The 71,038-nt window shown below is 49.0% G+C and overlaps 2 protein-coding genes and 1 pseudogene across 3 annotated transcripts; 2 read left to right on the forward strand and 1 right to left on the reverse strand.

Moving 5' to 3' along the window:
- Positions 1-21,162: 21,162 nt before the first annotated feature.
- Positions 21,163-48,532, forward strand: SLC2A1 (solute carrier family 2 member 1). 2 transcript variants are annotated; one of them, XM_068966528.1, is made up of 10 exons: positions 21,163-21,343; positions 32,638-32,733; positions 42,807-42,967; positions 43,143-43,383; positions 44,371-44,533; positions 44,620-44,807; positions 45,069-45,173; positions 45,624-45,725; positions 46,914-47,117; positions 47,483-48,532. In XM_068966528.1, exons 1-10 carry the CDS (start codon positions 21,326-21,328, stop codon positions 47,681-47,683), a joined length of 1,479 nt encoding a protein of 492 aa, XP_068822629.1. In that variant the 5' UTR covers positions 21,163-21,325; the 3' UTR covers positions 47,684-48,532. The 2 variants fall into 2 exon arrangements, with proteins under 2 accessions (XP_068822629.1, XP_068822630.1); XM_068966529.1 differs by lacking the exon at positions 21,163-21,343 and adding an exon at positions 23,282-23,296 and having other exon boundaries at positions 32,641-32,733.
- Positions 48,533-53,006: 4,474 nt separating this feature from the next.
- LOC138070555 (protein BEX3-like) lies at positions 53,007-54,528 on the forward strand. The gene is given in 2 exon segments (XM_068961827.1): positions 53,007-53,037; positions 53,612-54,528. Coding segments are annotated over 2 exon segments (384 nt in total). The 3' UTR covers positions 53,965-54,528.
- Positions 54,529-54,772: 244 nt separating this feature from the next.
- LOC138070562 (transcription initiation factor IIA subunit 2-like) lies at positions 54,773-55,175 on the reverse strand (annotated as a pseudogene).
- Between the last annotated feature and the right edge of the window lie 15,863 nt (positions 55,176-71,038).

A 71,038-nucleotide genomic window follows, 5' to 3' on the forward strand; every position in this document is an offset into this window, starting at 1 on the left:
TCTACAGACAGTTGATGTCGTAATCTAACAATGTAATGGGCCACCTGGTCCAGAGAGTGAGCGCTGTGTTCTGGTAGAGGTGGCAGAGCAGTCTGAACAGCTGCCAGCCACTCAGTTAAGGAGGGGATGCGGCATTGAATAAGGCGTGGACTGTGATCTTCTGTGGCTTTCCTTCCAATTGTAAGAAGCAGGGGGTTCTAAAATTCTCCATGATTCTTAGAATTTACCATCCTTACACTTGATTATTCCAAGAATCTTCTAAGATTATTAACTTCTAATGTTCTCTGAGTCTCGGGTTTCATAAGCAGTACTAAATGTAATAAGGTATACAAAAATTATTACTTAACACATGGCCCAGAATTCTTCTTGGGAAGAGGAGGAACTATGTTTCTGGGGAAATGATTTAATAAGGGCTTTGAGGAGAGACCCCATAGAGAGCCTGGACTTCTGAGGAATGAACTGGAAGGAAGCAAGGGAGGGAGGGAGGGTGGGGGAGAGAGATGTCAGGTGGGTGGGGAAGCACATAACCCATAGTACTCTCTAGACGCCAGTGGGCTGAGCTCCATATGATGTGGAAGATTCCAAATCCTCTGTACTTGGGAAGAGTGACTTTATTTTTCATACGAAACCTAAATTAAATTCTGGGTCTCATCACATTCCAGTTAGTGTTGTCCAGGACAAAGCCAGCATGCTTTGCTGGAGGCAGAGATAACAGGGGTGAGTGTGAACCCCCTGGAGTTTAGCAGGCCTCTCTAGAGAAGGTGGGGCCTCTCTGTGTGGTGGGGTAGCCATCTAGGGGACTCCGTTCCTATCAGAGATTATGTGGACAGCTCTCTCTAGAAGCACAGAGTGCACAGCCTGAACAGCTGAATGTGACGGCCCTGGCCGGAGACATTAAAGGAAATTTCACCTCCATCTAAAGAAACAAAGAGACCGGCCCAGCTAGTATTCAGGCTCTATGTTTTCTTTGGAACTTTCCTGGTGGCTCAGCAGTAAAGAATCCACCTGCAATGCAGGAGACATGGGTTCGATTCCTGGGTCTGGCAGATCCCCTGGAGAAGGAAGTGGCAACCCACTCCAGTATTCTGGCCTGGGAAATCACGTGGACAGAGGAGCCTGGAAGGCTACAGTCCATGGGATTTTAAAAGAGCTGGAGAGGACTTAGCGACTAAACACCACCACCACTACCAACAGGTTTTCTTCAGGCTCTATTTTTAAGGTTGTCAGATCCTGCGGTTCTATGACTCCAAGAATCTGAGAATACAATACAGTTTACAATTCTAAGGCAACAACCACTTACCACCACAACCAGGGCTACCACGCTGTTATTCTGTCACTCAGATGTATCTGACTCTTTGTGACCCCATGGACTACAGCACTCCAGGCTTCCATGTCTTTCTTTGCTCAGATTCATGTTCATTGAGTCTGTGATACCATCCAACCATCTCATCCTCTGTCGTCCCTTTCTCCTCCCACCTTCGATCTTTCCCAGCATCAGGGTCTTTTCCAATGAGTCGGCTCTTTGAATCGGGTGGCCAAAGTAGTGGAGTTTCAGCTTCATCATGAGTCCTTCCAATCATTATTCAAGGTTAATTCCTTTAGGATTGACTGGTTTGATTTCCTTGCAGCACAAGGGGCTCTCAAGAGTCTTCTCCAGACAATGTGCCAGGCACTTAATCTGCATTGTCTCAATTAACCCTCAGACCCTATGAGATACACATTACTGTCTCCAATTTGCAGATGTGGCAGCTGAAGCACAGAGTTAAGTCATCAGTCCTGGATTCTGACCATGGAGCCTCCTTACCTCTCTGCCCTCTACTGCTAGCATTACTACAGGCACCTTTTGTCCCCTACAGCCCTTTTGTCTGTGAGCTGAGCTTTTTTCCAGATCTTGCCCCAGAGATCTGGAACACAGACCTGAGGTCTGAAGCATGTTGTGTTGAGCTGAGTCCTATTGAGTTGTGTTGTCATGTTGTAATAGGTGGCGTTGCATTGAATGTGTTCGTCCCCATTGGACTTTGACCCCTCCAGGACAAAGACTGAATCTGATTCAGTTTGGGGACTGGTGCTTAGGTAAATGTCCGTAATATGAGTGACTAATTAGCTCAGTAGGCTCTGGAAGTGAATGCTTCCGGCCAATTACCCTGAGATCATCGTCCTGTGAGCGTACCTGGACAGGGGCTGGCGAGGTGGGTGCACTCCCAAAGGCACCTGAATGGGTGAAGCCAAGCCAGAATTCATCCTCAAAGGACCTTGGAAAAAGAGGCAGGACAGACCCTTGAAGACTTTGCGTCTCCAGGAGTAGATAGAGGGGAACTGGAATCAAGTTGAGGGGGGAGCTCGCTGAGCCTTCCCTGGCAGTCGAGTAGACTGAGCTCCATGTCTCCACTGCAGTGGTACAGGTTGCATATCTGGTTGAGGAACTAAGATCCCTCTTGCCACATGGTGTGACAAGGAGCCTGAGGGGAGCCTCATGTCAGGGGAGGTTGGGCAAGAAAACAGCCCCAAGTGCCCGCATAGCCCATCTTTACAGATAGCCAGAGAAAGGAGGTTTCCAGAATGTGAAGGTTCTGGAGCCAGTTGTCCTCTCTTCCTTGCCTGTAGCTTCTTCTCCCTTTAGGGCCAGGGGACCATCTAACGCCCAACTCTTCTCTAGGGCTGGACTGGCCTTGACTCCTCTGCGTGGACTGGAGTCCTGCCATGGACCTCCTGAGTCTCTAGACACACCCTAGTTGCATCTGCTGAACTTCAGCCTGCTCCAGATCAAAACCCAGGAGCTCCTGAAATTCCTGCCTGCCTCAGCCTCTCTTTGACCTTGAGTCCTGGAAATGCCCAGCTGCCCTGAGTGGAGCCAGCTCTGCAGCCCAGCTGCCCTGTGCCCACCTCAGTTCTTCTACCCAAAGATGCTCACACCTGCCGAGCCACCTGCTCTTGCCCTAGGTTCAGTTCAGTTCAGTTCAGTCGCTCAGTCGTGAGGCAACTCCTCCCTGGACTACGTCTGGTCCTCTTCACTGGATGCTCTGCCTGGCCTCTCCGACACCAGCGCATTCCCCCACACCAGCTTCCACACCATGTACTCAGATGCAGATCTGACCATGTCCCTCTCCTGCCCACTTCCCAATGGCTCCCCATTACCTATGACAGAAAGTTCTATTTCCTTAGCCCAGCATTCAAGGCCCTCCATTCTCTCTGTCCCTTGACCCTTCTCTGTGCTATAGCCATTGCGAACGTCTTTTCACACCTTCTTTACACTTGTTCTCACTGCCTGGCACATTTTCCTTAAGTTCCTACTCATTCATTAAGCATCAGTCCTACTCTGGTGCCCCCTGAGTTTACAACACCCTGCACACAACTCCGCAGTGGCCGTAATCACATTGTATTAGAGCTGTTTCATCGTGTTTGCTTCCCCAAGCACTGGGAGTTCCATGGGAAGCCCTATTTTGCCAACAGCTTCACCCTTGCTGTCTGGCACCTGGTACGCACATGCTGAATGAATGAGGGAAGAAATGAATGGATGGCAGTGAGTGACAGTGACACCCGCAGCACCCACCCTGGTGATGGTGTGGGTGGGATGGAGTGAGCAAGGGAGAGTGGTGAAACAAAAGGACAGAACCAAAGCATGAAGCCAAGGAAGTCGTGCCGACACCAGCACCGTTCTAAATCCACCTCTCTGCAGGGGTCCATCCTGTATGGGTAGCTGCAAGCTCTAAAATCCTGGGAATCCCTGTAATTTCCTCCTGTTTGTTATTTCTGCTGCCCCTGTGAGGAAATGCCCAGGCGTTACCCAAGGATGTTGCCTTCTTTGTGGGCGGCAGGGTGGGACGCAGGGGGACATCACATAGATTCCCCGTCTCCTCAGCACCAGGACCCTCCCAGCAGGGGCCACCCAGGGACGGCTGGGAGATGGGCAAGCAAGGTCTGAGCCACATGGGAGAGGAGACTGGGCCTGTGGGACAGGGGGAACCAGGAAGCTGTGGGATTTGGAGGATGCAACCACTGCTGCTTCTGTCTGAGCCCATGGGTGGGTCTCCTGTCCAAGCTCTCTTGTAGTTAGCCACATTCCCAATGCACTCTAAGCTCCGTCAGCTGAGGGAGTCAGAACAGATGGAAAGTTCTCGAGGAGGACACAGAGTGTCCACTTTATTCCCTATATCTCCAGGACCCAGCATCATACCTGGCAGATGGTAGGGTTCAGTTCAGTTCAGTCACTCAGTCGTGTCTGACTGCAACCCCATGAACCGCAGCATGCCAGGCCTCCCTGTCCATCACTAACTCCCAGAGTCCACCCAAACCCATGTCCATCGACTCAGTGATGCCATCCAACTATCTCATCCTCTATTGTCCCCTTCTCCTCCTGCCCTCAATCTTTCCCAGCATCAGGGTCTTTTCAAATGAGTCAGCTTTTTGCATCAGGTGGCCAAAGTATTGCAGTTTCAGCTTCAACATTAGTCCTTCCAATGAACACCCAGGACTGATCTCCTTTAGCATGGACTGGTTGGATCTCCTTGCAGTCCAAGGGACTCTCAAGAGTCTTCTCCAACACCACAGTTCAAAAGCATCAATTCTTTGGCACTCAGCTTTCTTTACAGTCCAACTCTCACATCCATATATGACCACTGGAAAAACCACCCCCTTGACTAGACAGACCTTTGTTGGCAAAGTAATGTTTCTGCTTTTAATATGCTATCTAGGTTGGTCATAACTTTCCTTCCAAGGAGGAAGCGTCTTTTAATTTCATGGCTGCAGTCACCATCTGCAGTGATTTTGGAGCCCCCCAAAATAAAGTCTGACACTGTTTCCACTGTTTCCCCATCTATTTGCCATGAAGTGATGGCACCAGATGCCATGATCTTTGTTTTCTGAATGTTGAGCTTGAAGCCAACTTTTTCACTCTCCTCTTTCACTTTCATCAAGAGGCTCTTTAGTTCTTCACTTTCTGCTATAAGGGTGTTGTCATCTGCATATCTGAGGTTATTGATATTTCTCCCAGCAATCTTGATTCCAGTTTGTGCTTCCTCCAGCCCAGCGTTTCTCATGATATACTCTGCACAGAAGTTAAATAAGCAGGGTGACAATATATAGCCTTGACGTACTCCTTTTCCTATTTGGAACCAGTCTGTTGTTCCATGTCCAGTTCTAACTGTTGCTTTCCTGAGCTGCATATAGGTTTCTCAAGAGGCAGGTCAGGTGGTCTGGTATTCCCATCTCTCTCAGAATTTTCCACCGTTTATTGTGATCCACACAGTCAAAGGCTTTGGCATAGTCAATAAAGCAGAAATAGATGTTTTTCTGGAACTCGCTTGCTTTTTCCATGATCCAGTGGATGTTGGCAATTTGATCTCTGGTTCCTCTGCCTTTTCTAAAACCAGCTTAAACATCAGGAAGTTCATGGTTCACATATTGCTGAAGCCTGGCTTGGAGAATTTTAAGTATTACTTTACTAGCATGTGAGATGAGTGCAACTGTAGGGTGGGAAGCTCAAATACTGTGTTGAACGGGTGGATGGATGGACAGATAAATGAATGGACAGAGAGAAGGAAGGTTGTCTTTCCTGAAGCCAGAGGGCTATAGGGCAGTGGCATCTCCAAGGTCCATCTCTGGTTGCAAATGTGAGCATCAGAGCGTGGATGTCCTTGGGAAGGAGTGAGAGGCTGGGGATCAAAGTCAGGGGTCGCTTGCGCACACACACACACACACACACACACACACACCATCCTCTCAAGTTCTCTGCTCAAATCTAGCATTCCAATAGTGCCTTTACATGCTTGGAGACACCCCTTTCCTTGGCTGGGGTTCCCATAACTGGGTGGGCATTAGAATTTCCTGAGGAGCTTTAAACAGTACAGATTTCTGAGCCCCACCTGAAACCTACCACTCAGAATATTGCCTGGTGGGACCAGGAATCTGTTTGTTTGGTTTTTGTTTGTTTGCTTGTTTGGCCATGCCTCAAGACTTGCAGGATCTTAGTTCCCCAAACAGAAATTGACCCTGGGCCTTTGGCAGTGAAAGCACAGAGCCCTAGCTACTAGCCAGCCAGGGAATTTCTGGATTCTGTGCTTTTAAAACATCTCAGGTGATTCTGCCAAGTAGACAGGTATAGGAACTTCCCAGCTACTGGTGTGAGTTTAAACCCCAGGCAAGGCATCCTGCACCAGGCACCTCCCCTCCCCTAGGGCAGCCTCATGCCTTGCCCTCCACCCCAGATATGCAGCCTAATGAAAAGGCTTCACATTCCCAGGCATACTCAGGTTCTCTCACCACCAAGCTTTCACTCAAGTTCATCTCTCTGCCTTTCCCTGCCTCCACCTGAGAACTTCTACACATCCTTCCTTTGAGGTTCAGAAAATGCCACTTCTCCCCGGAAGCCTTCCACACCTATTTTCCAGCCAGTCAGAACTTCCATTTTAAAAAAAAAAAAAAGAACTTTCATCTTCTTCCTGAGTCTCACAGCACCACCCACACCATCAGAGCACTGTCACTCTGCCCCGGAATTATAGTCAACCCTCCAATCCACGGGTTACACATCCATGGCTCAACCAATGTATTTCAGGGAAAAAAAGAAAATGGCAGAAAGTTCCAAAAAGCAAAATTTGAATTTGCCACATGCTAGCAACTATTTGCATAGCATTTACATTGTATTAGGTATTATAAGTAATGTAGAGATGATTTACTACATCTGGGAAGACATGTGTAAGTCATATGCAAATACTATGCCAGTTTATAGAAGGTACTTGAGCATCCTCTGATTTTGGAATCCACAGGGATCCTGGAACCAATCCCCTGTGGATATTGAGGGATGTTGTATCCAATAATGCTCCTGGAAAACAGTTTGCATCTATAGCCTTGATGAAGCCTCCCAGGAACCCTTTGAGGTAGATGATGACAATGACGACGGCAGCAAAACCTGATCCTGTGAAATGCTTAGCACCTTCTACATATGCTGCTAGACCTTTGAAGTTTCACAACAACTGGGTGAGCAGCTACCAATATTATCAGGCCCATCTTACAGATCGGGGAACAGAGGCCCAGAGAGGTGAATTCACTTGCCCTGGGTCACACTGGTAAGTGGTGGAACCAGGATCTAACCCAGGAAATGCTCCAACCCTTCTACAAATGAGGACACTGGCACTCAGGGAACTATTTGCCCAAACACACCATTCTCATAAGTGGTGCCAAGTTGCTTCAGTCGTGTCCAACTCTGTGCGACCCCATGGACTATAGCTCTGTCCATGAGATTCTCCAGGCAAGAATACCAGAGTGGGTCACCGTGTCTTCCTCCAGGGAATCTTCCCTACCCAGGGATCGAACCTGTGACTCTTAAGTATCTCCTGCATTAGCAGGTGGGTTATTTACCACTAGTGCTGCCTGCACAGTCATAATTTGCACCCAGTAGCCTCTGATCCCAGAGCTCCACAATCCCATGTGGCCCCAGTTTAAACTCTGCTAAGCCATCCCCAGATCAACCCTATTCTTGGCCTGTTCCAGGCTCTCTTCCTCTTTCCACAACCCCTCACCCTTGAGACCTGCCCTCTCCTCTTCCCAGCCTGATCTGCCCTCTGATCTCATTTCTAGCCAGCCTGCCCCACCTCGAGTTCTCTGGAAGGAACACCCAGCCCTTGCAAAGGCCACAGCTCAGCTGGCAGGCACAAGTCCAGTGCCGCTAGCAAGCTTTTCCCTGTCACTTCCTCCTCCACATTCCAGCTGGGGAAGGCTGAGGCAGGTGTGGGGAGTAAGCATCCTCCTCTCCCTGGGCCTCAGTTTCTCCATCTGTCGGGCAGATAATGGCAGGGCTAAAAGAAGACTGATGACCACAGGGTAAAAGGCATTGTAAACTCTGGTGGTCTAGGCCTGAGCATCTCACTCCCAGGGCCTGGTCAGGAGGGTGGGATCCTCAGTCTGCCTGGAACCCAACTTTGCCGCCCTGGCTGGCTGTTACCTGCCCACCTAACGTCCCCGCAGCCTGCGTAACAAACAGGATCACAACCAAAGCATAAACATAAAACATACTTTGCAAAGTAATACTCCATAAGTAAATTATAGCAGTTACTAAATGAAAGGCCCTGCCTCCCTCTGTGGAGACAGCAGACTAAAGCCGACGTGTAGCTGTACAATCAGGTACCTTTCTGGTGGGAAACTTGGCTCTCTCAGGTAGGTCTCCAGCATAGCCATCCCACCCACTGAGAAGGACCCAAACCATCTAGAGGGCGACTGCTGGTTGTAACTGTAGCTATTCTGGACACATGTTGCAAAACTCTTTCTCACACATGTTTCTCCTCCAATCCTTTACAAAATCTATAAAAGTTGCTGATATGGGCTTTGTTTTCAGGCTGGCTTGAGCTCACTTCCAGCTCTGCCACTTATTTGCTGCGTGATCTTGGGCAAGTCATTTCTTTCCTCTCTGCCCCACTTACATCTGCAAAGTGGGCAGAATACACATTTATACTTATTTAATACCCATAATACTGCAAAGTGGGCATAATACATAATATACATAATAACCTTTGAGGGTTCCATGAGAGTTACAAGGATCAGACATAGAGGAAGTAAATTATAATCCTTAAAGCTCTATTACCCTCATGTTCTAGATGAAGAAACTGAGGCTCAGAAGCCCTATTACTTGCTCCACAGCTAGTAAGAAGCAGGGCTGCCTTAGAGTCCAGGACCCCTGTTTCCACACAGGAAGGTGTCCCTCAGTTCATGAATTTTTGAGGCCAGGAGGTAAGGCTCGGGATGCTCCAGGCCAAGGGCTGATCTCTTTATACACCTTTCCTTACAACCCTCCTTAGTCATAGCTGGCCAGGTCCCAGATCTCAGCTTCAGGTCCTCCAGAGTGGGTCAGAGTGGACAGGGTCAGAGTCAGGATGGGCTAGGCAGGTGCAGCGGGTGGGGCCATGTGCCCTGTGTGCACCGGAAACCCTGCAGACGCAGGACAGGAAAGCAGCAGGCTTGTTGCAATTGATCTGCCCATGATGATGCGGCAAACTCACCTCCACGGTCGGGAGCTCAGCTGTCAGCCCTGTGTTCCTTTTCACAGCCTGAGTCAGCAGGCAGAGACACACCGCATGGCCCTGCCTTCGAGCCTGTGGATTTATTAGGGCTGCTTCCCAGAGAAAGATAAGAACTCTTCCTAAGGATCTGGCTCTGGGCGATTTACTTTTAATTTTCGCTTTGAAGACAACGGTGAGATACCAGTTCTCACTCATCCAACTGACAGAGATTAGAAAGATAAACCACACCCAGGATTGACCAGAGGATGGTGAAGAGACTGGTACTTTACAGTCAATGGAAATGCAACATGCACTACATTTTTGAGTTAGACAAGGCTGTGGTCCTAGTGTGATTAGATTGACTAATTTTCTGTGAGTATGGTTTCAGTGTGTCTGCCCTCTGATGCCCTCTTGCAACACCTACCATCTTACTTGGGTTTCTCTTACCTAGGGCGTGGGGTATCACTTCACGGCTGCTCCAGCAAAGCGCAGCCGCTGCTCCTTACCTTGGACGAAGGGTATCTCCTCACCGCCGCCCTTCCTGACCTTCAACGTGGGATGGCTCCTTTAGGCCCTCCTGCGCCCAGGCAGCCACCGCTCCTTGGACATGGGTTGATCTTCCCGGCCGCCGCCCCTGGCCTCGGGCGCGGGGTGGCTCCTCCCACCTCGGACGCGGGGTGGCTCCAGTCCTCGACCCTGGCCTCGTACGCGGGGTGGCTCCTCCAGACCTTTGCCCCTGACCTCAGACGCGGGGTGTCTCCTCTCCTGCGATGGCCAGCGCACCCAGCGCTAGCGGCGGCGACGGCCGGCGCACTGGAAAAGGTCAGTTTTCATTCCAATCCCAAAGAAAGGCAATGCCAAAGAATGCTCAAACTACCGGACAATTGCACTCATCTCACACGTTAGTAAAGTAATGCTCAAAATTCTCCATGCCAGGCTTCAACAATATGTGAACCGTGAACTTCCTGATGTTCAAGCTGGTTTTAGAAAAGGCAGAGGAACCAGAGATCAAATTGTCAACATCCACTGGATCATGGAAAAAGCAAGAGAGTTCCAGAAAAACATCTATTTCTGCTTTATTGACTATGCCAAAGCCTTTGACTGTGTGGATCACAATAAACGGTGGAAAATTCTGAAAGAGATGGGAATACCAGACCACCTGAACTGCCCCTTGAGAAATCTGTATGCAGGCCAGGAAGCAACAGTTAGAACTGGACATGGAACAACAGACTGGTTCCAAATAGGAAAAGGAGTACATCAAGGCTGTATATTGTCACCCTGCTTATTTGACTTCTATGCAGAGTACATCATGAGAAGCACTGGACCGGAAGAAACACAAGCTGGAATCAAGATTGCTGGGAGAAATATCAATAACCTCAGATATGCAGATGACGCCACCCTTATGGCAGAAAGTGAAGAGGAACAAAAAAGCCTCTTGATGAAAGTGAAAGAGGAGAGTGAAAAAGTTGGCTTCAAGCTCAACATTCAGAAAACAAGATCATGGCATCTGGTCCCATCACTTCATGGGAAATAGATGGGCAGTGTCAGACTTTATTTTTGGGGGCTCCAAAATCACTGCAGATGGTGACTGCAACCATGAAATTAAAAGACGCTTCCTCCTTGGAAGAAAAGTTATGAACAACCTAGACAGCATATTGAAAAGTAGAGACATTACTTTGCCGACTAAGGTCCGTCTAGTCAAGGCTATGGTTTTTCCTGTGGTCACGTATGGATGTGAGAGTTGGACTGTGAAGAAGGCTGAGCGCCGAAGAATAGATGCTTTTGAACTGTGGTGTTGGAGAAGACTCTTGAGAGTCCCTTGGACTGCAAGGAGATCCAACCAGTTCATTCTGAAGGAGATCAGCCCTAGGATTTCTTTGGAAGGAATGATGCTAAAGCTGAAACTCTAGTACTTTGGCCACCTCATGTGAAGAGTTAACTCACTGGAGAAGACTCTGATGCTGGGAGGGATTGGAAGCAGGAGGAGAAGGGGATGACAGAGGATGAGATGGCTGGATGGCATCACTGACTCAATGGATGTGAGTCTGAGTGAACTCTGGGAGTTGGTGATGGACAGGGAGGCTTGGCATGCTGCGATTCATGGGGTCGCAAAGAGTTGGACACGACTGAGCGACTGAACTGAACTGAACTGAACTACATTTTTGAAGAGCAATTTGGCAAAACTTGAAAAATTTCCCCCTCCTTTGACCCTGTAATCCCCTTCCTACAAGGATTTGTACCTAGTTTTTGGTACTAAGTTGACCTTCACAGAGATGTTTATAATTGCTCCCAAAATGAAAGCAATTAAATATTCATCAGTTGGGGATTGGTTAAATCAATGATGGGCTATCAGTGAGTCATTAAAAATCAGGCTGGGGAAAATATTTACTCACAGAGAAAATGCTCATTACAGATTAAGAGACAAAGCAAGTCATATCCAGAATAATTTGCACTGATATGAGCAGGCATGGTAAATTTTTCTACACCTGGACATGCTCTTTCAAAATGCTCCCTCTTGGCCCCGGCCGTCATGCTGTAAAGGAAGTCCAGGTTATCCTGCTGGATACGGAGGATGCAACGCTGTGTGTGAAGAATGGGCCTAGCCAAGTACCCCACTGAATGCAACTGCATGAATAATCTTGGCGGGTCATGGGGAACAGAAGTGCCCAATTCCCTGTATCAAGAGAGATAACACATCATTGCTGTTTTATGCCACTGTGTTTTGGAGTGCTAATTCTACAGCAACAGATAGCTGAAACACCCTGTCTTTCATTTCCTAGATTTTCAAAATGTGTACAGATCACTAGAACAGAAGCACCTGTGTCTGAGCACCCAGACTATTGTGCAAACTTTGAAGGCAGAGCCTTAGGGGACCCCAATGACTGAACCTCTACTGCTGGCCAGTCACCTGCAGCTTTCACAAGCATTGTCATGCACGAAGTGCTTAATAAATATTTATTAAATAAGTCAATAAATAGTTAACACACACTGCAGCCAAGTGCGGTAAGAATGATTGTTTTATTATTACTCAACTGATACTCATTCATGAGAGAAAAATCAGATATTACAAAAGAAGAAACGAAAAATTATCCCTAATTCTCCTACCCATAATTTCAATGAACATTCATCATCTCTGTAGGAAAGTCAGTCACATTACATATGCATGTTTATTTTTTAAACTGTGATACACATACTGTTTTGTGACCCACTTTTTCCATTCAAAAATATCTTGACTGTCTTTCCATGTCAATGAACATATATCCCTGTTTCACAGCATTTTTAACAGATGCATGTGTTTGCCTGTGGGAGTCACACACCCTTCCTCTGCCCCACCCTCCCACAGACCTGAGTCCTGCCAGCCTCGTACATTCCCTATGGCGCCATCACCTAACCATAGCCAACAGGACCCAGGACGAACATCTCATCCAAACTGACCCCGTCTACTTTCCTTGTCTAGAAACTTAGAATCAAGACCAGGAGAGAGTTGAGCCAGCCTTGAAATGGTCCCAGGTAAATTCTGGCATTGTGTGGTGGTCATATTCTGCCATGTGGAACAGGACATGCCTGTCTGTGAAGAGAAAGAGAAATAAAGCAATAAGGAGGAATGCCGACCATCCTGGCAGCAGTGTACTCTGAGTCCCAATCTTAGTCAGCATCTGACTGCACCCCACCACTGTTTGTGGGACACCTCTGTATCCCTTAATAAAGTCTCCTTTATTACCTGAAGTTGCCTTAAATATATTGACTCTGGCAACCAAAAAATTCCTAGCAATCATTACTCTAAGGAAACAAGGAAGATGGGACTCTCAGCCACAAGACCAGGTCTCTGGAAACCAATAGGAAGAATACACAAGATAGAAGACGATTGCCCCAGCACCTTCTATAAGCCACTTTACAAGTGGGGGGACACAGACTGGAATGCCAACTGCTCGAGGGGAGGGCTCCATAGCCGAGCAGTCAGGGCCTCCACTGAGACCACGGCCCCCACCTTCCAACCTCAGCAGCTAGCATCTGTTGGGCACCTTCCATATGCAGGGCATGTGCGCATGGGACATAGATGCACGTGGATGTGTAAAGTTCCATAGGTGGCTTTAGGCAAGTCACAACCACCTCTCCAGGCTTCAGTCTTCTCATCTATAAAAGGGTTGAACAGCATAACTCTAAAATCTCTCCAGCTCTCACATCTACTGATCTAAGCCCATCCCAGCACTCCAGGAAGAGGGCATATATAACAAGCCGCAGAAGTGCCATTAGACTTTCCAAACACCTATCCACTGTCTTCTGTGAGCCTGCCAACAGCCCTGCAGGGCTGGACTCAGCAGGCCACTCGTTGGGATGTGGAAATGAAGAGGCAGAGAGGTTAAGCAATCTTCCTGAGGATATACAGCTGTTGAATGGAAGAACTGGAACTTAAAATCCAATTCAAAGCCAGCTGCCCACAACTGAAGGATTATTTGACCTTTGCTCTCATGGTTTTGTTGTTGTCATAATTTTAAAGACAAGGAAAGCTTATATTAGGTACCGAGAGTCGTCAAATTCATAGTGACAGAAAGGAGAATGGTGTTTGCCAGAGGGCTGGGGAGATGGACAGTGGAGAGTTATTGCTTAATGAATAAGGAATTTGGACATGGAAAGATGAAAAATTTTCATAGATGGATGGTGGTGATGGTTACACAACAGTGTGAATGGATCTAATGCCACTGAATTACTATATGCTTAAAAATGGTTAAAATGGTAAATTTCATGTTATATATACTTTGCCACAATTTTTTAAATGAGGAAACTGAGCTCTAGCAGGATAAAATAAGTAAGAATAAACCCACTTATGCGAGTTCTGTGGACAGACAGGGTTAAATTCTCAGATCTGCTATTGGCTTACTTGCTTGACCTGGGGCAAATTTTTCTGAAACTGTGCCTTGGTTTCCTCCTTTATGAAGTGGGATAAAGGCAATATTTCTAGGACTTGTGATGAGGGTTAAAAGTGACAATTTTACATCAGTCACTCAGCTCTGCCCCTGGCACACAGCAAACTATTGACACACACCACTTATCATGACAAGGCTTCTCAAGCCAGAACTAGAAGGGCCTTGGAAGTCACCTGTTGCAATCCCTTCATTATGAAACCAAAGAGACTGAGGCTTAGAAAAGGACAATGACATGCCTGAAGTCACCCAGCAAGCCTGTAACTTCCCAGAGTGGAGTGAACCACTGCCCCCTGAGTTCAGGGATGTCCGCCTCCAGGCAGACCATAGTGCTTTCTCTTTCTTAAGAGCTAAACTGCCATGGGTTTGGGACATTAATTTAAAGCCTCATGAGGAACGGAGAGCTTCTCCAGGTTTTCAGGTTCTCACTTTCCATGTTCTAAAGTGTGAGTCAGCTCCGGTATAATAGGGTGAGTCAGCCAGCTCCTCGGTGATGAATGTACGTGTGACTGCCAGGTGGCATCCAGGTGGGGCTGGGGGTGGGGAAAGCGGGCACAGCCATACGTCAGTCGGGCCATAGCCGCTCACTCAGGAGGTGAGCTCTCTGCTTTCTTTTGAATCCAAATTGCTGCGTGGTGGTGGTGAAGGGGTCCAGGTCTCACGCCTTCCATTTGCTACCCAATTCCTCGTTTGGTGTAATTTCAAGCAAATGGCTTTAACCTTGGTATGCCTCGGTCTATTCACCTTGCCATGGGCACATGAATAAATCTGTTCTTGACCTCCCCATGAGGTGAGAGGAGGACCCAAGGAATGACATTCGAGAAGGTGTTTGGCACAGTTAAAAAGTTGCACCAGCATAAATGGTATTATTTCACTGGGAGTAATAAGGTTCTAAGACCAAAACAGAGCCCAGCCAGGCTATTTGTTTTTCCCATCAGTCCTTAGATTTCCCAGAGTCTCTAAGAGCCTCCAGTCTCCTGGCTCGTCCCCAGGGTGCCAACCTTAAAGGAACATGTACTGTGGGCTAGACTTAGAGACTCTGGGGAATCCTCCCCAGAGCCCCACAAGGTAAAGATGATTCTGAGTCCCATTTGACAGAGAGGAAAGTGAGGCTCACAAAGAAGCAACTCATCACAGATGACACCACCAGCAGGATGGAGCTGGGCTACCAGACTTCTAGACAATTTCAGCACTAGTCTTCTCTGTGGGCTCAAGGAGGAAAGCTCCTGGGGAACTGCATCAGGTCCCCTCCTTTCAACTCCAGAGACCCCCAAGAAAGTAATACATGGAAATCGAAAGAGGTAGATCCCTGACACCCTGCAGTAAATCAGACTTTGAGAATGTGAACCACTGGAAAGAATACTACTGCAGTTACATTATCCATGTGTTATATACCAGTCACCCCCACGATCATTTCCTCATTTCATATTTTCATTACATTTTTGAGGTAAGTACTGATATTATTCCCATTTTTACAGTTGGGGTAACTGGTGCTCAGAAAGACTGAGTAACAAGCCCAAAGACACACAGCTAGCAGATTTTCCTCCCCAACCTGTGCTCCACTCACTGCCTATCACTGTCTGCCTCCTCATTCATTCATTCTTTGCTCTGCTCATTTATTAAATATTCAGAGCCTCTTCCCTGTTCTAAGTAACTAGCTGGACAGAGAGAAGACAGGTATGCCTGAGCCCTTATCCCAAGGAGGTCATCATCTGCAGAGAGATACGGCTCAAAGAATTTAATCTCAGGGATAAAAGCCAGGCCCTGGCGCACCACTTGTGCCCGTGCTGGATCAGGTGCCCAAGCAGGTACTACAGGTCAGAGATTTTGTTGATTTTTTTTTTAATCGAGGTGCTAGAACTCACACCTACTACCTATGTCAACTTGAGCAAATCATTTCACTTCCCTTAAATCTCAGTTTTCTCCTTTAGAAAATGGAGTGAAAAAAAGACTCATTTCACTGAATTCTTGTTGGGATTAAATTAACTGGAAGAATATTGTACTCATTCATTCAACAACTATGTATCACATCCCAGAGTGTGTCAGGTGTCATCTTGGGTCCTGGGGATGCTAGAAGCAGCAGAAAACAGTCATTTCCTTGGAATCATGGAAAGGTCTCTTTAAGTTAAAAAAAAATTTTTTTAATTGAAGCATAATGTGCATTATGTAAAAATTGGAACTGTCCAACCTGATGAGTTGTCACAAACTGAACACACACACATGGAACCGGCACTCATTGCAAAACACCACCGGCAGGGTCAGGACTAGGGCAAGTGAGACACTTACCTCCTGAGTAAAATGTAAGGGGGTGCCAAAAAGCTCAGTCATCAAGACAAATAATGTTTTAATGCAATATTTTTTAAAAATCAAAACTAATGCCAAAAAAATTCATGATGACAGAATATCAAAATGTTAGGTAAAGACAGGATTAGTAACAATGCCGTGATGAGTCACATGAAAGCTTAGGGCAAAGGGAAATATCTGTAAGGCCGATCCTGCCTCATTTGCCTCACCATAGCCCCAGCCCTGATCACCAGCCCCGCTCGTGGTCACTACCATCCCTCCAAGGGTACCTATTATCCAGACTTCTAATCCATGGATAAGTTTTGCCTGTTTTTGAACTTTGCATGCAGTAAACCGCACTCCTTTGCATTTGGCTTCTTTCACATCTGTGAGCTGTAGCCACATTCTTGCATGCCAGGGAAAGATGCTTAAAAAGGGAAATGATGCGCTGGCTGAGTGTTTGAGAGACCAGAGAGATGGCAGGTGGGAGGACGAACAAGCAGAGCTATAGCCAGGCCAGTGGGATGAAAGAAGGGGATGGAGTCCAGTGCCTGTTTTGGAAGGGCTGAGTCCACAGGGTTACTGGGTATTGAGGAGGAGGGAGGAAGAAGTGTCGAGGAAGATGTCAGATCTCTGGCTTGGCTGTTTGGTGAATAGAGGAAACGTCTCTGCGGCGGGGACCGGGAGAGATGGGAGAGGGTGATGATTTTAGACTTAATCATGGTGAAGGCTAGGAACCTGTGGGGCATTCAAAGGGCTGTCTTGGAGGCATCTGGACAGACAAGCCTGGTGCGGGAGACAACGGGGGGAGTGTATCCCCCAGCACTGGGGGGTAGGGTGGTGGCCCTGCCGAGAGCAGAGGGCTGGGGAGAGGCACGTGGAAGGATAGAGAAGGAGGAGCTGCAAAGTGCTCTGAGAGCAGGCGGTATGAACAGGTGCGCAAGTCAGAATGAAAATAGTAAACACGCCAGACGGTCCTGCCTGGCGCATCAGGCCTTCCGGGAGTCCAGCACAGTGTTTACCTGCAGCCTGGGAGGATCGGGGTTGCAGGACATCCCGCGGATTGGGGGCTCTCCCGTCCCAGCCCCTGGCAGCCCCACTTGCGTCAGCGGCAGCTGACTCAGCAAAAGCCGCCAAGGACGCTTGCCTTTAAAGGCAAAACAAAAAACAAAAAAAACAGCGTCTTTCCCCGGGCAGCCTTACTCACTCCTGACTCCGGAGTTGCTAAGACCGCCCCCGCACAGCGGTCAGCGCGGCTGTGGCCCCGGAGCGTGCTAGCGTGCTCGCAGGCACGCACTAGGCCGCCCCGCCAGTCTCAGGGAGCCTTTTTCCTCCGACTGGCTAGGACTAGAACTGCCTGGAATCCAGAAGTTCGAGTTCCTTCCAGGGCTAAATGCACCCTCCTGCGAACAAAGCTGCCAGTGTGAGAGTAGCTTGGGGAGGGGTTACTTAGTCCTTCCAAGCGGAGCCCTAGGGCTTCACCGCCCCCTTACACTCCCCTTTAAATCTTTGGAGTAGGCTTGAGAAAGGGCTGAGACTTCCTCAGGTCCTTCCCTGCTCAAAAACCCTCGATGGCTCCCCACTCCCCGCTGAATAAAGCCCTAACTCCTATGCCTAGCATTTGACCCCGCCTTTTCAGCTTCTCCCACTCAGATTCCGCGAACTTCATCGCCTTCTCGCTCCCAACCGTCTGCACGCCCGCCGCAGGGGCTGCTTAGCCTGGCCCCTCTGCCCTAATCTGCACCTCCAGGACCTGGTGATGGGCATTTGCTCGGTCTCCCCCGGCAACCCATCCCTCCAGGCTCACTTTCTTAGGCTTTTTCTGATGTTCCCTCCCTGGCTGGAGTTAAATCTGGTCGCGGAGGACTCAGCCATCCAAAAACTGAACTAGTCTGCCTGCGAATCTAATATCTGGCCAGTGTCAATAGCGTCTGATGAGCTCACCTCTACACAGTACCTTCTAGGGATCATAAAGCTTTTACAATGAGAACATTTAGAAATGGAATTGCAAGCAAATGATAGGGGTCTACTGGGGCAAGTATGATGGGGTAGGGTGAAGGCAAAGCTGTTTTTCCAGCTACTCTGCTCTGTCTTCAAGTTCCACCCTGCAAGGCAGTTTGATTGAATTTCTGACACCACAAATTGTGTGTGTGTGTTAGTCACTCAGTCATGTCCGACTCTTTGCGACCCCATGAACTGTAGCCCGCCAGGCTTCTCTCTCCATGGAATTCTCCAGGCAAGAATACTGGAGTGGACTGCCATTTCCTTCTCCAGAGAAACTTCCCAACCCAGGGATCGAACCCTGGTCTCCTGCCTCGCAGGCAGATTCTTTATCGTTTGAGCTACAGGGAAGTCATACATTATTTGGATAAACTTTTGTACATAATCTGTTTTTCCTCTGGCCAACTCAGGAGGGGATTGTTACGCCCATTTTACAGATGTAGGTCTTGAGGTTACAGAGAGAAGGGATTTGTTCAGTGATGTTTGGCAGGTAAACAGCAGAACTGGGACTCAGGAAACCGAATCCAGGGCTCCACCACCAGGCATGTGGTCAAGAGATTCTTTCTTCTCTTTCGCATTTATCCTTTGTCTGTCTCCTCTCTTTGCAGGTGATTTTCCCCTTGCCAAAAATGGCCTTCCCTCTGACCCACCTGCTGAACTCATATTTAGCCTACTAAACCCTGCTCAGCCTGCCTTCTCCCTATCCTGAAGCTCTCTCTACTCCCTCTCCTTCCTTTGTGGTACAAGATCTGCTCCAATACACATTCTTAGCCATGCACACCCAACTCAGTATTGTTGCTGTGCACCTCCCCTCTTCATTCTCTCCAGTCTGGGGAATCCATAAGGTTAGCAACTGTCCCTGGAGAAGCAGCCACCACAGACAGGGCCGGACTGGAGAAGGAAAGACAGCTTGATAGTGAGGGCACCCCGTGAGCTAGATGGGGCATAGCCACAGCTGGGAAGAGGTATACACAGTAGACTGAATGTATTCGGCAACAGGGAGCAATGGAGAGACTTGGAGCAGGGAAATGGCAAAACCCAAAAGGTACTTCAGGGAACACTTGTGTTGGCAAGAAACAAGCAGACTAGCTGCTCATGTGTTCATTCATTTCTGCCTTCTTTCTTCCCCTCTGTGTCTCAGCTATAGAAGCCATCCTCAAGGTGCTTAGTCTGGAAGAAGAGAAAAAGCACAGCAGCACACTAAGAAACATCAAAAGGTAAAAGGGAGGACAACTCCCTCGTGGAGGACTCAGGCACGCCTCCTGTAAGGGGCCCCTTCTAGAGGTGCTTTGTGCCATCAGAAGCACTTTGGCTTGATGAGGTGGGGGTGGAGGGAGTCAGGCAGAGGAAACAATCAGCAAAGGTACAGATGTGGCGAGTGCAAGTGTGAGGGGTGAGGCTAAGCCTATAAACTAATGCCCTGAAGGCCGTGCTAGCCAGGCTGGACCTTGCTGCCTCTACGGCAACATGGGACATACAAACAGAAGAATGAGGGTCAGCACTAGAGGATGAGGACCAGAGGTGCCGGAGGCCCTGCAGGCAGCACAAGGGAAGGAGGATGAGGTGGTACAGAAAGGGGAAATCGACGGGACTTAGGGGCTTGGGCACCACATGAGGTGGCCCCAAGCTTTCCAGGCTGCGCAACTGGGAGACCACAGAAATAGGAGCCACGGGCAGAGTGCACCGACGGGGCCTGCCTTCCCTGCCAGGGCTTCTCCAGACAGACAGCCCCCTCCCTTGGCCAGCACTGGACCCACAGCCCAGACAAAGGACTCCAGGGGTCATGCCCAGGCTCCTCCTTCCCAACAGAAAATAGCCCCTGCTGACCCCTTTCCTAGAGAAAGGGACCCTCAGGTTAACCTCAGGATTTTGTCCAGACCTTTGTCCAGACCTTTGGACTAGTGGTCTTTCCCTTCACTGTGTCTCAAGTAAGACACGAGTCCAGAAGAAGAAATAAGGTGAAATCAGATGAAATAAGGTGAAAAAATACCATTACTACTAAAGGGGGCCTTACGTGCAAGTCAACATGTGCTAAGTACTTCATGGGCAGATCTGGACATTGTATGTCTCATGTTAGCACCTGAAGTTGGTGGTCATGTTCATTCCGGGTTAACCAGAAGAAAGCAGAGCCTCACAGGCTTGCACCTTGCCTAGGATCATACCGGGGCTGGTCTACAGCGGAGTTGGTTCAAATCCAAGTTCTCCTATGTTCTTATCACTCATATTTTTCACTTACCTGTCACCATAGAGTCACATGTACTGTCAGGAGTAGAGAAAAGCTTCACAGAGGAGGTGATATTAAAGTCCTAAGATGAGGTGGGCATAGATTTTCAGGCAGAGGGCCCAGCCTGTGCTAAAGCCAGGCTTGGTTTACAAACAGGAATGTGGGGTTGGAGAGGGGAAGGGAGAAAATCACAGAGCGAGACCTCCTGTAGTCTAACAAATACTTAAATACCACTTACCACATAACAGAGGCTGCTCTAAACACTTTTCAAATATTAACTCACTTAATCTTCATAACAAACCTATGAGGTGGTACAATCATTACAACTAGTTTCCTGAAGTTATCCCTTGGCGGAGTGAGGACTCCAGTCCTCACTCTCACGCGCGACCTTGTGCGGCTCCGAGTTTGGTCTCACAGCCGGTAATAGCTCCTCCATTTTGCTACTGGCCGCTGAAGCCCAGAGAGGTGCGCACACTTGCAGAGAGTCACACAGCCAGAGAATTCTCAGGACGCAGGTAGAAGTGGAGATCCGCAGCCAGAACAAGGTACCCAGCGGGCGCCCTCCCTCCCCACCCCCTCACTCGCCTGGACCTGGCCCCCTCCTCGGGGAACCCCGCCCCGGACATGCCTCAGTCCCCGCCCCCGGGCTCTGCCCACCCCTCCGCCCCGCCCCCCCTAGCTTCGCTAGCCAATGGCTGGGGTCCTATAAAGGCGACAGTCGGAGTGCTGAAAGGTAACCAAAGCGAGAATTCAGACAGTGGGCCGCGGGTCTCAGCAACTAGCTCGCTAGGCAGAGGGAGGCCAAGCGAGTCGCAGACGGGGTCTCGAGACCAAAGCCGAAGCGGGTTCCACACAGCGCAGCCCGCCCGCGCACCCGGTGCCGCGAAAGCCTCCGGCGCAGCGCGGCCATGGAGCCCACCAGCAAGGTGAGTCCGCGCGCCTGCGGGCCCTCCCTGCCGGGAACAAAGGCGCGGACCCCCGCTGATCGCTCCGCCGGCCGGGCCGGGGGACAGTGACAGGGATGGGCTCGGGATCTGGCGGGCGCGAGGGCGCCGCGTGCGTAGGTGGCGCCCCCGCTGAGTAATTGGCTTCCTTCCGGGGAACCGCGAGGTCCACGCGGCCCGGCGGGGCCCGGGGACCCAGGGCCCGGGCGCGGCACGTCGCTCACGATCCTCCCCGGCGGCGGCCCCGCGCCGGCTCCTCCCGGGGCGGGGGAGGGGTCCGAGCGCGGCACCCATTGGCTGAGCGGGCCGAGCCCCCGGCCGGGCCCCGGCCCTTGAGCGCGGAGGAGGAGGGACCCGCCCCCGCTCGGCAGGCTGGGAACCGCTGCTCTCATTTCCCGGGCGCCACACTGGGCGCGCGGCCTGGTGTTGGGCGTTTTCCGCCGCCCCGCGCGGTCCCCGCGCCATCCCTCTGGGGCTCCGAGGCAGAGGGCAGTCTGTTAAGGCCCGGGCTTCAACCTCAGGATGTCTAGCTGCAGGGCTGAGGCGAAAAGCCCGCATACGAGGCTCTTCTTGCCGCGTAGGGCAGGCCCCAGAGCTTTAGCCAAGTGGGGCGATGTGCTCCGAGGTGGCACGTTTCCCTGTTCAGGAGGGGCTGATGAGGGCCGCGCGGAGAGTGTACACCGGGGGCCGCCGCCGCGATCCCGGGGGGGACAGGGGTTCGGGAAGGGGGCCCGGGCTTGAGTGGAAGGAGCTCGTGCCAGGGAGCTGCGGGACACGGGACTGTGAATAGTTTGCTTCCCGCGGGAGCAAACTGCCTCGATACGATCTCTTTTTTTTTCCCCCGTAGGACTTGCCCTAGAGGGGATCTTTGTGACTTTCCCAGAATGACTCCTTTCCAACAAGTATTTACTGGGCCCCACCTTTTGTGTAGGGCCTTATTTCTTTCCTCCCTCCTTCCCCCTTCTATAGAATATTTCAAGTCCCTTTTTTTCGGGCAGGGAAGGCACGAGGGTGTACGTTTTTTCACGTGGTATGGGTTAGCACTGAATTGCGCACTATCCTTCCTATGGGCGCTGGAGGTGTCCGGTGGAACTGAGCAAGGTTTTGACTGGGCAGAGAGGTGCGTGACAGTGTGGCCAAGCTGTACCCTCAGCGGGAAAAGGCGCCTTTGTGCCTGAGGAATCCAGACAACTTGCTTCACCAGCCCGCCCTGGCCTGAAGGGAGACCCTGAGCCCAGAACACGTTTCCCGACAGTCATAGGTGAGCCGTTATGCTGCGGTATAACAAAATACAAATGAAATGAGAAGTTCTTTTAGCTAATGGTAAGCTTGCTATGTTAGCTCAGGGCTCTAGCAGGTCACTTAACCTCTCTGGGCTTCAGTTTCACTGTCTGTAAGAGAAGGATAACTTTCTCACTCCTTCAAGGGAAAGAAATGTCTGTTCAGCATATGATGCAGGACCTGGGTGTTTATTTGTTGAAATTCAACAGCTGCTTAATAGTTTACTAGGCTCTGGGCTCAAATGCTTTTCAGTATCACTGACCCTCCATATGGTTCAGGGAGGGAGCTCAGAGAAGAGAAGTAACTTTCCTGAAGTCAAACATCTAGTAAGTGGCTGAACTGGATTTGAACCCCAGCTAATCAGAAAGGGCTTTCAGTCTACACTGTCCCTTTTCACCATGAGCCTTTCTTGAATTTTGAATGGAGGGGAGAGAGTTTAACTAACTTCCAGGGCTGTCCATGTGCCAGCCAGTTCTAAATGCTGTAGCAGGTGGGTGTTTTTTATGCAGTACCCTTCAAAATCTTGATTACCTGCTCCATCAGTAAATAAATTTGGAGTGTCTCCTTTCCAGTGGTTTGTCTGCATTTATTCTTGCCTGGGAAATCCCATGGATAGAGGATCTTGCCGGGCTATAGACCATGGGGTCACAAAGAGTCAGACGTGACTGAGCATGCACACATAAATTCATATACGTACACTGTTATAATAATTGATTATATGAGTACATAAAGTAGAAATTTCAAAAGGCAAATACAGATAGCAGTTATAGTAAAAAAATTTTTTCTTTTTTTTTTTTTTCGCTAAACCTTCTACAGACCATCCTGTATACATTCTAGAAAAAAGCCCTTCCCTTTGGACCTGTTGACTCAATCAGCGCGCCCCATCCTTTTGTGCAGGAGGTTAAACTGAGGCCTGGAGAGGTTATATCACTTGCCCAAGGTCTTAAAACCAGGGGTGTCTGATTCTGAAGTTTGCTTTGCTATGTTCCTCCTCATCTCCTTAGAACTGGGAACTGACTCATCTGACTTCCCTGCACTTTGTGGTGCTTCTCTGTGGCTCATTGTGATGTTTACCTGAGTGAAAAGTAGGGAGGAGACAAGTTGAAGACCCTCTTGTTCCAGCCGGGGGAGTTTGCTCACACTCCCTACTTGGGCAGCAGACAAGGGTGAGTCCTGCCCCGAGATGTCTTGCCCAGCCCTTTGTGAAGACTCCTCAACTAGTCCTTCCTGGCACCCTAATCACACCCCAGGACCTCTGCCAACTCCATCCTCCATACAAAGGAGAAATGAGAAATCTGCGGGGTTCCTCAACCCTTCAGCAGTACAAAGAGCATAGGCTTTTGAAGTCCTGCATTTGTGGTTTTGAATTCCAGCTTTAGCTCAGTTACCGTGTCTGCAGAATGATGTCATTTTCATCATTAGAGTGTCTGCAGGAACTTGGAAATAAATGTGTCTGTCTGTCCCCATGGATGCTCCATAAATATCCCTTGCTTCTCTGGACTCCCATGATGCATTGCACTTACCTGGACCCTAGGTGACCTGGGGTTACCTAGGTTGCAGCCTCTATACAGAAGTCTGGCAGTCTGGCAATGGGAGCCTTTGGGGAGCCCCAGCATACCAGGGCTGTATCACTTGTTTAGGCAAATCCTTAAAGATCCAACTGGCCAGTTCTCCACTTGGGATTTGTCAGGAAGCTGGTTTGCAGAGCAGAACATGGGTGAGAGTGCCAAGCCCCCAGATGGGTCCACTGATGGGGCTGCCCTGCCTTCCCTGTGAGGGTGATACCAAGACATGATGACATCACGGTTCAATGGAAAATGACTTTTCCAAGGTCATAAACTAGCCTCCCAGCACAAAACACACTGCCAGCCTTTCTGGGATGGCCCAAGAAGATGATAAAGGAAAGTCCCCAGCAGGGACCTTCCAGTGCATGGCCCAACCCTCCGTTTGACAGATGAAAACGGAGGCCAGAGAAGGAAAAAAGCTTAACCGAGATACAGCTGTCCAAAAATTTGAAATGTTTTTCGCTATTTTTTTTTTAAATACTTCCTCTTCCACACCACTTTTCTGTGTCACCCTCCGTTCACCCCAAATGAGCAGGAATTCTCAGACTCCAGGACTTTCCAGGCTCTTTCTGGGTGCAGTCTAGTAGTTGGGTTAGATATAATTTGACCTGAAAGCCTTCTGTGAAAGGAAACAAGACATCCTCACAACACTATGCCTTGGGGATGTGACTCTCCTCAGCCTTGGTTTTCTTCTCCATAAAATGGAGGTTCACTCCCCATGGTGCTTGTGGTGAGACCGGTCCTGTGCCCTAAACCAGGGTGGTGGCTGTTTTAAATGGAAGGACCCTTTGCACGTTCAGTTTGGGTGTGCAGACATTGTAAACATCTCTATAATGATCCTTGTCCCATGCTGAGCCGTTTCGGGACCAACCCTAACTGGCCTGGAGCTGGGTCAACCCCAAATCCCCCCATAATCAGCTTGTGACTCCAAGGAGCTCAGCTTTACCCAGTCCCTCCTGATCAGGCACTGACAGGATGTCAGGGCCTAGAGCTCTGCTCCAGCTCCAGGGATACAGTCGTGCAGTTTTCCCCCAACCCACCCCACCCTAGCTGGCAGAGCTGGGGAGGCCTAGGACAAAGGAGAACTGTGCAGCATTGGCTTGGGACCTGCAGCCTCACCCTTCCCCCACCTCACTCCTGGGCAGAGAGGTAACAGAGTCACTCAGCGTCCCCAGGATTGTGGAGGCTGAGAAGCCTCCTGGTTGGACTTCTGGGCTCAGAGAGCCTATGTCTAGGCCTGGCCACCACAACAAACCTCCAACTGTTACCCACCTTATCCGTGGGAGGAGTGGAGTGGAGCCTAAGGCTCTACTGTCCGACCTCCAGGCCAGGGCGGCAGTAGGTAATGCATAAACACTGGGGTCCTGCAGTAACTGAGCAGGGCTCCCATACCTTGAACTCTGGTAGACTGAGGACAGTTGACCCTTTCTAAGACTTCAGCACCAACACTTTGCTGGCTTTTGCTTCCCAAGGGCCTTGGCACCCTGGAAGGGGAGAGAGCTCTTGCCAGACCCCAGCTTAGAGAACCTTTGGCTACTGAGGCCTCTGCTGGACAGGACATCTGCCCAAATCACCTAGCCCAAAGCTCACTGGGGAGTGAGGAGGAAAGGGCTCCACTGGAAACAGCTCCACCATTTCACCCCAGGCCAGCCATGCCTCTTGCTGGAGCTTTTTTCCCCAACTGTAACTGGCTCAGTGGTAAAGAATCTGCCCACCAATACAGGACTCACGGGTTCAATCCCTGGGTCAGGAAGATCCCCAGGAGAAGGATATGGCAACCCACTGCCGTATTCTTGCCTGGGAAATCCCATGGACAGAGGAGCCTGGTGGGCTACAGTTCGTGGGGTCTCAAAGAATTGGACACAACTTGGCGACTAAACAACAGAAATAATACCTACCTCTCTAGGTCAGGTTGCAAGGGTTTTTTTTAAGTTGCAGAAGTAATGGAGCCAAATATCGAGAAGCATGCAAAGTAAGAGTGAACATCTTCTCCCAGTTGTAATCATTGGACATTTACCCCTCACAGACCTCTTTTTGTGCATGTGTATATATGTGCCTATAAATGGAGTTTAGAGTAATTGGATCACACTTTCTGCATAGTTCTGTGTAGCCCTGTGCATTCCCTCCTGCTCACCCACCAATACCTATGGTGTTTGTCTCTGCACATCTAAGCACTTGCCGTGATATAAAGTGATTATCTCCTCCTTCCTTACACACAGTGTACATTCTATACATTGCTTGCTACTTTTCTTTTTTCCCTGGCCCTCTTTTCATATCAAGTACATATAGGTGTGTTTTATTCTTTCCAACAGGTGCATAATATTCCATTACAAGATGTCCTGCCCGATTAAGAATTAAGGGATTGTCCCCATCACTGTCTTTCTTCATGCCACTCACCACCTGATGTATTTTAGGTATATCAAGGTTCTGCCTTCCCACTCGCCACACTGCTGCCCCATCTAAAATATCAAGTTCCATGAAGCAGGGATTCAGTTTAGTTTGTTGCTGAATCTCCATTGACCAGAACGGTGTTGGGGACCTGCACTCAAGTACTGCCTTTCCTTAGTAATATAACTTCTTATTCTTAGGAAGCCTCTTTTATGGAGAACAGGAGATCTTAGGGGAAGGAACTTTTCCAAGGTCATACAAGTAGAGGAGCTGGGACTTAACCTTGTCAGCTGAGAGGGTTGGGGTTGCATATTCCCATAGTCTTATCAAGTTAATCTTTTCACAGTCAAATAGGGGCGCACCTCCCCACTGAACAGATCCTTCTCTGGGGTGTTGGCTTCTCCACATGCCCAGGTGCTGGCTCAAGGAGTCAGTTGTTTGTTTGCAATTAACATCTTTTTGAAAGGTGATTTGGTTTTGCCTGGAAGGCTTTGAAAAATCCTGTGCAGCTATCATATGTTGGGTTTGCACACCGCCATTCAGAGCACCTGGGACTTAAAGTAGAGACTGGCAAATTTTTTCTGTAATGGGCCAAATAGTAAGCAAATACTGTCAGCTCTGTGGGCCACATGGTCTGCTGTTGTAGCACAGTGAGAACCATAACAATACAGTCTTCACAAACAAGTGTGGCTGTGTTACAATCAAATGTTATTAAGGGTAACTGAAATTTTTTTTTTTTTTGGTTGTGCCGTGTGGCTTGCAGAATCTTGTTCTCCAGCCAGGGATTGAACCCCAGGTGCACAGCAGTGAAAGTGCTGAGTCCTAAGCACTGGACCACCAGAGAACTCCCCTGAAATTTGAATTTAATATAATTTTCATGTATCACAAAGCTTTGTTCTTCTCTCCCCGCCCCCCACCCCCAGCCACTTAAAAATGTAAAACCCATTCTTAGCTGGCAGGCTGGATTTGACCATGACCACGGGCCATAGTTGACTAACCTGGGCTTAGAGCAAAATCAACCCAAGTGGCCAAGAGGTTTCTGAGTGTGGGTCTGGGCTGTCCTGGCTCAGACAGGGCAAGGCACAGCAAGTTGCTGGGATGAAATGTGACCTACATAGGAAGGAAGTACCAGGTAGAAACCTTGTTTCCTTTCGGGCACCAGTACCCGGAAGCAGAGGGAAGACATGAGCAGGAAGGATTTGGCAGCAGAAACCCCTCGAAATGAGGCTTCGCAGCAGCCAAAGGCCTTCTGGCCATCCGCTTTTCCCTCTCTGAGCCTCCAGGCTCTCCTCCGAAGCGAGAGCAATCTCTCCCCCAAAGCCTGGTGGTGGTTGTTAAATCAGGATGTGGAAGCAGCCCTGGCATGCTGCCCGGGGCCTGGCTGGTGCTGCCAGCACTGATAAAAGTGGCAGCTCCCTCCTCTACTCTCTGCTTTAAAGATTGATGTGCACCTCCTTGCCTCTAGGGCCACCGCGGGGTGCAGGGGTGGCTCAGCTATGCAGAAGTCCTGACGTCCCTGGAAGGTTTGAAGAAAAGGGCTTGGAGAGGAGTAAATAAATGCCTCGGGTCACCTGAAGGTGATGCTTCCCAGGGTTATCACACTTCTTGAAAAGACCTGGAAGGCTGGAAGAGTTCAAAGAGTAAAATGTCTGTCCAGGAATCCAAAGAACTCAAGTCCCAGGACTGTTCTGTTTGCTGAGTATCCTGGCCCCTACCTTCTGGCCTTAGGCTCCCCATCTATCATGGGAGAGCATTACAGCAATTCTGCAGTTTCTTGGGCTTCTTTTTGTACTGACCAGAATTTTGTTCAAATGAAATCTTAGAAAAGAAATGTACACAAAATAAATTAAAAAGGAGCTGTCATCGATCCAATAAGCCCCTGCCCCATCCTTCTTAGAACTGGGGGCCATGCAGTCCTTGTTCCTTGTTCCAATGTACCCCAGGGCCATGTGGGAGCTGTGGAAGCAGGAATGGATCGAGCCACCTGTGGCTCATCCCGGCTCAGGGACCCTCCCCCCAGACCCTCCTCCCACAGGGAGTGACCTACCTCAATGGCGTGGCCATATGCCCTCCCTCTGCCAGTACTGACGAGGAGAGCCCAGGGCTGGAGTGTCAAAAGGCTACGCATGATGTTTGGCAAGTTATGTGACCTGGCCAGGCCCCCCAGCATCTCCATGTGTGGGAGGAGAGGTCCCAAAGCTGGCAGGTACCTCATGGGTGGCTTCCTGGGAGAGGGAGAGCTCTCAGTGGGCCTCAGGACCCCCAGAATTGGGGTGGGGGTGGCGAGGGATGGGGGCGTGAGAGCCGCCTCTGTGCAGGGCCCTGAGCCCAGGCATTTGCCTGGGGCACCCCTCAGAGAATCAGGGTTTGAACTCAGAGGCCTTTACCTCCCTGTCGGGTGGGGTGGAGGCTGGAGAGTTACTATTAGGCTTTTTTCAGCCCTCAGAGCTGATGTTCCAGTCCTCATCAGGGGTTTGTTACATGACCAAGTTGGAATCTGTTAGGATGAATGCTGGGCTGGGGGGAATAGATACTCACAGAGCCAATTTTGCCCAAAACACTAATTTCAAAAGTGACCGGTTAGCTTTGTACAAACATTCAGCGCTGCATCCTACTCTGGGCACTCTAGGTCCCATTCAGTTCCCAGTGTGGTGGGGGAACAGCAGTTGGGTATTCCCCAACTGCTTGGAGCAGAAGGTGAGACTATAGAGGACACAGCAAGGGCAAAGGTCTGGAATGGCAAAGGGTGTTCTAGAAGGTAGCCCCATCCCCAGAGGTGGTCATAGGTGGCCAGGGCTCTCAGATTCTGGGCTCTCCATTGCTCCTCCACCTGTATAAAAGGCTTCCATGAGAAAGCCATGAGCTGTGGAACTTGGAACCCTTCTCATCAACTAGTCCATCAGCTTGGCACATAAATAAATACACGCTGAATGAATGGACTGCATTGCTGCCTTTCAGTTCCAGCCACAGGGCTGGTGGAGGCAGATGGCGTCCCATCCCTCCCTGATTCAGCAGACACCTGTCAAGTGAACTCTGCCGGCTCCATGATGGGCATTGACCCAGAACTCGACAGCAAGCCTTAAGGGAAGACACTCTTACCCCATTTCCCATGTGAGGAAACTGAGAGCCAGAGTCAAAGCCACCACAAAGACCAATTTCAAGGTGAAGGGAAACGGCACTCTGCCTTTCGGCCTGGGTGTCCTGGTTCCTAGTCCAGTAGTGATCACGCTGGGTGTGGTGGGAGCAACAGGGGCAGAGATGGGCGCTGTGTGCCTACCCAGGAGCAGGGCCATGCTCCTCCCCTGCATCAAGCATCCAGCCACACTGAGCATGAATCCAACTGTGCTGGGCCCCCCAGCCTCCCCCTGCACATACTGGTCTATCTACCTGGAATGCAGTCTTGCCACCGCTTCTCCCCTTGGCAGACTCCCTGCATGTCCTTCATGGCCCAACTCCAGTGTCACCTCCCAGGCACCCACCTTTGATTGATCATCCTAGGTGAAATTAGAAGTTTGTCCCTGCAGGGCTCCCGTAGTGCCCTGGATGAAGCTCAGATCACACCAGTTTCCCCCTTCCCAATGGACCTAATGCTTTTCCTTGATGTCAGGAAAGGGCTGGGAGCATGAATCATTAAGCCTTTTAGTAGGTCGTGATGCAACAGCCTGCCTGGGTGGAGTGCATATAACCCCGTGGTTGGGTGGGCAGGTTTTCTAAAGCAGAGTTTGACCTTGACAGGTGGCAGCCCCCACTCCCAGAGGCACAGCTGCTCAGCAGGGGCCCCAAGACTGACTTCAGAGGCCCAGAGACCCCTGGTACAACAGAGCCAGACTGAGACAGAGCCTGTAGTAATAGTACTGATCCCCCACAAAGCCCCTCCTGCGGTGTCATTCAGGCAAGGGCGCGATTTTTAGCAGATCCGCATATCATCTGTATCATTTTTCACTTATGTTTGTTTAAATTGCTGTGTTCTAAATAATATGAAACCACAAGACTTGTAAAAAATATTTTTGAATAGGTGATACATTCATGTGATACAAAATGACAAAATGTACAAAAGGATGGAAAATGAAATTTTTTCCATCTACCCTGCCTCTGCCACCCAGATCCCCAAGGTACACTGCTACCTTTCTTGTACATTCTTTTAAGTAAATAGGTATGTATATTCTCCCCAACCCCAGCCTTTTTTTCCTCCACACAAAAGGTAGCATACAACACACAACGTTCTGAAGCCTTGGTTCTTACTTAATTATAACAGGAGGATTATGCCAAATCTCTACCTAAAGAGCTTTCTATTTTAGGCACCCTATTATATAGCCATGCCACATTTCTTCAAATCATAGGTTTGCGTTGCTAGTTTTCTGTTTATTCTTGTGTGTACCAGGAAAATACATATCTTGAATACCATTAGTATCAGATGATGGCCAACCCCAAGGCCAGCCCCAAGCTGACGCCTATGACTCAGAGGCAGAAAGCTCCCGTGTGTGGGGCTCAACAGCCACTGTCAAGCCCGCCTGTCCTTGGGATATCTTCCTCTTACTTGGTCCCAGTGGTCGCCCTGGGAGTTGGGCTAGGCCAGGCCTCTTCCCAGAGGAGGTCTGTCGGGCACTCACCACCCACCTGGAACCGACAGTCTGAGGTCTGAAGACTCCCCAGGCAGTTGCAAGGAGGCTCTGGGAGTGCTAGGGTATGCTGGCAGGGTGGGCCGTGAGGGGCCTGATTGAAAAGGAGTGCAGCCTGCCGGGAGGAAAGCCCCACCATCTAGGATGAGTGGCCAGAGTTTGGCCAGAAAGGGGCCATGGGGAGGAAGGACCCAGCTTCTCCCCTGCCGCCCCAACAAGAAATGGGCTCTGAGCTCCGACCGGCTGAAACCTCCTTCCTCTTTCTCAGCCTCTGATGTGAGAACCTTGGCTTTTGCAATCGTTGGTCGTACGGCTTCTAGAGAATGAAAAGACCATACTAGGAACGTGTCCAATTAACACCTAAACCCAGCAATACCTGTGAGGATCTTGAAGTCAGGGCTGCTTCTGGGTTCTGGGGGGAGGGAGGAGGGGAGGCCGGGGCCCATAGCAAGGCCGTGGCCAAGCTGAGGCTCTCCCCACCACGGGCAGGTGTGGCTCCAGATCCGCGCCTCCACCCCTCCCCTCCAGTGCCAAGTTTGGTGTGTGATGCACCTGGTGAATACCTGTTGTTTCTTTGGCGTCCCACCCCCAGGCTCCATTCTCTGAGTCAGTTAAGAGCCTGCCTTAACTGGCTTCTTCATTTTACAGGGGAAAAAAAGAGTTCTCTCCCTTTCTCTAGCAAGGCACCTCACTCACCCAGGCCCTCTGCCGGCTGGCCTCCTCCCTGCCTGCTGCCTTCCTGTCCTTGGCTTCCAGGAGACACAAACCCCCGCCCTTTCTCTGCCCCAGCCCCAAACAACCCGGGAAGCTCGTGGTCTCGGGATGGTTGTCTTGAGCTTCAGCCTGGTTCTCTGCAACCCCGAGTGAGTTGGAACTGGTCTCCACCTTGGTGTCCGCCCTGTGACTGGAGGCAAGGGTTTGCAGCAAACAGGGCCCCGGAGGAGCAGGGACAGGGATCTACCTGGTGGAATTCACAGCGCAAGGAGGTCGGGGGGCTGGAAGTAAAAGCCTGCATCCTCATCTCCAGATCCAGGGTACTTCCCCCACCCATCTATGCTGCTCTTCCACGTCATTCGGCACCCCTTGCATTGGTTCCTGGGCCTCTTAATCAGAATCTGCGTCCACCTCAACCCCAGGATTCACCAGGGCAATGAGGTGAATGCCAGGCCCTGGCTACAGAGAGGGAGAAGACCCTAATTCCCCTCTCCCCAGGAATGAGTCTGGCCAGCCCCGTGTCTAGAAGTTGGCAGGGCTGGTTTGGGCACCTGAGGTCAGGAAGTGGCCAAGTTTCTTGGGAGAAGAGCTGGTGTGGTGCCAGGAGGCAGGCAAGATAACTGAATGGGAACCTGCCAGCCAAGCCCTGCCCTCTAGTAACCTGGGCCCCGACATGCCTGTAACTGTGGGGTTTTTTTTTCCTCTATAGAAGCTGACGGGCCGCCTCATGCTGGCCGTGGGAGGGGCAGTGCTCGGCTCCCTGCAGTTTGGCTACAACACTGGCGTCATCAACGCCCCCCAGAAGGTGAGTGCCGTCCCATCCTTGGCTTCTCAACACCAGCGGACTCTGCTGTCCACCCTCACCACACCCCACCCACATACACGCTCACCCCGCCTCTCGGATGTTGGAGACATCACCAGCGAATACTCTGACCCTGATCGGGTTAGACACTCATAGCTCTGGCCTTGGAATCTTAAGGCCCACAGAGTTGCGGGATCATTACAGATCACATCGACCAACCTCCCACCCGGCACAGCCATGCTCCGCGTAGTGCTGCATTCACACGGCCCTTGGGTTACAGAGGCTGCCTTCTCTCACCTGCTGCTCACACCGCACTGTAAGGCAGGCAGGTGGGTAGCCATGCCCACTCCTACCCTGCAGGTGTGGGGAATGGCCAGAGCCTGCCCGGCATCACCAGCTAGTAAGAGATGGAGCCAGGAGGCAACATCAGTCTGCCTCAGTGGCCTCCACGCCAGATGGTCCCTGAACCCATGCTCTCACCCATCCACTCTCACCCATTACACTCCCTTGTAAGGGAGCCCACTCTAGGCTGAAACTGCCTGTCTCCTTGCAGGCCCTAGGGCCAGGCAAAGCAAAAATGGCTTCTTGTCCTAGGAACCAGGGTGGGGTACATATCTGTTTACTCCCTTCTCCCCACAACACACCCCAGATCTGTTCTCACTTGTTCTCCTGAGTGTCTGGACAGGGAGGGACCCCAGTGAGCATCGCCAGCCTAGCCAGCCCACTGCTTTAGGGAGAAGGGGAAAGGAAGGGGGCAGGAGAGGAGACTGTGACAAGTCCCTCCTCTATACCAGGCCTGCTGTGTGCATTCATAACATTGGGCTGTGGTTTCCACTTTATAGCCCTGAACATCTCGGCTCAGGGCAGATGAAATGACCAGCGGGCTCAAGGTCACATAGCTAGGGGATGTGGAGTCAGAAGCCAAACTCTCTTGTTTACACAATCTCGGGCCTTCTTCCTGACCAACCACCTTGTCAGCTTAAAAGTCCATACCTTCCCCAGGCAGGACAAAGTGAGAGTGGACAAGTCCTCTGAACACATTCACGGTCCAGACGGGTGAGGCCAGAAAGTGAGTGTGGCTGGCTCCCGAGGATCCGGGCCTGTCTGGGGGAGTGGGGTGGCAACCAGCAGTCAGAGTGGGGCCTCCTCCAAAGAGCCGGAGGGTGGCAGTGGGGGCCACGCCCAAAGCTGGGGAGCAGGTCACCAGGAACTCCGGGCCTGCTGAGTCACGCTCAGCTGCAGTGGAAGTGATGGGGCTTTTCCATGGGCGACCTCGGGCCCATGCTTGGAACAGTCCCAAGCCTGCTTTTGCTAAGTGCTCTGAGCAGATCTGCCGAGGTTTGTACCCCAGAGTCAGCTCCCTTTGGGAATCCTTACAGATACAAAGTGTGTACTGTCTTAAGAGGGAGGTTGAGTTCTTCACTTGACTGCACACTGGAGTCCCCTGACACTCACCGTCTGATCTCATTGGTCTGGGATGCTGTCTGGGCATCAAATTTTTAAAGCTCCCCAGCTGTTTCTCGTGTACAGTCAGAGATGAGCAGTACTGGGTTAAGTGGTCACACTATGTCAGGAGTGATCACTTGACTGTGATCACACAGGGAGTTACACGGAGTGACAGAACTAGGGCTCTGGGAGCAGGATAGAGGAGTTTTCCAGAAACAGAACAGGGTTGTAGTAAGCAGGGGCCCACAAAGGTGGGAAGAAGGTGCCCAGAGGAGAGAAAGTCTGTGTGTCACTAGGGTAGAATGAGAGGAGGCAGAAGGATGGGAGGCTGACGAGGTGAGCCAGAAGCAGACCACAGAGGGCCCTTGTGGTCGGCTGTTTCATATGCAGAATCTCCAGCCCCCGGCAGGGCAGGGCACAGTGAGAATGGGCATGTGGGCACCAGCGCAGAGGCCGAGCTGGGAGGATGGCCTTAAGGGTAGGAACAATAGGGTCCCATTGAAGAGGACAGAGCGGGTCAGATTTGCATTTTAGGGAAATGATTGAGGCGTCTGGTGCAGTGGGCTGGGTCTGAGAATGTGAGGCTGGAGACGAGGGAACAGTGAGAAGGCAGCTGTTGTAAGAAGGTTAGAAAAACAAACACTGAGTAGGAGCTGGTCATCGGTTCAGCCTGAGGATGAGACAGTGGGGTTTAAAACTGGCTTCGAGTTTTGACTGACGTTGGGGCTGGAGAAAGAGAAGGTAGGGGCTGTGGGACACGCAGGAACTGAGGTTTGGTGACACAGCATTCAAACACTTGGACACGGGGGTCTGCTTCTTCGGAGGGTAGCCAGGGGAAGAAAGCCAACAGCTGGGTCACTGGTATCCAACTAGTGGTAGACAAGGGTCTTCTGGAGAGACTGTTAGTAGAAAAGAGAAGTGAAGGTCAAACCCTGGATAGCACCCCCACTGATAGAAGGTCCTGGGAAGGAGGAGGAAGAGAGCGGGCCCCTCTAAGCTGGGAGACAAGACCCTCCTGAGCCAGAGAAAGAATGGAAGCGCCTGAGGACGAGGGTCCACGGTCCCTAGAGCAGTACCCATCGGTAAGAACAGGCACTCGGATGTGGACAACTGAAGGAATGCTGTCGGACTCCAGAGGCTGACCCGGGCACAGCAGCCCAGTATGGCTGAATTTAGAAGACCCGATGGTGACCGTGCATTGCCAAGGCTGATAGAGCGGAGTCCTGTGGGTAGAAGCCCCCTGCAATGGGCTGAAGAGGGAGAAGGGAGGTGGGAAGAGCAGAGATGGCCCTTCCCAGGGACTGGTGGAGAAGGAGGAAGGGACCGGTCGCCAGAGGGTTGTGGGGCTAGGAATTTTTTCTTTTTTAATACAAAAACTTCATTTTTAAAGGGGTTGTCAGGAATCGGCGGAGGAGAGGGAGAAGCTGGGGCAGGGGTTGGGGAGTCCTTAAGGAGGCAGGTGGTGGCGGAGCAGAGGCTGTGGGGACAAACTTCCGAGGGTGCAGGCGTGGACAAACCCAGAGTGACGACCTCCAGTTCTCGGGGCCGCCCATCTAATCAGCTACTGGTGAAAGGTGAGAATTTCACTGGCAGATGGGCGGGGAATCTGGAAGCCTAATGGGCAGCACAGAGGCCCAGTTGTAAACGTTCAGAGGAGCATTTGCGGGCACCTGTCCAAAGGTCACTTGGGCAGCCAACCTCTGGGGACCCAGGAGAGAGACCTAGACCTTGGAGGGCAAACCAGCCCCAGGGGACAGATGGGCGGAATCGCAGGCCTGTGCAGAGATGCGGTGGCGTGAGGTGTCCCGCTGACGGCCCACGCCACGAGGCCGGCCACTCGTTGTAGAAGCGCTTCTCTTAGGAAACTGCTGCGCTGGCCGGGGTGGCCTGCTCACCAGAGGAGACCTTGCCCCAGCAGAGGTGAAAGTGCCAGGGCTGCTGTCAATTACCAGGAGCTCCGTCTCCCCCATAAAACAGGCCCCAGAGGGCTTCCTCCTGGAAGTGGTTAATTAATCATAACATTATCTTAAATGTTTACAAAGCACCTCCTCATAAATTATCTCCCCACAGAAGCCCCACATGGTGGGTGGGGCCAAGGTTATCTTCTTGCTCATAAAGGAGGCCTGGAGGCTGGGTTGAAGGCACCCAGGGAGTGAGAGGCTGAGCTACAGATGGACGCCAGGCCTCCTGTCTCTGCCGGGGCAGAGGGGAGCGCAGCCACACAGAGAGCAAACAAACAAGCAAGGGCATCCTGACCACCGCGCTGGGTGGAGAGAACCGCCTCTCGCCTCCCCACATGGCTTGAGCTGCCAACAGGGGTGACTAAGGGCCGTTGAGGAGCCTCGAGTTCCTGGCCCGGGGACAGTGTCAGGCAGCCTGAGGCACCCTCAGAAACCAGACCGTTCGGGCTGGAAGGGGCCTGGCAGGCCGTTGGCTCAACGTTCCTTGTTTGCCAAAGGAGGAACTTGGTCTAGAGAGCAGGCGAGGTCTGCCCAGGACAGCCCAGCTTGGTGAGTGAAAGCACTTGGAGGCAAGACGGGCTTCCCAGCCCAGGCCCCAGGCAGCATCTCCTCCCGGATCCAAAGAGCTCTGGGCCCCTCTCCCCTCCGCTCATCTCCACTTATACAGACTCTCACAGCTTACACCTCACTTACCATGTGCCAAGTGTTGTTCCAAATGCATTAGAAATAGTAATTTAATTGTTACTTATAATAACTCCATTAGGTAGGCACAGTAATCCCTGTTCTATAAGAAACTGGGAAACAGAGATGTTAAGCAATTTAACCAAGGACACAGCTAGCGATAGAGCTGGGATTTAAATCCAGGAAGCCTGGCTCCAGCCTGCGTTCTTGACCACCCATAGAAGAAAAGGCAGTTGCACTCACAGACGCCGAAACACTCTTACATGCCAACAACTGCTATCCAGCTGCCCCTTCCTGCTCCGACCTCAGGCCGAGTCAAGCGTAGTCACGCACAGACGTCTCAGTTTCCCACACACAGCTGCACAGCCTCTTACACCATGACACCCTGTCACAGCTCCGTCATCTCTTAAGTCGCTCAGATTCATGGCTTGTTTTTCAATCAGTGGCAGTGCTTTCAACCTCTAGCCCTGTGCTGGGAGCCAGATGAATCAGGCCTTTGCCCATGTTGAAACTTAGTGCAGAGGGAGCGCACAGGGCACCTGTCCTAGTTAGCCGTCCAGGGTAGCCATGGAAATGCAGACAGACTGGTGGAAGCAGACAAGGGGGAGGGAGAGGGCACCTGGCCCTGGGAGCTGGGTTTTTCTCAATACCGTAGACATTTGGGGCCAGATAGTTCTTTGGCATTACAGGGGCTGTCCCATGCACTGTAGGATGTTTAGCAGCATCCCTGGCCTCTATCCCCACCAGGGTGACAACCCAAAATGTCTCTGAACATCACCCCCTCCCAGGGCGGAGGGGGACCAAGTTGCCCCTGTTTGGGAACCACTGCAGTAATGAGGAGGTGATTATGAAGGCTCTCCAGAGGAGGGAAAGTGCCCAACAGCTTACCAGGCAGAAGGCAAAGTAGAGGCGAGGTGAAGGTGCGGAGGTGTGGGGTGCTCAGATGGCACTGCCATGTGGGGGCATGGCCACATGTGGTGGGAAGAGACACTTCGTCCTGAGGGTGTGAGCTGTGAGCAGGGGAGATGAAGATCTTTTTGCAGGGGAGACCCTAGAGGCCAAGGACCAGTGAGGAGGTCAGAGCGAAGGCTTGGAGAGAAGCCAGGTCAGGACTCTTCCAGCAAAGCAACCTGGGTGGTCCTCTCATCTGCTCTGGGGGTGGAGCCCAGCTTCTAGCTCCATCTGGCTGCCTGGGCCTCTTCCCCAGGCCCCAGGGAGAGGCCCTGGGGGACCCAGAAGCTCTCTGTCCAGCTCCGTATAGAGCATCTGTCTCTGAACTCCCAGCTGACCCTGGGGCGTGGCTGAGCTGGCTGTGGAGGCATCCCCTCTGGGCTGAGGGGTGGGGGCAGCCCCAGATGTGGGGGAGAGGTAGGGAAGGCATGGGAAATCGGGACTGAACTGGACAAGCCAGCCCTTTCTTCTAACTGGAGCTCAAAGACTGAGTGGCTGTTTAACCCCCTCATCCTGACAGTATGTCTAAAAGAGAGAAGAAAGGGGTGAGAGAGCACTGATTTCCCTCTCCGGATGATCTAGAAGACCAGGCCTCTCCAGGGAAAAGCTGAGACCAGCCAGAAGTTCCAGAACATATACGCCTTCTCTTGGCAGTAGTCTGGAATTCTAGAACACGGGTTGGCAAGGGGGACAAATCCAGCCAGCAGCCTGTTTTTGGAGGGCCTGTGAGCTAAGAATGATTTTTCCCATGTTTAGAAGTTTGAGGAGAAAAGGAAGAAAAATAAGCTACAGAGGAGAGGCCATATGTGGTCAGCAGACCCTAATATTTTCTATCTAGCCTTTTATATGAGTTGTTTATGCCAATCCCTGATCCAAATTTTGACTTGTATGCTCCCTGCTGACAGGGGACTCGCTACCTGAAAATGGGTAATCTTATCTGAAGCTCTCCTCACCCTCCTCCCACCCCACCCCCAGATGAAGTCTGTGCCCTGGGGCTCTGCGGACCTGCTGGGTCCCTCAGCCTGGGGCTGCCAGCAAGGTCTGAAGATAGAGCTTTTACTCCCCAAGGCAAGCGCCTAGTTATTCAAGTTCTTTCTCGTACTGTACGTCCCTCAGGATAATGCTTTGTTTTTCAGCAATTTAAAAATGGAAAACTCTGTCCCTAATGCTCCTCTCAAGGAGGTCTTCTCTCTTTGAGACAACAGTGACATGCAGAACAGCTTACTCCAAGTGCCAGACTGTGGGTTCTGCCTCACGCCCAGAGCCTCACTACAGACTCTGCCCTGACACAGAAGTCAGAGCTTCCACTCTAGACGGGCACACGTGTGGTCCTTCACCCACAGTTACTCAGGCATGGAAGGGAGGGCGTGTCAGACGTGATACCAACCTCTTCCCACCCTCACCCCTAGGAGAAGGGCTGGAATGAGGAAAAGCTTGTTACTGGAAAGGGATGGCAGCTGCCCAGGGCATCCTGCTTCTCCACGCTGGCCTCAACAGTATTGCTGAGTGAGCCCCTGCCCTCTGGCTCCAATGAGGGGATGCCTGGACAGAGAGTCTGGTGCCAGGGCCGACCAGGACCCACCCTTTCTTCTCAGCACAAAGCGGGAAAGGACTGGGAACAAGCTGGGACGGGGAGCAGAGACAAGGAGGGCTGAGCCTGGTCCACTTGATGTCCAGGGCTTGACTGCCAAGTCTGGGAGTAATGGTGGGAATCGGAATCTGGCTTCAGTGGGTAGGAGGAGTCAGGAGCGGAATCCAGGTGAGACCTAGGACAGGTGCTGCGTGGGTAGAGAGGAGGACAGGTTAGGAGGTGAATTTGAGGGACGGGACCTGCTGAATGACTGGATGTGGGGCAGTGGCAGGACCAAGGGTATCTCCCTGGCTCATAACCAGAATGTGAGGCTGGAGCATTCCGAAGATGTACACGTGGGCCAGGGCTGAGGAGGCTGCCAGGAGCCTCAATGTGGAGAGTGGGTCTGTGGGATCCAGTTAAGGAAGCAGTAAGGAGGCTCTCAGACAGCAAAGAATCTGTCTGCAATGCAGGAGACCCAGGTTCAATCCCTGGGTTGGGAAAGATTCCCCTGGAGAAGGAAATGGCAACCCTCTCCAGTATTCTTGCCTGGAGAATTCCATGGACAGAGGAGCCTGGTAGGCTACCGTCCATGGGGTTGCAAAGAGTCAGATAGAACTGGGTGATTAACGCTAAGGAGGCTCTTCTTCCCTGAGGGCCACCCAGCCATTGCTGGATGATGCTGAGGGCAGTGGCTGGGTGGGAGAGGTGACCCTAGAACTTCTCCCTGTGTAGGGTTCTTCTGTTCTTGAGGGTTCCTCTGCCTTTCCTGAGCCAAGGGTCAGCCTCACCCCCGACACAGGGCATGGACCCCCAGCAGGGGAGGACGAGAGCCTACACACCACTTGCGGGAAAGGGAATCCTCACTTGGCTTCTTCCCACAAATCTCAAGCACCGGGTCCAGAGGCAAGAACCTGCCAGGCAGCCTCCACTCGGCCAAGAGGCGCTGCTGGGGGTGAAGAGGATGAACCTGGGCCCAGGGTGGAGGGGGCTGGCTGCTCAGCCTCCCTCAACCCCATACAGTGGTCAAAGCAGCAAGGGGCTCAAGAGCCAAGGAAGAGCGAGCCGGGACAGGGCTTGGTCCCTCTGACTTGTCACCACGTTCGGGAGATGTAACTGGGGAGACTCTGGCGACACCTCACTTACACATGGGTCCTCAACATCTCCAGCCAAACCCCAAGGAGAAGGTTAAAGACCTCAGCCTCATGCCCTTAAACCCATTTAGGTAGTAAGCACTCAGTACTCAAATACTATACATATTCACTCTTTACACACAATTCAAATGAGCTTCATTAACTGGCTTGGCAGATTTTAAGACAGATGTGTGGAGAGCTCTGTGAGACAAGCATCTGAACCACAGAGGTTGGGGGTAAACTACAGAGTGCAAAAATTAAATGCCCCCTGGAGCAAACATCTCACCTTGGCCCTGCAGAGCCTCAGGTCAGGAGTGCCCTCGAGCCCTGCTTGTACGTCCAGTTGCTCAGGGCAGCAGAGGGTGAGGGATAGGAGGGAGAAAGATTTCCACCCAGACAATGGGCCCCCCCAAGGGGTGAGGGTCACTTATCTGGGCAGTTCCCTTATCCAGGACAGCTTGCTCTCTGCAGAGCCTGATAAATGGAGCGTTGCTGTGCCCAGCAGTCCTCCTCTGGGGTTGGCTTTGTCCCTTGAAGAACACAAGCACTTTGTGTGTGTTTATGAAATCTGTTTTCTGTGCCCCTGGTGGAAGTAAGGGCTTCTAGCAGGAGAGCCTGAGCCCTTTCATGGCTTCCTTCATCCTGCGTGAGCCCTGGGACAGGCCCTGGGGAGAATCCACCGGGGTCCCCGCCCTCAGGGAGGACGGACTCCTGCAGCCCTCTGAGCTGGATTTCAGAAGGTTTCCGCGTGGTGAGGCAGGGCAGGCCCTCGGGGGAGTAACCGCGGAAGGTGGGGCAACAGCGCATAGGCCAAAGGCAGAGCCACCACCAGGAGCAGTGAGTCTGACCCATGGGCAGGCTCCGTCAGCCTGTCAGTGGCCTGCGCTGCCCTTGAGTCAGAACCGAAACGTGGCGGGCTCCTCGGCTCCATGGTGGTCCCAAGCACGGTGAGAGCACTGCAAGTGTGTTTCATTCATTCCCCACAGCACCATGAAGTGGGTATTGCTAATGTCATCATTCGAGATACAGATACTTGCCCTGGAGATGAGGGGTAGAGCTGAGTCTGAACTTGGCTGAGTCCAGCTTCCCTGGACAGAAAAATAGATCACTGAGTGGGCATTCCTGGGACTGTGGGGCTTGGGAATGTTAGGGACAGTCAAAGAGCAGTGTCGACGGGAATCGTACTGTGTGAGAGACTGCATACTGCCCAGTGTACCCGAACTTGAGGTGGGAAGGGGTGCGCCTGGCATGGGCTGGTGTGGAGTTGAGTTTGAGCTGCAGGTGGTGAGGGCCGCAGGGGCATGCAGTTTAGTGACTTGCTGAAGCCAGGAATACTCAGATCATGTGAGCACGAGTGTGTGTGTGTGTGTGTGTGTGTGTGTGTGTGTGTGTGTGTGATGGCATGGGTACACAGGAAGTTGTTTCTGGGTACACTGGGCATGTGCCCAGCTCCACACGTGGCTGGGCGGGTCTGGCCCGTCTTGAGGCACTGGGCACGTATCTGCGTCAGCTGAGAGTAGAGTGAGTGAGCGCAGGCGGAACCGGTGCTGCCCGCCTGCCATATCCTGGGCCTGAGCGGCCAGGCCCTCCCCTTGGTGGCGGCAAGGCCAGCGGGCGGGCCTGCTCTAGGACAGGTGTCTCCAGTTCCTGGAACTGCTTCCTTGTTTGTAGCTTTTCGCCGAACCTCCCAGCTGCTGAGCTGGGAGAGGACGAGGCCGTGGGTCCTTCGGGGGGATCTCCCAGGCCAGCCGGGAGGGGCTGGGCCTGGTGGGTAGAAAGCAGCAGCTGGGTGTCACGAGCATTTGGGTGCAAGGTGCTCACACCAGGCCCTGAGTGCAAAGTGAGCCTGCTCTTCCCTTCCTCCCAGGGCCTCTGTTCAGCTGTATTTCCTCCCCAGGAAGGGGGATTGGGGAGAGAGCCAGAGTGGCCAGTGGCCTTAGGCACCTTGAAGGAAAAGGGGGCATGCAGGCAGAAGCGCTGTCTCTGAGCCCCTCTGCACGGCCTGAACTCCCAGTGCTGGTCACCTGCCATCGTCCCCAGAAAGTCCTGTTGAGCACCGGAAACCACAGGGCCTGGAACCTGCACCTGGGGGAGGTGTGAGAGCTGGCACCACTCTCCCTGGCAGGCAGAGTCCAGCCCCTTGTTTCTCATGAGGAGGTGGGGGTGGGGGGACCGAAGCCCACAGAAGGGGAGGGACCAGGGACTGGGCCTGGTGCTGGGGCCCTGGGCCCCTTCCAGCATCCTGGGGTAAAATGGTCCTCTTTGAGGAGGCGTGTGAGAGAAGAGGACGCCTGGGTCCTGGCCTCACCCACCAGGCTGCTGCTTCTCCTGCAGGTGATTGAAGAGTTCTACAACCAGACGTGGATGCAGCGCTATGGGGACCCCATCCCGCCCGCCACACTGACCACGCTCTGGTCCCTGTCCGTGGCCATCTTCTCAGTGGGAGGCATGATTGGTTCCTTCTCCGTGGGCCTTTTTGTTAACCGTTTCGGCCGGTGAGCAGAAGGGGTTCTGGCCCTGTCCATGGAGTCCCAGCTTGGAGTTGGGGTGAGGGGGCCCTCCCTGCCTGTCCTAGGGAATTATCTACGACCCAGCCCCTGGGGGTTTCCAGGGGTCTCCAGGGACCTGCCTGACCTGTGACCTCCTCCACTCCTCACCTGCCCCCTCCAGGCGGAATTCAATGCTGATGATGAACCTGCTGGCCTTCGTGTCCGCTGTGCTCATGGGCTTCTCAAAACTGGGCAAGTCCTTTGAGATGCTGATCCTGGGTCGCTTCATCATCGGTGTGTACTGCGGCCTGACCACTGGCTTTGTGCCCATGTACGTGGGGGAGGTGTCCCCCACGGAGCTTCGGGGGGCCCTGGGCACCCTGCACCAGCTAGGCATCGTCGTCGGCATCCTCATCGCCCAGGTAAGCACCCACCCATGGCTCCGTCCCCTGGGTGTGTGTACAGATTCGACTCCTTGCCCAGCCTTCCACAGCCCTGCAGAGCACAGCCTCGTGGACACATCCGAGGCACAGGTCCCAAGAACACACCACGTTCATCACTCTCCCCGCTTCCCCATTCCTGGTGGGAGAGCAAGTCCAGTTGCCTTGGCCCTTCTCATCCCCGCCCAGGCAGCCTTGCATCCTTTCTTCTCACCCTGGGGACCCAAGCACCGGGCAGCCTACTGGTTTCTCAACATGCCATCTCTCTCACACCTCCGGGCCCTGATACCTGTATATATGTACGCACTCCTCTCTCTCAGGGCTCTCCCTTCTCCATCCCCAAATCATCTTGTGGCAGAGTAGCAGTCCCCCTGCCCCCTGCCAGACACATTTGCCATCCTGCTATCTTATCCCACCAGGCCCCACCCCCACCCCCAATGCTGTTAAGCAGGTCCTGCTTCTCCCTTGTCACAGATGAGGAAACCAAGGTTCAGAGATGTTAAGTGAAAGTGAAAGTCACTCAGTTGGGTCCGACTCCTTGTGACCCCATGGACTATGCAGTCCATGGAATTCTCCAGGCCAAAATACTGGAGTGGGTAGCCTTTCCCTTCTCCTGGGGATCTTCCCAACCCAGGGATCAAACCCAGGTCTCCTGCATTGCAGGCAGATTCTTTACCAGCTGAGCCACAAGGGAAGCCCAAGAATACTGGAGTGGGTAGCCTATCCCTTCTCCAGCAGATCTTCCCGACCCAGGAATCGAACCAGGGTCTACTGCATTGCAGGCGGATTCTTTACTAACTGAGCTATGAGGGAATCCCCTCAGAGAAGTTAAGCCTCACATTAGTGGCACAGCTAGACTCAGAACTAGAGCCCTCTCTCTAAAGCAGGGAAAGGCCCCTGGGTGAGCGGAGCAGGAGCGAGCCCTGAGCCGATGCCTCACAGCAGCTGCTCCGGCCCTGCCTCCCCCAGGTGTTCGGCCTGGACTCCATCATGGGCAACCAGGAACTGTGGCCCCTGCTGCTGAGCGTCATCTTCATCCCGGCCCTGTTGCAGTGCGTCCTGCTGCCCTTCTGCCCCGAGAGCCCCCGCTTCCTGCTCATTAACCGCAACGAGGAGAACCGGGCCAAGAGCGGTACGGCGGGCCCTGCCCCTCCCCGCCCCCGGCCCCGTCCTCCTCCCCGCGCTGAGCCGCCCCCGCCTTCCCTCCGGCCCCCTCAGTGCTGAAGAAGCTGCGTGGGACCGCGGACGTGACCCGCGACCTGCAGGAGATGAAGGAGGAGAGCCGGCAGATGATGCGAGAGAAGAAGGTCACCATCCTGGAGCTGTTCCGCTCGGCCGCCTACCGCCAGCCCATCCTCATTGCCGTGGTGCTGCAGCTGTCCCAGCAGCTGTCCGGCATCAACGCTGTGAGTGCCCCGTACCCACCCTCTCCTGTGCCCCCCGCCAATCCCTGGAGCCGGAGGCGTGCTGTGGACAGATCCCACACCTGAAACAGCAGACGGACCCCTGCCAGAGGAGCAGCTCTCCTTTAGAGCCCAAACTCAGAAGGGCCCTGGGGCAGTGTCCTCTTCATGCTTTACTGACCGTGTGTCCTGCCCCCACTGGGACAGAGGCCGGGGAAGAGCCATAGCACCCCGCTGAGCCCCGACTGCCTCTGTGTCCCGTAGGTTTTCTATTACTCCACAAGCATCTTCGAGAAGGCGGGGGTGCAGCAGCCCGTGTATGCCACCATCGGCTCCGGCATCGTCAACACAGCCTTCACTGTCGTGTCGGTGAGTCTTCCGTGTCGTTGCCCACAGCCAGCCAGCAGCTGGGGTCCAGCCTGTGGTCTCAGGGCCTCGGGGCCTCGTGACCAGACAGCAGTCTTTACTGCGAGCTAGGCAGGCATCACGTGCTCCCTAAGTGCTCTCTCATTTCATCTTCGACAACTTGTCAAGTTCATTACTGGGATCAAACAGTTGACACTGATGTTCAGAGAAGTGCAACGGCTGGCCCAAGGCCACAGCCGGAATGCTCAGCTGTCTGACTCTCGCAGGCAGCTCTCACCCCCTGGGATCCTATGTATTCCCCGAACCCCGCCCCAGGGAAGAGGCGATCCATCTGCCACTCCATCTCTGCAGGGTCCTGTGGCTTTCCCAGCACTTGGGGGGACCCTCCTGGAGGAAGGGGTGTGTTCAGAGGGGCACCAGGAGGGGAGGCACTGACGCACTCTGTGCCCACAGCTGTTTGTGGTGGAGCGAGCCGGCCGGCGGACCCTGCACCTCATAGGCCTGGCCGGCATGGCTGCCTGTGCGGTGCTCATGACCATTGCGCTGGCGCTGCTGGTGAGTTGCCGTGCTCTGGGGGTGAGGGGGGGCGGGGGGGGGGCGGCAGGGGGGAGGGGGAGAGGAGGGGGAAGGGGGAGCTCATGTGGGCATCCCAAGGTGCTCATCTCAGCCCCAGGCTGGCCAACAGCATCCAGACCCCAGGTGGGGCTGCCCTCCCCCTCGTTCTGCCCCACCCACAGCCCCGGGCTTGGGCCAGACCTTCGGCTTCCTTGGGCTGTCTCTTTCCACTCTTACCTGAACCAGCTCCTCCCTGCCGGGTGCTTTCTCACCACACACCTCCAGCCCTGCAAGTTCCCTTGCTCCTGGAGCTGCTCTGCAAAGTCTTCCTCCGCAGCCCCAGTTCTTCTTGTAAACAGCCCTAGAAAGCAATGCCCGCCTTACCACAGAGGCGTGGAAACCTGCCTTATCTCACTCAGTCCTCAGGACGCGCAGGAGTAGTTCAGTCAATATTTCCACTTCTCCAGTGAGCAAACGTCCCCCCACCCCCTTTCCTGGTGAGGTTCATAACGCAGCAGATAAAGCCAGGAATCGACCTCAGGTCTGCTGGCCCCAAGCCTGTGACTATAACCTCTATGATAACCTTATCCCAGGCACTTCACACACCACTCGCTTATCCAGTGTTTGGGCAAGGAGAACACCAGGACACTCATTTTACAGCTGCACCAGGGCTTAGAGAGTACATTGACGACTGAGAGGCCCAGCATGCCCCAGGTGATAAGCAGGGGATCTGGGATCTGGAACAAAACCATATAACTTTTCTGCTGTGGTCTCCTCAAGAATGGCTCTCTGTGAAACTTCATGCCTGCCCAATGCTGGTCCTGAGCTGGGTACCTTACAAGCCTCTGACAGCCACCCCCAGGAATGTTCTTCCACATCTTCCAGCCATAAGCAGACTGCTCCACAGCCAGAGCCAGGGGACCACAGGGACCTCTTCTTAGCACCTCCTGCGTGCAACTACGTGACCGTTCCTGGAGGCAGTTGCAAGCTCACAACCACCATGCAGGGCTTCACCTGTTTTGTTCAGATGAGAACACTGAGACCTGGCCCCGGTACCTAAGTCACACAGCAAATCCAGGGCCAGCCCGAGGCCTCCTTAGCCTGCCCTGGGCTGCCCCTGGAGTTGGTTTCCTCTGAGGACCCAGTGCAGCCCAGCCTAACTTTCTTTCCCTCTCTCATCCTCAACAGGAGCAACTGCCCTGGATGTCCTACCTGAGCATCGTGGCCATCTTTGGCTTTGTGGCCTTTTTCGAAGTGGGCCCAGGCCCCATCCCATGGTTCATTGTGGCTGAACTCTTCAGCCAGGGCCCTCGCCCCGCTGCCATTGCTGTTGCCGGCTTCTCCAACTGGACCTCGAATTTCATTGTGGGCATGTGCTTCCAGTATGTGGAGGTAAGAACCCCAGAGTCCCCACACTTCAGCGTTTCTCTCCTGCACACAGGACCCCATAGTGCTGTGCAAAATGCTGTCCCTGGTGTTCTTACTGGAATCACACTGGGGAGGAAACAGGCTCAGAAGGCCAGGTTATGGGCTCAGAACCCTGACCTCCACTCCAGGGTTCTTCCCTTAGCTTTGAATTGACTATTCTGTTCTGCCATCAGAATCTGCTTCTACCACATGCCAGGTGCAGCAGAGTCCTGGGTTGTAGGTGGGTGTTCCCTTTTTCAGATCAAGGACCCAAAGGTAAAGAGATCGTCCATCCTAAGGGCAAGATGTAGGGTCAGGTCTCCAACCAAGTGTTTCTATGTGTCTTTCAGCAACTGTGCGGACCCTATGTCTTCATCATCTTCACCGTGCTCCTGGTTCTGTTCTTCATCTTCACCTACTTCAAAGTTCCCGAGACAAAAGGCCGGACCTTCGATGAGATTGCTTCTGGCTTCCGACAGGGAGGAGCAAGCCAAAGTGACAAGACACCTGAGGAGCTGTTCCACCCCCTGGGAGCTGATTCCCAAGTGTGAGGTGCCCCACACCGCCAGCCCGGTCTGCTCCCAGTGGCCCAAGGATCTCTCAGAGCGCAGGCAGCTGGATGAGACTCTCAAACTGATAGATCTCAGCAGACCCGGGCCTGGGGCTCCTTCCTTCAGCCACCAGTGATGTCCAGAAGAATATTCAGGACATTAACGGCTCCAGGATTTTAACAAAAGACTGTTGCTCAGATCTATTCAGACAAGCAACAGGTTTTATAATTTTTTATTACTGATTTTGTTATTATTTTTTTATCAGCCAGAGTCTCCTTCACCCACATCCCTGGCTTCACCCTAAATGGCTCAGTGCCTGAGGGTGGGGACCAAGCCCTGACTAGACACTTGCCTTCTTTGCCAAGCTAATCTGTAGGGCCGGACCTATGACCTAAGGACACACTAATCAAACTGCAAACTATGAGTCTTCTACCCCAAGAGGTGGCTATGGCCACCCCTTCTGTGGGCCTGGGTCTCCCAAACCTAGGGGTCAGGCTCCGTTAGGTTTTGCCTATTCCCGTCTCTTCCTACCCAACCACTCAAATTAATCTTCCCTTGCCTGAGACCAGTTGGGAGCACTGGAGTGCAGGGAGGAGAGGGGAAGGGCCAGACTGCGCTGCCAGGTGCTAGTCTCCTTTGCACTGAGGGCCAGAGGATCACCATGAGAGGAGGAGGGCCATGGGAAACTGAGAACTCACTATTCAAGAAGACCTGGGCACTCCTGCCCTGCTGTGTATAGTTAGAAGATATTTATATATATTTTTTGGTTGTCAATATTAAATACAGACACTAAGTTATAGTATATCTGGACAAACCAACTTGTAAATACACCACCTTACTCCCTCTGTAACTTACCTAAGCAGATATAAATGGCTGGTTTTTAGAAACGTGGTTTTGAAATGTGTGTGGATTGAGGGTAGGCAGATTTGGATGGGAATGGGAGAGAGGCCACTCTTAGAACAGCTTCAGACTTTCTGACTCCAAGATCCAGTTATTTCCAAGCACCGTTGGTAAACAACTTCTACTGCTTAAAAATCTATTTGATCTCTATTACCTAGAGATTACCTGAAAATTGTGGCATTTATGGCATTCCCATTTTTCTTCACAAATGATAGCTGGTATTCAAAAGAATGACAGCTATGTGCTGACCTTGATGCTCAGGCCTTGATATGCATTATCTTGAAAGTGAGGTAGGTACTATCTCTATGTTTGACAGGCTCAAAGAGGTTAAGGTGCCTGAAGTTTCACAGTAAATATGCTAAAACCCCTGCTTTTAAGTTATACTGCAGGAATTCCCTGATGCTTTCACTGTGGTGGCCCAGGTTCAGTCCTCGGTCAGGGTAACTAAGATCCTGCAAGCCACACAGTATGGCAAAAAAAAAAAAAAAAATTATACTGCACACCCCCTACGCTATACCTCAGTCCTCCCCTCAAACTCCCATCCCCTTCAATGAACCATGTTCACTGCATGGGCCGAGTGAGCTGTTAAGCTGCCTTTTTCCATCTATTTAATTCAGAATGCCCTGTATGATACAGCTTATAGGCTACTGCACACTCTGAAAAGATTTTTCATGCCCTTCTCCCAATCCCTGAATTTCAAGAGCACTTTGTTTCTTTCCTGTGGTATCATATCTTTATCACAAGTTCCTATTTCGTCCACTAGCCTCAATTTCACAGAAAAAGTCAATTTGATTCTTCTGGGTCTCCAGTACTAAATACAGTCCTTGGCACAAAGCAGGTAGTCAGAAGACAGTTAATGAAATAGAAGCACCAAAGATATTTGTCCCTAGAGGTTCATCTGACAAAATCTTGTGGGGAGTTGGGGGGTGGGGGTGGGGCGGATATAGCTGTGGAAGCTTTCATAACTGCACACAGGTGAAACTGAAATCTGCTTGGCATGAAGAGGGGTTGTAAGGAGAGGGCAAGAAGGGGAAAAGTACATCCTAGTTGGCAGTGCCTATCTGTATTATCATTAGGTATAAAGAATCTGAAGAGTTAGCCATCATCTCACAAAGGGAAGTTCAGAGAAGGGGTGTGCTTTGCCTGAGCAGGGGGGCAGGGTGGTGAACCGATGAAGGGCAGGGGCCAGGTGCGTTGAAGGAGGACTTATCACATGTCCATGTCCTCAAAAGTCTTCTGTTGAAAGGATAGTTCGCAGGGGTGACCCCTGCTGCCAGGTGTGCCCTCAGGGCTCTTAAAAACCTATGGTGACACTGGCTGTCCCACCGGATGGAAGGACTCGGGGTGGGGTTAGGGCCGAAGAGGCACGAGCGGCCAGAACTTAGGGATGCAAAGCAGATGGCGCCGAAATAGGGCAGAGCTCGGAAACACTCTAGCCCCGCCACAGCCCAGGGCTGCAGACCTTGTTTGAAAAGGTCCGAGAATCCACTCCCGGGTTCCCGCCCTTCACAAGGCTTGCACCAACGTGCTGGATGCCACCATTTCCCAAACTGCGAGGTGCACGCAGGCGCCTGGAGTTCCGGCCCGCCCCAGCCTGCGTCCACAATTCTTAAGGAGGCACAGTTTCTGGTCCCTTGCCGCCTGTTCTCTAGAGGCCGCAATCCATCGCGAGTGTAGAAGATTTGGTGCCAGGGCGATCTTTCATCTTCCCCATAGACCCCTAACACTGGTGCTTCAGGGCCGGCTGGGCACTCGCGCACCCACGTGGTTAGCCTCCATTGTCTACTCGCGGGGAGGGCGGGGCTACGCAGTGTCTTCACCAATCACTACTGCAATGTTGGGCTGGTGAGGGGCGGGCCTCAGGTTCCCACCAATCACAGCCTGGCTGCTCCGGGCGGTGGTCCAGGACCATGTTAGGGACTCTGTGTTTCTATGTCTTCAGGGAGGTGCGTTTGCTCTAAGAGCTGGCGACCGTGGCTGGGTTAGCGCTGGCATCCTGAGGAATGTAGCTCACCTGGGATACCTTATAGCACAAAAGGTGACGCCTTGTGACGAAAAGGGGTAAATAGGTAACGGGGCTCCTCCCAAACTCCCTTCTTTTCCAGTGCTTAGCTTACAGTTTTGTGAGAACCTTTATCTGATATCTCAGGCTCAAAAGCCTATTCTCCCTGGACCCCTGAATCAGGTTCCCCCGCTGGACCCCACAGCGTCCTGTATTTCCTTCAGCAAAGCCCCCTCCACGCTGTACAGGAGTTGACTTATTCCCCCAGACTGGGGAGGCAACTGCTAAATCATTCCTTGGTTGCCAGTTCCCACCACAGACTGATGAGAATTGCTGAGTGAATTTAGACCTAAAAGAAGTTCCACGATCTGAGTTCTCCCAGTGCAGTTTTAGGGAGAAAATCCAACAATTCAGAATGAGTTCTTAATGGGGAGAGAATATTCATTCTCTTTTGTGAAAACTACAGTTTGATGCCCTCTTTCTCATTCTATACTTTTTATGCAAGTCTCTTACAAATCTGACCTGTTCTGTCCACTGACATTGCTGGGCCTGGTTCAGACCGCTCTTCTCTACAGAGATCACTGCGGCAACCTCCTCACTGCTCTCTTTACTTCCTGTCTCTTTCCCTTCATTCTCCACACAGCAATCTTTGTAATCTTTCTAAAAGGCAAATCTCGGCATGTTTCTCTTCTACCTAAAACCCTTCCTGAGCTCCCATTTCCCTCAGGGTAACATTCAGCTTTCTTAGCCTGGAAACTCGAGGCCGTTTGCAGTGTTTCTAGCTCTCAGATGTAGACTCCTCTTTCTCCACTGCCTCCAGCCTCCACCCCCGACCCCTGCCCCACCGCAACCATCCTTCAGGCATTGATCACTCTGTCCTCTGACCTCCACATACTCCTTGCCCTATGTGGCTTTGGGGTTCCCTCCACAAAGACTGATCCCCCACTTACTCTGTGTTCCACCATATCCCAGGACAGCCCAAGGAGTTGGCTGAGGAAGCCGCTGCTTGCGGGGGCTGGCTCACTGATTTCTTGGAACATTGCTGCCAACTAGTGGCTATTGTGTGAGTGTGTAGGTGGGGGCTGATTTTAACCTCAACTTCTCATGGATTGAGAGAATTGATTTCTTTGGCAATAACCCTTCACAGCTGCTGCTCCTGCTGCTCAGTCACTTCAGTCGTGTCCGACTCTATGTGACCCCATAGACGGCAGCCCAGCAGGCTCCCTCGTCCCACAGAGACTATTACAAAAGATGCTTTTTCAACCCAGAATGACTTCCTAGAGCAGTGTCTGACCGTATTACAGCTTAATGCTCCCTATTGTCTTGTGGTAAAGCTCAAATTCCATAACCAAGCAGTCAAGATCTTTCACATTCAGGTCCTTGGAGACCTGATCTTCCCAAATGCTCCTTCAACACTTTAAGACCCAGCTAAGCTGAGATACCCAGTGTTCCCTGGACAGCCCTTCACCTCACTGCCTAATCTTAAAACGGTCTGTCCAAGCTTCTTCTTTCTCTTGGTTTGCTTTTGTTCTCTCCATAACTCTGTTTGATCTCAAAAAAGACCAAATGAACAATCACCTTCTCTATGAAGCATTTTTTCATTCCTTCAACAGTTACTTAACTGAACAAATACTCTTTGCCAAACTTTCTCCTCAGCCGTGTGGTGTCTTGGAAAGAACATTGTTTCTAGAGTCAGATAGAGCTGATTTCAGATTCCGGCCCTGCTACTTAGCTGAAAATCTTTGGGTAAGTCACCTCACCTTTCTGATCTTCAATTTCCTCATCTGTTGTGATACTAAGATGGAATAAGACGATGTGTGTATGAGACAGGTGTCCGTTAGAGTTCCACTCCTTTCGAAAGTCTGGTACTCACCCCAAGGTTTCTGTGAATCCCCAGGGATTTCAAGGTCATGTCTGGCCCTATGATCTGCAGCTCCTAAACTACCTGGTACAGAGTTCCCAGTGCAAGCTCTTTCCTGTCATGGAACCCAGATCTTTTGATTAGTTTCACCTCATTCATTTACTGAGTACCTGCTGGGCACCAGGCATTGTTCTAGTGCTGGGGATACAGCAGTAAACAAAACCAAGATTCACTTTCATGGAGCTTACATTCTGGTAGGGGAAACCAGCAATCAACAATCAACAGGTATATAGTAAAGTATCAGATGGTGATTTGTGTTATGGGGAAGAAAAGGCAAACCGAAGAAGAGAAGATAATAGATGTGAGCATGGGGTGGGTGGGTCAGTTTTAGATGAGATAATTTGAAGGTCGCCCTGAAGGAGTGATAAGTGATAATAAATTGGAATGAAGAAGTGATAACAAACTTGAATGAAGTAAGGGAGTAAATCAGACCCTTAATTTGGGGGAGAGGCTTTTCTAAGCCAATAGAACAGCAAGTCCAAAGGTACAAAGGCAGGACCATGTCTGATGTGCTAAAGGACCAGCAGGGAGGTCAGGACAGCTGGACCAGGGCAGCAGGGAGATAAGGGCGAAGAGGTGGTGGCAGGACACTAGACCCTGTAGGGCCTCGTATGTCACTTGGGGACTTTGGGTTTCGTTTGGGGGGTTTTTTTAATATAAAAAGAAACTTCCCAGTTTTGATGTTTTGTTTGCATGCATTATAATATGCAGTTATGCTCAGCAGGTTAGTTATCATAGGGTTAGTGAGCAAATCCATCTTCCTATGACCTACTTTACAACTTTGGAGAGGACCTACATTGTAACGCATTTAGTTTTCTATAACAAAGATATAGTTGTAAGGTGAAACAAACCCATAAAGATAATTAGGAAAACAAACCTCTGACTCTTACAGAAAATTCATTGGCATTTCCAGTAAGAAGTCTTAGAAATTTCAATTAATTTATCTTAGCTCTCCAAGATAGAAATAAGTATAAAAAATAAGCACAGACTCCTATCTGGGTACCAGCTCCCTACTGCTCTGTGCACAGCGGGCTGGCATCAGGCCAGGGGAAGAGGATCAGGTCTGCAGGATTAAGTGGTGTGGCAGGGCACTTGTGAGAATCAGAGGAGCAGGAGACACTGAGGATAGGCCCAGAAAACAAAGGAAGGGAACAGCCCATGCAGAATGGAGAGGAAGACTGTCCTTAGGGCAGGGGCTAGGGCCACCAGCCAGCAGGAAATAACAGAGGAGGACAGGCTTGCCAGCTTGCCCCTAATTTCCAGCGGACCATACCCAATGATGATGGAGATAGAGATGATATGGAAATATTCAAAGCAGAGATGAGAAAACTAAGGGAGCTGCAGCTGAGGAAGTGTCTGTGTATCCTTATGGGGAAGCTCTCTAATCACCCTGACCACCATGAGGAATGTTGCCTTTGGCCTCGACTCCTGCCATGTTCCGTGAGATTAATAGTGTGATTCCCACTGTTGTCCTCTTTTTCCTTGCATTTTCCTGATACACCTTTACTGATATGTTGGCTGTGAACCTTATGTAATTTCTAAGTGTCAGGTGGGTTCTGTGTGACCAGCTTATAATTGGAGATTGCCGTGGCACTCTTTAAGTTTCTGTCAACAGTAGAGTTTCACCATTTGCATGGAAAAATGTAAAGTTAATAAAGCAATTAAAAAACAGCAACAGCAAAAAAGAATAAGTATAAATTTAACCTAAACTTTATAAAAACTGGGAGGTAGATATTTTTCCTCCTCCCTCCTTTCTTTCTAAACAGAGAGTACAAATCTGTTGGTGTTTTGAACTTTCAAATGCACTTGTGTCAACAGGCTTCACTCAGAGTTTCTCAGACAGTACCATTGATTCTTGTGGCCTAGGGTTTAAAATCTAATTTTAAAGGAGGGAACTCAAAGTATTTGGGGGGACTCAAAGTATTTCCACAAACCTGTGATGTAATTATGGTGTGTCATATTGCCCAGGCAGGAATCTTCATCACTTTTTTTTTTTTAGTTTTAAAATGAATTTATTAAAGAATGGTCTTAGGAAGGCAACAATGTTTGATTTGTCATTTTAACAAAAATTCCTCTTCATGCTGTATAATAAAGGTAATATAAGAGGGTACAGAGTGATAAGCTTCTTTCTACTGGAATTATCTGATAGTACGGCACAGTATAGTCATTTCCTCAATGCTAGGATACATTTTTTTTTTACGTTTTCTATGCTTTTCTTCAAAAAGCCATGAATGATAAAAGGATGTCATTAAAACGCCATTTCTCCCTATTCATTCTGTAGTACTGGAGCAGTGTTTTTACCATTACAGGCTACAATTTTCACTTTATCCAATTTAATAAATTCTGTCACCTCTCTGAATTCAACATCATTCAGTTCAAAAGCCTACACATTATTGCAGAATCTGTGAGTATTTAGAGAGCCCTTCAGTCCTGCAGGTAATGTCTCAGATGTTTGAAATCTCAGTAACTCCTCAGGGAAGGGAGCCAAACATACATAGGCCTGAAACTGACTCTGACGTTTTGTGCATTGTTGACTTTACAGCTTTATCAAACTGACGTAGAACTTGAAGGGCAAGTTGGGGGGTAATGTGTCTAGACAGTATGAGCTCATTGAGGCTCTCCCAAAGACAGCTTCCCATACTGGTATTTTTCTACAGCTGATGTGCCATGGCTTAGGAGGGAGAAATTATTTTTCTTATTCAGGCTTGCATTGATGTCCTTGGAAAAGGCACTTACTGCCCGGGAGTATAGAAAAGCAGTGCAGCCAGGAACCCCGCAGGAACCCCAGCCCACCTCCCACCCCCCACCCCTCACCTCTCCCATCACTTCCTATTGTCTTTTCACAGAGGTGGAAGTGGAAATTGATAAGGGCAAGTTACTAAAACCTACCCGAACAGAACTGCGAGGATTAGGCAAGACCAAGTTGGGATACTCTTAATATGATGCTTGATTATAGAAATGCTAAAGATTTGGAGCTATTATTATTTTCTGATAACCTTATTTCTCCATCCTTGTCATATTCTTTGAGCTCTGCTTACCATTGGCCAAGATTATAGCTAGCCAATCATCCTGACTAAATGCCTACTGAGAAAAAGCCAGGGTGAGAGGGGACTTCTCCCCTATTTCTGCTTGGTGGTTATGTTATGTTTATGGCCACAGGGATCCCTGGTAGCCAAGTTTCTATTTTTAATACCAACAATGGCTAATATCTAGATAGTGAGTGCTATTTGTCAAGCACTGTCCTAAATCTATGACATATATTAGTACACTAGGTCCTTAGCAACACCCTAGGAGGTAGGTACTATTATTATTATACCCACTGTATAGATGAGGCAACTTCAGTTGGGCCACCAACATGAACCACACTCTGTAAGTGGCCTCTAATTTCCATTCACAGCTATGAACTGACATGGCCTAGCTGCCTTCTTTGCAATCAAACCAAGAGGGAAAACCAGTCTTATCTCCCATTACTCTGCCTGATAAAGAGGCAGTTATTATCTACACTTACTGCTGAGCGAATCAAACATAAAGAAGTCAAGCAGTTCTTTTTTGTCACGTCATCATCCTTGGGGGTAGTGCTGTACGCTCCTGCCAAGCACAAGTGCTTAGGTACATGAATTGCAGTGGGTAAAGATGTGATTTTGAAATAAGAAGCACAGCACTTTAATCCAAGTGATGCTGTGTATTGACTCAGGCCTATCTTAGACTTGGTTTCCTTATCTATGAAATGAGGATAATAAGTGAATCTTTGTCATTGGGTTGCTGTGAGTATTGAAAGAGGAAAGACTATGGTACCTGGCTAATAGCAAGCACTCATTCAGTGGTTACTATAATTTTTTTGTTATTTGTTTTTTCTTCCCTGTGGTTCAGCTGGTAAAATATTCCTAATATTCTCACCTGCCATGTGGGAGATCTGGTTTCGATTCCTGGGTTGGGAAGATCCCCTGGAGAAAGGAAAGGCTACCCATTCCAGTATTCTGGCCTGGAGAATTCCATGGACTGTATAGTCCATGGGGTCGCAATGAGTCAGACACGACTGAGCGGCTTTCACTTTCACTTTATTTGTTTTTAATTCTTTTTGTAAATTGAGGTATGTTTGATTTATAGTGTTGTATTAGTTTTATGATTATTATATTGTCACACAGCCAAACTATACTGGTTCTCTTAAAAACCAATTAGATTCAAAGCAACTTGGTCAAAATCTATAAATTTGGTTTTTCTTTTATTTTGGGGCAATAGGTTCTGGAACTTAGGCAAACTTCAGCCTTTCATCATATACTTTCAAAAATCATGTCTAACTCTGAGACATATCTTCAGAGGCAGGCCCTATTAGGAATATTTTATATCAGGACATTTATGGGAAAAGGTATATTGTTCTCTGAGTAAACTGAAATATCTCAACCAAATTCACTTTCTCAGTGCTCTTCCCATTTCATTCTTCACACTCAGGTCTGGGATTAAAGCCCCTCCTTGGTGGATGACCTTAGTGACTGCACACTGCAGAAAGAATACCTCAGTTCAGTTCAGTTGCTCAGTCGTGTCCGACTCTTTGCGACCCCATGGACCGCACCACTCCAGACCTCCCTGTCCGTCACCATCTCCCAGAGTTTACCCAAACTTATGTCCATTGAGTCAGTGATGCCATCCATCCATCTTGTCCTCCATTGTCCACTTTACCTCATGCCCTCAATCTCTCCCAGCATCAGGGTCTTTTCAAATGAGTCAGCTCTTTGCATCAGGTGGCCAAAGTACTAGAGTTTCAGCTTCAGCATCAGCCCTTCCAATGAACACCCAGGACTGATCTCCTTTAGGATGGACTGATTGGACCTCCTTGCCTACCATTTAAAACTCTGTACTCTCTGGCCTGCTTTTTCATACACCCTACCTCTGTGGTGTTGGAGAAGACTCTTGAGAGTCCCTTAGACTGCAAGAAGATCAAGCCAGTCCATCCTAAAGGAAATCAGTCCTGAATATTCTTTGGGAGGACTGAGGCTGAAGCTGAAGCTCCAATACTTTGGCCACCTGATGCAAAGAACTGACTCATTGGAAAAGACCTGGATGCTGGGAAAGATTGAAGGCAGGAAGAAAGGGGACAACAGAGGATAAGATAGTTGAATGGCATCACCGACTAAATGGATATAAGTTTGAGCAAGCTCCAGCAGTTGGTGATGGACAGGGTGGCCTGGCATGCTGCAGTCCGTGAGGTCACAAAGAGTTGGACAGGACTGAGCGACTGAACTGAACTGAACCTCTGGTAAAACCCCTAGTTACCTGTAACCTTTTTTGACTAAAGTCTATTTCATCTGATATTAGGAGAGCTTCCTTTGCTCTCTTTTGGTTACTATTTCCTTGGACTATCTTTTTCCATCCTTTACTTTCAATCTATTTGTGTCCTTGCATCTAAATGAATCTTTTATAGATAACATTTATTGAATTATGTGTTTTCTATCCATTCTGCCAATCTGTTTTTTGATTAGAGAACTTAATCCATTTACATTTAAAGTAATTCCTGGTGAAAGTGAGAGTCACTCAGTCATATCCGACTCTTTGTAACCCCATGGACTATACAGTCCATGGAATTCTCCAGGCCAGAATACTGGAGTGGGTAGCCTTTACCTTCTCCCAGGGGATCTTCCCAACCCAGGGATCAAACCCAGGTCTCCTGCATTGCAGGTGGATTCTTTACCAGCTGAGCCACCAGGGAAGCCCAAGAATACTAGAGTGGGTAGCCTATCCCTTCTCCAGCAGATCTTCCCGACCCAGGAATCAAACTGGGGTCTCTTGCATTGCAGGCTGATTCTTTACCAACTGAGCTATGAGGGAAGCCCAATTCCTAGTAAGGAGGGATTTACTTTTATCACTGTACTGTTTGTTTACTATATGTCCCCAGAGCTTTTTTCTCCCTCACTTCCTGTGTTACTGTCTTCTTTTTTGTTTACTTGATTTTTTGTAGAAAAACATTTGCATTCCTTTCTCATTTTTCTTTGTTTATATTCTATAGTTCTCTTCTTTGTGATTATCATGGGAACTACATTTAACATCCTAAACTTATAACATTCTAATTTGAATGTATTACAGCTTAATTTCAATAAGATACAAAAAGTCTGCTCCTTTATATCTCCATCCCCACCCCTTTTGTGTTCTGATGCCACAGAATTGTAGAATTGTGCCCCCAAACACAAATTGATAATCCTTTTAAGTTCACTCAGTTCAGTTCAGTCGCTCGGTCATGTCCGACTCTTTGCGACCCCATGAACCGCAGCACGCCGGCTTCCCTGTCCATCACCAACTCCCGGAGTCCACCCAAACCCAAGTCCATTGAGTCAGTGATACCATCCAACCGTCTCATCCTCTGTCATCACCTTTTCCTCCTGCCCTCAATCTTTCCCAGCATCAAGGTCTTTTCAAATGAGTCAGCTCCTCGCATCAGGTGGCCAAAGTATTGGAGTTTCAGCTTCAATATCAGTCCTTCCAATGAATACCCACGACTGATCTCCTTTAGGATGGACTGGTTGGATCTCCTTGCAGTCCAAGGGACTCTCAAGAGTCTTCTCCAACACCACAGTTCAAAAGCATCAATTCTTCTGTGCTCAGCTTTCTTTATAGTCCAACTCTCACATCCATACATGACCACTGGAAAAACCATAAACTAAGTTCATTAGTCTCTCAAATGATGTCAAAACAAAATTTGGAGTTACAAACCAAAGTTAGAACAGTACTAGCTTTTAGACTAATAAATGGGTTTTTTTTCCTTTAAATATGTTGAAGGTGAAGGTGAAGTCGCTCAGTCGTGTCCGATTCTTTGTGACTCGGTGGACTGTAACCTACTGGACTTCTCCGTTCATGGGATTCTCCAGGCAAGGATACTGGAGTGGATTGCCATTTCCTTCTCCAGGGGATCTTCCTGACCCAGGGATCGAACCCAGGTCTCCCACATTGGAGGCAGACGCTTTAACCTCTGAGCCACCAGGGAAGCCCACTTAAATATATTAGTCTCTCAAATCAAATATGCAGTTACAAACCATCATTACAATAATGCTAGCTTTCATAATTGCCCGTGTATTGTGCTCCAGGTTACTGTCTAATGTTGTTTCCTTTCATATTGCAGGACTCCCTTGAGAATTTCTTGCAGGTCAAGTCTATTGATCACAAATTCCATCAGCTTTTGTTTGTTGGAGAATATCTTGATTTCCCCCTCACTTTTGATGGACAGTTTTGCCAGCTATAAGGTTCTGGTTCACAATATTTTTCCTTGAACTCTTTGAATATGTTGGCCCACTGCCTTCTGGCCTCCAAAGTTTTTCATGAGAAATAGGTCAGAAATCTTATTGAGGATCCCTTGTGTGTAATAATTTGTTTCTGTCCCACTGCTTTTGTATCTCAACATGAGTCTCTTTGAGTTCATCTTACCTGAAATTCATGAAGCTTCCTAGATGTTTATATTCATATTTTTCATCAAATTTGGAAAGTTCTCCAACATTCTTCAGATAATTCTGCCGTTTTCTCTCTCTTCTCATTCTGGGACTCTCATGATGCATACTTGATGTTGTCTGCTTGATGTTGTCTCACAGGTTCCTTAAGCTCCATTCACTTTTCTTTCATCTTTTTTCTTTCTGTTCCTCAGACTTCATAATTTCTATTGTCCTATCTTCAAGTTCGCTGATTCTTTCCACCTGCTCCAATCTGCCTTTGAATCCTCTAATGAATTTTTCATTTCACTTATTGTACCTTCTAGCTCCAGAATTTCTTTTTTGCTTCTTTCTAGGTTTTCTCTCCCGTTACTGATATTTCTGTTTTGTTCATACATTATTTTCTTGACTTTCTCCACATCTTCCTTTAAGCATCTTTAAAACAGTGGTTGTAAGGGTTTTCTGGTAGAGTTGTCATCAGACTCTTCTCAGGGATAGTTTCTGTTAGTTTATTTATTTATTAAGTGGGCCATAGTTTCCTGTTTCTTTGTAAGCTTTGTGATTTGTTGTTGTTGTTGAAAACCGGACATTTAAATCTAATAATGTATTAACTTTGGAAATCATATTCTCCCACTTCCCAGGACTTGCTCCTTTCTTTGTTTGTTTTATTGTTATAGGCTGTCTCTCTACCAAATGTCAGCCTGAGATATAAATCTAAGGTCTCCTCAGGTCTTTTTTGGGCCTTCATCTTTCCCTGGGTATGTGCAGTCACATTCTAATTTCCCCATATATGCAGTTGTTTTTGAATGTCCTAGTCTTTACTGTTTTGGCCCCAAAAGGAGAGAAAGAAAAATGGTGTGAAAAAGAGTACTGGTCCTTTAAATCCCCTGGGAGACATTTGAGCCAGAGGGAGAATGGCTTGTAACCGTAAGGGAAGAAGCACCAAAAGCTGCCCTCTTTGCACCTCTGTGAGCAGAAACTGCAATCAAACGCCATTTGCAGCAACATGGATGGCCCTAAAGATTGTCACACTGAATGAAGTAAGTCAGACAGAGAAAGACAAATATCATGACATTGCTATAGGTGGAATCTAAAAAAGTAAAAATGATACAAATGATTTTATTCACAAAACAGAAATAGGGTCACAGGCATAGAAAACAAATTTATGGTTATGGGGGTAAAGGAGGAGGAGGGATATATTGGGAGATTGAGATTGACATATACACACTACTGATATAAAACAGGACCTACTGTATAACACAAGGAACTCTACTCAATACTATGCAATGACCTATATGGGAAAAGCATCCAAAAAAGTAGATATATATCGAGATCGATAGATATGTATAACTGATTCACTTTGCTCTATACTTGAAACTAACACAACACTGTAAATCAACTATAATACAAATTAAAAGAAGCAGCAGCAATCAGAGCACAGATCCCCAACATTTGGAGGACAGTGTCCTTTTTGCTCACCATGGCTCCCACTCGCTGTGTGTAGGTTACTCAAGAAATGTGTGTGTTGCCTGCCACGAGGCTAGAGTGGAGGATGAGAACCTGCTGCTGTACGAGAGCTGAAACTGACTGAAATTGACTATTTATCACCTAAGCCTTCCCATGGAAGTTGCAAGCCTTCAGTAGACTCCAGGTCTCCCCAATATAAAGCTACATCAGACAGATTCTGCCAGTTTGATTGTTGTCTTGGTGGGGATACAGATTCCAGGTGCTTCCTATTCTGCCATCTTCCCAGAATCCTCCCTCTATAATTCTTTTTATACATCGTTGGATTCTATTTACTAATATTTTCTTGAGAATTTTCAGATCTATGTTCATGAGATATTTTTCAGTAGTTGTCTCTGTTTGTGAGGCCTTTGTTTAGTTTTGGTGTTAGTTGAATGATGACATCATAGAATGAGTTAGGAAACAGTCCTTCTTGACTGTATTTTCTGGAAGAAATTGTAGAAAATCGATATAATTTCTTTCTTAAATATTTGATAGACTTGACCAGTGAAGCCATCTGGATCTAATGCTTTCTGTTTGGGGAAGCTATTAAATATTGATCAAATTCTTTAATAACTATAAACCTATTCACATTGTCTGTTTTTTTCTTACATGAGTTCTGATAGCTTATGTCCTTCAGAGAATTGGTCCATTTCATCTGTTAATGAATTTGTGGGCATAGGGTTGCTCATGATATTTCTTTATTATCCTTTAGTGTCCATGAGATCAGATGTCCCTGTTTTCACTTCTGATATTAGTAATTTATGTCTTCTATTTTATTAGTTATCAGTATTTATTACTAGCGAGAGGTTTATCAATTTTATTCATCTTTTCAAAGAATCAGCTTTTGGCTCTGTTAATTTTTTTCTGTTGATATCCCATTTTCAATTTCATGCTCTAATTTTTCTGCTTACTTTGGATTTAATTTTCTCTTCCTTTTCTAATTTCCAAAGGTGGAACTTAGACTATTGAGTTTAGATCTTTCCTCTTTTCAGTGCCATCAAAGCATTGCTTTTGCTACATCTCACAAATTGTGATTAGTTGTGTTTTTCACTTGCTTCAAAATATTTGTAAGTTTTTCTTGATATTTCTTCTTTGGCCCACATTAGAGGTTTTATGTTATTTAAAGTTTATTTCATACTTTAACTTCCATGTATTTGGGGATTGTCTAGCTATTTTTCTGTTGTTGATTTCTAGTTTAATTCTACTGTGGTCTGAGAGCACCCACTCCATGATTTCTATTCTGCTCCTGAGTGTCCTAAGCTGTGCCAGCTTGGGAAAAGGGCTATTGTGAATGAAATGAAATGGTTCCTCTTATCTGTTTCAATGCAGCTGTTCTTGGCTTTTAGTTTGCCTGGGTATTGTGACTTCTTAACTGGTTTCTAGAATTCTCATAAAGGCTTTTTGGACTGAATACTGTTGTTAAGTCAGTGTCTCTGTTGGGGAAGAAAGAATGGGCTTCCAATTATACCATCTTGCTAACATAACTCCTGTTAGATTAATTTTTGTAAAGAGTACACTTGGAAGCTGAGGATCTTTACACTGATTCCCTTTAAACTAAATATGCTCACATCCTCATGGAAAGTTTTTGTGAACCACCAGGGGTATGCATACCAAGTCTGAAGACCACTTTTCTGGAGGGTCCAGATTAATATTCCTCTGCTTCCCTTGTTTTGTTTTCTAACTCTGCCTCTGATATGCCAACAGGGTGCCAGCTCCCTATCCAGGGTCTCTTCCATCCTCCGCCTGGGGCATCTGGATCAAGGGGAGTGTCTGGCAGCTCTTGAGTGATGAGTGTTGGGTAGCTGTCCTGGACTCATGTGTAGCAACAGCAGGGTTTCCATTTGACCTGGAGGGCAGACTATTCCCTCTTCTCAAGAAGCCCTCCATGTTTATTTCAGACCCACGTACACTGAGAAATGAGTATCATGGTAGGCCTTTTATCACTAGCCTCTCCCTCCAGGAAAGTAAGAGGGAAAAGGAATGAGCTATGCTCTCATAGAGCCTAATGACTCCTTCTCCAGCTCTGCTCCTGTTTTCCCACACTTCCTAAACAAGCCTTGGCTTCTGAAAGACATAGACAAGTTTTCGTAATGGGTGCAGTTTAACAAAGATGTCCTTCCTCTGAACAGCCAAGGTGAAACGTGTGATCAACTGCATTTCACAGAGTCTCAAGCTCAGGCACCCTGCACACCTTCCCTCTGGAACAGGTAGGTACTATTTTTTAGACATGCCATCTCTGGGACAATGCTCCATTCCCATGGGTGTCTGGAAGCATGGTCTCTGCTTTGCCCAATTTGCTCCCTATGTCTGTGGTTTTGTGGGTATCTGGGTCTATTTATGGCTAGGTTCTTCACACTGTGAAGTGGTAGTTTTAACCCTAAGCCAGGGTCTGGGCCTATTCTGGGAGATTTCTGACCTGCCTACCCCCAAGTGCCAGGCCTTGGATAGCAGGAACTTGATAGGGGGGCTCAAATAAATGGAAACTAAAAACCTTAAACCCAAGCAACATTACACATGATAACCCCAATCCATTAACAAGGGCTCTGTGGCAGCCCATTCTAACCTGGATCTGGGCCAAAACCAAATCACAGTAACCAACACCCTCCACGTGTCTCTTTCTCTAGCCTGGTTGCTCCTTGAGGGCCACTGGAACACTGTCCCCAGTAGGAATCAGCCTAACACAAAGAAGGTATCAGTAAGTGTTTGGTGAATTTGACCTACCCTCCTTATACTACCATCTGACCCACCAGGGAAGCCACCCCACAATACCATAAAAACATGTTACCATCTTCCTTATTTCTTTTCTGGGGTAGCAAACCCAGGCTTCTGTAATCTGGGTTTCATTCATTTAGACAAGTCCCTGGACAGCTTGTATGTCAGTCACTGAAGAAAGGCAAGACAGAGATCCCTGCCCACAAACCGAAATCATGGGCAGAATAAAGGATGCCCAGTTAAGTTATAGTGTTGTATCATGATTCCTGGTTGAAAGGAAGTCTATGTCAGCAGTACCTCTGAATGCTATAGTGAGGTATTAACTAAGAGAGAAGATGCCTTGGTGGACATCTGTTTTTGCTGCCTGTCATCCATTCAGCCTTCTTGAGGAGGACTGCCCCTTCTCTACTCTTAGCCCACATATTTGTGGTGGATCTGACTCCACCTCCAACTCTCGTGGTCAACCTGATACCTCAGACATAGTCAGTTAAACCATCACATTTCTTCAGGCACAGTGATTAGTTCCAGAATAGCTATGAGCTAATCGGAGTCAGTGAGATGCAGTGGTTCCTTTGTGGGAACATTGGAAGAGAGGCAGCCACGTTTTCTAGCTATCCTTGAGCCCAGAGGTACAATGCCAGTCATCTTGCACAATGAGGGAAAAGAGAGCCTGTGTCTGAAAGGAGCCAACACAGACAGATGGACAGAGAGAAGCAGGGTTTGAGTCTGTAGCAGCCCTGCCTGAAGCCAGAATTTTCTGTCATATGAGCCAGTAAAGTCTCTTTCCTTGACCTGAAATTGACTCTTAGTTGTGAAGTCGACCTAGAACGCACATAAGCAGACACTGATTAAGTCACTTCAAAACGTTTAATTATTCTGAAGTCACCTGACTCTTTAGGAGGTTGGTCCATCAGGAAACCACATGCATAGTGGTTAAGAGCACAAGTTTTTAAAGACACACATGCATGGAGTTGATCCCTTGTTTCTTAACCTTTCTGAGCTTCCATTTCTCCATCACTTAAATGCAGATAATAATAGTGTTGATATGTTTTTTCCATGTCTAAGGGCAGATTTTGTGAGCCACAAAAGACTACAGCATCTTGAATTTAAATCAATATTAAATTTTTCATCCATAAACTCAAAACTTTGGTTTTGTTTAAGACTTGAAAGTTCAACTTATAAATGTATTATTCTACTTATAAATTGATTATATTTATATAAAACTAATGATTAGGCCTAAGAGAACTCAGGCAGAACAATATAAACTGTCTTAAACAATTAATCCCATTTTAAAATTTATAAAATGTAATTCATTAAGTATTGTAAACAAATATAAATTTCATATATTCTCTTTTCATTTTATACCTATCATATCAATCAAGTTTCATTTCTAATAAGCAAATTCTTCCCAAGTACTTAACAAAAATTTGTTACATGTATATAAATAACACATACTTGACATAGTAGATCTAGTATTCTAATATGATTTACATGGGAGCTCCCTGGTTGTCCAGTGATTAGGACTCTGTGCTCTCACTGCCAAGGACCCAGGTTAAATCCCTGGTCAGGGAACTAAGATTCCACAAGCCATGTGGAGTGGCCAAAAAAAATAGTTTTAATAATATTATTTACAAACAATTAAATTCCCTTATATTTAATAAATCTAATCTATCAAATTAGGTTAACCTCTCAGATTTTTCAATATGTCATATTATTTCAAAATTACATTTTAAGTACCAGACACTCAGAATTATTTTAAACACAGAAGTATTTATATGATGGGTTTGATTTATTTATCATGTCTAAATTTAATTCTAAACCTTTTCAGACTTGAAAAGCCACTTACTCACCAAGAAAGAAGTTCTAACATCTCTAGGGAGTTCAGAGTACTGAGTCAACAATTCACAATCATGATAGAGTTACCATCTAGCAGGGCAACATTGAGGTGACTGGCTCAACAATCCAGGCCATGATATAGTTACCTTCTTAGGATCTGGCTGAGGTTGATACCTTAATTGGGTTGACAATTTATTAGCCCAATAAGGTCATTATCAGTCAGAGATTTGACCCTGGGGGCTACAACCTCAGTTTCACCTGCTTCCAGGACGACTTACCTGACCACATATGGATACAGTGAGCCCTTTTTATAGGCTCCGCTACAGCGGGGCACTTTGAGTCCCTGTCCTCCTGGGTTCAAATTACACACCTCTGTAATTCATCTGCTTGGAGTATGCAACTTCACCCAGGGTGCAAGAAAGGAAACTTACACCACAATTGGAGTGGATTCTTGAGTTCTCTTAAGACATGTTAGTGCAACTGTTCTTTAAAACTCCTGAGACTTCACCATTCTTTCAAGATTCATTCGTAATTGGTCTGGGTGCAGCCTGGACATCAGGATTTTTCAAAGCTCTCCGAATGATTCTAATATGCAGCCAACATTGAAAATCACTGTGGCACCTTCTCTCCCAGCTATGAAGACATGTTAATTTTATCATATTGGTTCTTGAATACCTCTCTCTGTTTGTCGCAAGTTGTGTTGATCACAGTAAAGTCATCAAAGAGTGGTTAAAACTTAAAGCTCTAGAATTAGACTGCTTAGGTTGACCTTGAGCGAATTTCTTACCTTCTCTATGCCTTAGTATCACTATCTGTAAATGGGGATAATAGTTATACCTATCTCCTAGGGTTGTTTTAAAGTAGGATGAAGTGGCATTTCTACATGTAATGCTTACTGAACAGCTTCTGCATATATTAAGTGCTCAATGCATGTTAGCTATTCTTATCATTATTTTTATGCAAATAATCATATAAGCTGCAAATATCTCTCTCTGTTTCCAGTCCTCATAGTTACTCCTTCATTTTCCGGTCTTATTATATCGGTCAGGGCCTCCAACATCATGCATTAGTGGTGATAGAGGTACCCCGCACCTTATTGGTCTCCTTCATTACCAGTGTTAAAGGAAATGCCTCTGAGGTCCATAAGGATACTCATACTTTAACATATGAGGTTTGATAGAGGTTGTGCTGTCAGGCTGTTTCTCACATTAAGAAAGTTAGTTTCTTACTTTTGAGAAGGCATGGAAGTTTATTGCATGCTTTCCTTGCATGGAGGGTAACAATCATACAATTTTCTTCCTTTAAGCTATTAGGGGCTTCCCTGGTGGCTCAGCTGGTAAAGAATCCACCTGCAATGCAGGAGGCCTGGGTTCGAACCCTGGGTTAGGAAGATCCCCTGGAGAAGGGAAAGGCTACCCACTCCGGTATTCTGGCCTGGAGAATTCCATGGACTATATAGTCCATGTGGTCCACTGGAGAAGGGAATGGCAAACCACTTCAGTATTCTTGCCTTGAGAACCCCATGAACAGTATGAAAAGGCAAAATGATAGGATGCTGAAAGAGGTACTCCCCAGGTCAGTAGGTGCCCAACATGCTACTGGAGATCAGTGGAGAAATAACTCCAGAAAGAATGAAGGGATGGAGCAAAAGCAAAAACAACACCCAGTTGTGGATGTGACTGATGATAGAAGCAAGGTCCAATGCTATAAAGAGCAATATTGCATAGGAACCTGGAATGTTAGTTCCATGAATCAAGGCAAATTGGAAGGGGTCAAACAGGAGATGGCAAGAGTGAATGTCGACATTCTAGGAATCTGCGAACTAAAATGGACTGGAATGCATGAATTTAACTCAGATGACCATTACATCTACTACTGCAGGCAGGAATCACTTAGAAGAAATGGAGTAGTCATCATGGTCAACGAAAGAGTCTGAAATGCAGTACTTGGATGCAATCTCAAAGACGACAGAATGATCTCTGTTCATTTCCAAGGCAAACCATTCAATATCTTCAATTTAAGTCAATATCACGGTAATCCAAGCCTATGCCCCAACCGGTAATGCTGAAGAAGCTGAAGTTGAACGGTTCTATGAAGACCTACAAGACCTTTGAGAACTAACACCCAAAAAAGATGTCCTTTTCATTATAGGGGTCTGGAATGCAAAAGTAGAAAGTCAAGAAACACCTGGAGTAACAGGCAAATTTGGCCTTGGAATACGGAATGAAGCAGGCAAAGGCTAATAGAGTTTTGCCCAGAGAAAACACTGGTCATAGCGAACACCCTCTTCCAACAATACAAGAGAAGACTCTACACATGGACATTACCAGATGGTCAACACTGAAATCAAATTGATTATATTCTTTGCAGCCAAAGACGGAGAAGCTCTATACAGTCAGCAAAAACAAGACCAGGAGCTGACTGTGGCTCAGATCATGAACTCCTTATTGCCAAATTCAGACTTAAATTGAAGAAAGTAGGGGAAACCACTAGAACATTCATTTAATCCCTTATGATTATACAGTGGAAGTGAGAAATAGATTTAAGGGACTAGATCTGATAGACAAGAGTGCCTGATGAACTATGGACTGTGGTTCATGACATTGTACAGGAGACTAGGATCAAGACCATCCCCATGGAAAAGAAATGCAAAAAAGCAAAATCGGTGTGGCCTTACAAATAGCTGTGAAAAGAAGAGAAGTGAAAAGCAAAGGAGAAAAGGAAAGATATTCCCATTTGAATGCAGAGTTTCAAAGAATAGCAAGAAGAGATAAGAAAGCCTTCCTCAGTGATCAGTGCAAAGAAATAGAGGAAAACAACAGAATGGGAAAGACCAGAGTTCTCTTCAAGAAAATTAGAGACACCAAGGGAACATTTTATGCAAAGATGGGCTCAATAAAGGACAGAAATGGTATGGACCTAACAGAAGTGAAGATATTAAGAAGAGGTGGCAAGAGTACACAGAAGAACTGTATAAAAAAGATCTTCATGACCAAGATAATCACAATGGTGTGATCACTCACCTAGAGCCAGACATTCTGGAATGTGAAGTCAAGTGGGCCTTAGAAAGCATCCCTACAAACAAAGCTAGTGGAGGTGATGGAATTCCAGTTGAGCTATTTCAAATCCTGAAAGATGATGGTGTGAAAGTGCTACACTCAATATGCCAGCAAATTTGGAAAACTCAGAAGTGGCCACAGGACTGGAAAAGGTCAGTTTTCATTCCCATCCCAAAGAAAGGCAATGCCAAAGAATGCTCAAACTACTGCACAATTGCACTCATGTCACACGCGAGTAAAGTAATGCTCAAAATTCTCCAAGCCAGGCTTCACAGTGAACTGTGAACTTCCAGATGTTCAAGCTGGTTTTAGAAAAGGCAGAGGAACCAGAGATCACATTGCCAACATCCACTGGATCATGGAAAAAGCAAGAGAGTTCAGAAAAACATCTATTTCTGCTTTATTGACTATGTCAAAGCCTTTGACTGTGTGGATCACAATAAACTGTGGAAAATTCTGAGAGAGATGGGAATACCAGACCACCTGAACTGCCTCTTGAGAAACCTATATGCAGATCAGGAAGCAACAGTTAGAACTAGACACGGAACAACAGACTGATTCCAAATAGGGAAAGGAGTACATCAAGGCTATATATTGTCACCCTAGTTATTTAACTTATATGCAGAGTACATCATGAGAAACGCTGGGCTGGAAGAAGCACAAGCTGGAATCAAGATTGCCGGGAGAAATATCAATAATCTCAGATATGCAGATGACACCACCTTTATGGCAGAAAGTGAAGAGGAACTCAAAAGCCTCTTGATGAAAGCGAAAGAGGAGAGTGAAAAAGTTGGCTTAAACCTCAACATTCAGAAAACCAAGATCATGGCATCTGGTCCCACCACTTCATGGGAAATAGATGGGGAAACAGTGGAAACAGTGTCAGACTTTATTTGGGGGGGCTCCAAAATCACTGCAGATGGTGACTGCAACCATGAAATTAAAAGACGCTTACTCCTTGGAAGGAAAGTTATGACCAACCTAGATAGCATATTAAAAAGTAGAGACATTACTTTGCCTACAAAGGTCCGTCTAGTCAAGGCTATGGTTTTTCCAGTGATCATGTATGGATGTGAGAGTTGGACTGTGAAGAAAGCTGAGCACCAAGGAATTGATACTTTTGAACTGTGGTGCTAGAGAAGACTCTTGAGAGTCCCTTGGACTGCAAGGAGATCCAGCCAGTCCATCCTAAAGGAGATCAGTCCTGGGTGTTCATTGGAAGGACTGATGCTGAAGCTGAAACTCTAATACTTTGGCCACCTCAAATGAAGAGTTGACTCATTTGAAAAGACCTTGATGCTGGGAGGGATTGGGGGCAGGATAAGGGAATGACAGAGGATGAGATGGCTGGATGGCATCACCAACTCGATGGACATGGGTTTGGGTGGACTCCGGGAGTTGGTGATGGACAGGGAGGCCTGGGGTGCTGTGGTTCTTGGGATCGCAAAGAGTCAGACACAACTGAGTGACTGAACTGAGCTGAAGCTATTAAGGTGAATTCCACTTTTTGAAAGGACAACATTGATTAACGAGGGGAACTGAAGAGGGGAATTTTTTATATAAGAGGTGGGAAAGGCAAGTTTAACTTGGAAGGAATAATTCACTAAGTAAATTCAGGAGAAGCTATTCATATGAGTCAGACGTTATGAGGGGAGAGGAGAAAAACAACAAGTATGGGATGTTTCGACTTTCGTGACCACAAAAGTGAAGGTTTTAAGAACACAGTGGATGATTAACCAAGTAAGATTCAAGTTTCTGTAATTTAGCACTGCACATCCTTTCTTCCTTGAAGCCCTTGCCTTTTTCCAACTGTAGTAGGTGCCTTTTTTTTTTGATGTTTTCTTTTTGCTTTTACCCCAAATTTTTATTTTGAAAAATAATCCCCAGAAAAGGTGAATTTATGGTATTAATATAATGAATTAATAGTTGATCCATTACCTAGATTCATCAATTATTAACATTTGGGCACATTTTATTTATCTAAGATTTGTCTGCGGAGAAGGCAACGGC

The sequence above is a fragment of the Capricornis sumatraensis genome, chromosome 2 (assembly GCF_032405125.1).
Source record: "Capricornis sumatraensis isolate serow.1 chromosome 2, serow.2, whole genome shotgun sequence".
Taxonomy (NCBI): domain Eukaryota; kingdom Metazoa; phylum Chordata; class Mammalia; order Artiodactyla; family Bovidae; genus Capricornis; species Capricornis sumatraensis.

Excerpts from the sequence above, each read along its gene's own strand:
- SLC2A1 (XM_068966528.1), top strand. Across the intron at positions 43,384-44,370 it reads TCGGCATCCTCATCGCCCAG|GTGTTCGGCCTGGACTCCAT; the intron begins GTAAGCACCCAC and ends TGCCTCCCCCAG. Across the intron at positions 44,808-45,068 it reads AGCTGTCCGGCATCAACGCT|GTTTTCTATTACTCCACAAG; the intron begins GTGAGTGCCCCG and ends TGTGTCCCGTAG.